The sequence below is a fragment of the Plecotus auritus genome (assembly GCF_963455305.1).
Source record: "Plecotus auritus genome assembly, chromosome: 8".
Taxonomy (NCBI): domain Eukaryota; kingdom Metazoa; phylum Chordata; class Mammalia; order Chiroptera; family Vespertilionidae; genus Plecotus; species Plecotus auritus.
This window is the reverse complement of record NC_137782.1, coordinates 59,443,663-59,503,839: the sequence shown is the minus strand read 5'-3', so window position 1 is coordinate 59,503,839 and position 60,177 is coordinate 59,443,663. Positions and strand designations below refer to the sequence as shown.

General features: G+C 53.6%; 1 protein-coding gene across 4 annotated transcripts; it reads left to right on the top strand.

Moving 5' to 3' along the window:
• Nucleotides 1-5,654: 5,654 nt before the first annotated feature.
• SRC (SRC proto-oncogene, non-receptor tyrosine kinase) lies at nucleotides 5,655-55,359 on the top strand. Of its 4 annotated transcripts, XM_080685659.1 has the most exons (16): nucleotides 5,655-5,784; nucleotides 24,423-24,490; nucleotides 34,449-34,614; nucleotides 35,629-35,889; nucleotides 37,550-37,649; nucleotides 38,691-38,708; nucleotides 44,267-44,299; nucleotides 45,139-45,237; nucleotides 45,388-45,491; nucleotides 47,366-47,515; nucleotides 48,977-49,132; nucleotides 50,493-50,672; nucleotides 51,594-51,670; nucleotides 52,404-52,557; nucleotides 52,680-52,811; nucleotides 53,098-55,359. In XM_080685659.1, exons 4-16 carry the CDS (start codon nucleotides 35,637-35,639, stop codon nucleotides 53,304-53,306), a joined length of 1,665 nt encoding a protein of 554 aa, XP_080541785.1. In that variant the 5' UTR covers nucleotides 5,655-5,784; nucleotides 24,423-24,490; nucleotides 34,449-34,614; nucleotides 35,629-35,636; the 3' UTR covers nucleotides 53,307-55,359. The 4 variants fall into 4 exon arrangements, with proteins under 4 accessions (XP_080541785.1, XP_080541786.1, XP_080541787.1 ...); XM_080685660.1 differs by lacking the exon at nucleotides 34,449-34,614; XM_080685661.1 differs by lacking the exon at nucleotides 44,267-44,299.
• Nucleotides 55,360-60,177: the final 4,818 nt, after the last annotated feature.

Sequence of the window (60,177 nt, the reverse complement as noted above, 5' to 3'; positions counted from 1 at the left end):
TTTGGAAGGAAGGAAGTCACTATGAGCAGTCCATGCCTAACTAGTAGCGAGTTAAGCTCCTCTTCTTGAGGGCAGAGTATAGGATTAGCATTTTTTTCTTCTTTAATATCTGCCTCTTGAAGTATCCTACAGAACATTGCTACATTCCATCTTCCGAACAGACCTGGGAAATGTGGGAGATGGAGACATTCCGTGAGGTGGAAGTCAAGGCTCAGGGTGGGGGAGCAGTGATTGGGTGGGGTTCTGTGGGTCCTGCTTCTCCCTCTTGGATGTAAAATATGTGAGAAGTGAGGCTCATAGAAGGTTTGGACAGGACAGAACCGTAGAGCCCGAGTTTCGGACTCAGGAAGGCTTGAATTGGGCCTGGGTTTGAATCTGAGGTCCTGCCTTCCCTCCCTCCCTGTGACATATCACCTTGTCTCACCTCAGTTTCCTCATCTGTACAATGGGGATAACAATAGCTCTGACATGCAGTGCTGTGAAGAACAAATGCGATGCTACACACAGCCCCTAGAACAGGAAACTGCACAGAGTGGCTGTGAGCCGTCGCTATGATGATTATTTTTACAATTGTTCTTTGAAGCTCTCCTGTTGCAGGCGGCCTCCTCTCTGCTCAGCAGGTTTTATCCCTGTTGGAGTCACAGCCCTAGCTGCAGATTTCCGCCTGCCCTCTGCCCTCCTGCCAGGCCAGGAAGATCAAGGGCCCTGGCTCCTGCTATCTTCTCTCACAGACATTCTGAGATATGGTGGAAGGAGGCTTGGGCTGGAGGGGGCCTGGCTCTGCCTACCAGTGACTCTCCCTGTGACCTTGAGAGCGTGCCTGTCCCTCTCTGGGCCTCTACTGTGGCCTGAGGGGAGTAACGTGATGAATGGCTGACTTTCCCTGCACTTGACCTTCACACAATATTGGTGAGGCCAGACGTGTTACCTATTTTCACATAGGCATCCCCTGTTTTGTATGACATCCCCTGTTTCGTCTCCAGAATCTGGGGTGTCAGAGAAGTGTCTGAGCCTCAAGCTTTCCATCTGTGCATTGGCCACACAGCTGCAGGTGGGGCTGTGAGGGTTTTGAATATGTGTGGCTGTGATCAGTGGTTAATGCTGTCATTTGTATGTTATCCCTTGGGCTTCCCCTGCTCAGGTGCCACTGTCTCCATCCCTTTCCTGGAGGGCAGGCAGACACTGGAGCAACTGCTGGCAGCTGGCTACCCCTTTTGGGCCGGCCTCTGAGGGAGAACATGCTTACCTGCTCTTGGCTCCTTCTGACTCTCATGAGGCTAGGGAGGGACACTTCTCTAGTGTCCATGTTTTAGGCCTTTGAGTAAGTTTGTCCTCATTCCTGGGACCTAGGTATGTGCCCACATACTCACACACCAATGTAAGCCGGGGCTCTGCCTCAGCTGGTCCGCAGCTGTGGCTGCCATCAGTGAAGAGGCCTCCAGACTGCTTCTCCCTGTCCCTGCATCTGTTTTGCACTCAGTGATGACACACCTCCCCAGACCCTTCTCTGCTCACACCCTGCATGGCTCCCTGCTGCCTCCAGGGCAGAAGCCAAGCCTGGCATTTAAGGATCCTCAGGGCTTACCCCAGCCCCACTTCCCACCCCAACTGCCCCACTCCAGGCTGTGTGCCATTAGCACTGTTCTGGTTGTAGTTCCAAACATAGCAGTGTTTTTGGCTTCTGTGCCTTTGCTCATGCTGTTCCCTCTGCCTGGAACACCTTCTCTGTCCATTGTCACCTGAAACCATCTCTTTCGGCTTCTATACTCTCCACAGACAGCTTCCTCTCTTCACCGGCCCTGCTATTCCAACACACGTGCTGGGCTGGGGCTGCTCCTCTGCGCCCCTCCAGCCTCCTGTGCTTGCCGCATCACCACCTAGAACTCTGGCACGCTTCCCTGCTCCTCCAGGCTATGAGCAACTCTAGGCAGAGATGAGACCTAGTTTGTTTACTTCTGTATCCCTAGCACCTAGCACAGAACCTAACACATGGTAGATGCTCAGGAGATATTGAGAGACCAGAAGAAAGAGTGAGGCTTAGTCAGAGGCTAGCGGGTGGGGAGTGTTTCAGACAGAGGGACCCTCAAGGGTAGAGGACTCAGGATGAAAGGAGCTGCTGTGATGGAGTGACAGCACAGATGCAGGTTGGACAGAGCTGGGAAGAGAGCCTGCACGGGAGGCCTGAGTGGCTGGTAAGGGCCTGATCATTGGATGCACTGAGGAACCAGATATCTCTGGGTAAACTGTGAAGTGCAGTGCCGTGGAGGTGGCGAGCCCATTCCATAACCTCAAGCTAGAGCCTGCACATTCTTCCACCCTGACCTATGCCCCGAGCCAGGTGGCTTTGAACAGACAACTCACAGCAAATTATCTGGGGAATGACAGGGCTGGTCTGGAATTTGCCGCTGAGTGCCTGTGATGGGTCCAGCCTCCTGGTCACTGCTCCAAGAGCTTGGCGTGGGCACAGCGGATAGACCACCATCAAGCCAGAGCCACCAGGGCCCTGGGTGAGGTGTGGGCAGCTCCCCTGATCCTGTGTCATGGGAAAGCTCTTGCCAAAGAGTCTGCTGCCCATTGTGTGGGGCCAGGCCTCACGCCACTGTCTCCATCCTGCCCTCAGGTATGGCTTTGATCCAGGTGGGGGGAAGGAGAGAAGAGGTATCTAGAGATAGACGAGTGTGTACAACAGGTGTTCACCATCTCAACAATGTTGACATTAGCATCTGTCATCTGCTGGGTGCTTTGGGTTGGGAAGTTGTCCTTGGTGTTCCAGGCCGGGCCCAGGGCTGTGTATATCATTGGTGGTCAATAAATGTTTGCTGTCCATTAATGATGATGAGTGATTTGGGGATACTAAGCAGTGAGTTGCTATTTTACTAACAATTTTAAACAAAATAATGCAGAAAGAGTCACTTATCCATCAGGCCAGACCACTAACTCTTGCATCTGCATAATCCTGGGAGTTGGTGGGGTTGTTGTCCCATTTTATTGATGAATAAACTAAGACTCAGAGAGGGCAGGGTCACAGAGTCAAGGACTGAAAGAGTTGGGACGTGAATGAGCTCTTGTGTGTGGATCCCTAGTCAGTGTGTTCTCTCCAGCCAACTGGGCAGCATCTGCTCTGTGCTGGGCAGGGGCCAGGCCATAGTGCCTGCCTTCAGGGTGAGGACAGACACCCCCCCAAATGGATGGGGACACCCAGAATGGATGGGGTATGCCTCCATCAGAGGTATTTCAGGAAGCATGTCCTGGAGGAGATGGCATTTACTTGGGACCTTGATGGCTAGGGAGGGTTGGGAAGCTAGAGATATGGGGTGAGCATTCCTGGCAGGGCAAAGGCCCAGAGGGATGGTTGAAAATAATGAATATTTCCAAGGCTCAATAATAAAACCATTGTGCTGGCCACATCCTCTTGAAGTGCCTCCTGAGAGCCTTAGCAGCTGAGACAAGCCCTCAGAGCCAGTGGTTCCAGATAGAAGGCTGCATCTGTGCTCGCAAAGCCAAGACTTGTACAGATGATCCCCGCTGCTCCAAGAGAGAGTGTAGGGGTATGAATGACAGCAAGGGCTCACACATACTGAGCTTACAGCATCTCATTTCATTCTCACATGAGTCTTCTGAGGGAAGCACAATATGTAGCCTATTTTTCAGGCTCAGAGAAATGGCAGGCTCAAGGTCACATCCAAAAAGTTGGGACTTGAACTCAGGTGTGTGGGCCCAAAGTCTCTACTTTTAAGCCCTTTATCATCCCTGCTCTAGGAACCCAGGACTTTCAGTTAGGACGTGAACTCTTGGGCATAAATCTAGTGATGTGCTGGTAAGTATTTAACAACCAGCTTTCTGGAGGGGGGGCCGGGGGGAGCCTTAATTTGCAGTGTTTGCCAATTTCCAAGGTGTAAATACGCCCACAGTGACTGATATCAAGCTACCAATCATTGAGGCTGAAGTTGGAAAAGATGAACAAAATTTGCTCTTGCAAGTGATAAGATCCAGGTCCAGCACGTCACTGGATGAATATCCCATCCCTAGCTCCATGTGGCCAATAAAGACCTTCAGATATGTCTGCAGAGTGAATGAGGGTTGAGAAACCTGCTTCTCCAGCAAGGGGCTCCTCCCAGAATCCTGGGAGGCTGAGGTTAATCTGTAAGCCAGCCTTGTAAACAAGTGAAGCCATTTCACCAGTCACCAGCAGAGGATGGCCTCTGGTGCTGGCTCTTCCCTTGACTTGCTATGTATGTGAATTCCCGCAGCCCCTCCCCCCTCAATCCTCAGTTTACTAAGCATAAGAGTTATCATTTGTTAGCATAACCTCAAACACCCTCATACTTGTCAGTTTTAACCTTCCCAGGAGACATCTGTGACCATGTTCACTCCTACGACTTGTGCAGGGTGCAGCAGGTGGGCAAATAGCCTACGCTTAAACCCAGATCAGCCTGGCTCAGGGCTTTGCTCCTTTCTGGTCTCCTGGGTGCTATTTTTATACCCTGAGGCCTTTGCCTCCCAGGTGCCAGGGTTCTCCTCCCAGCTCCTCTAAGGAGGTATCCAGGCCTGGTGCCATTTGACCTGGCTGGGCCTTAGTTTCTCATCAGTGAAATGGGAGAACTTTCAGAGAAGGAAAACAGCGGTATTTAAAGCTGAATTCCGTCTATGATTCCAGGAGGACAGGTGAAGAACCAGGGTGGGTGCGGTGCTGACCCCCAGTAGGGCAGCCTGAGCCAGGAGGGGTGGGAGAAAGGTGGGGTCAGATAGTGGTGGTGGGTGGCTTTGTGGCTAAAGCAGCATTTCCTCAGTGTCTACTTTCTCTGCTTTACTCCCTGCCCCCGGCATCCAGAGGCACGTCGCCTTTTTATCTACTTAAAAGGATAATAATTATCACTAAATACCTGCTTCAGCCCCTTCTTCAGCAGTAATATCCAGAACTCGATGACTTTGATGGGCTGCCTTAGTTGCTTTTTTTTAGAAGAGCACATTAAAATGAACACAAATCTATTAGAAATAAATATTTCTCTTCTCCACACTGTGTCTCAGGCCCCAGTCCCCACTTTGGGAAACTAAGATCAAGGCCAGAGTCCAAGGTCAAGGTTCTTGTAGGTGACCCCCTTCTCCATGCCTCAGTTTCCTAATCTGTAAAATGGAGATAATCATCCCCCCAAGTCCAGCTGGTTGTTAGGAATAGATCCTAAAGTCTATCAGAGCCATTTAGCATGGCACCTGGAAAGAAACGAGGGCTTCATTAGTGATGATATTATTATTACTATTACTAATATTGCAACAGAGGTAGATTTGGAGTAAATAGGGTGGGTGGATTGGGGGGAATTCTTTAAAGAGGGGCGTTTTGGCACGAGGACCGATGGGGGTCCTCCAGAGTGGGGCGTTCTTACCGGGCGGGGTGGGGGGCGGGTCTCCTGCGCCGCGTGCCTCCGTCCCCCAACCGCCCCGCTGCGCCTGGACCCCCCGCTTGGCTCGAGTGCTTGGGGGCCGCGCACGGGTCTCCGAGTCACCGGCGGGGAATCCTTCCCACGCGCTTCCTCCTTCCTCCTCCTCCCGGAGGCCTGCCGGGCCCCTCCTCCCTGCTCGTGCGCTCCCTCCCTCTTCTTCCCTCCCTCCCTGGGCCGCCTCCTCCTCCTCCTCCCTTTCTCTCCCGCTCTGTCTCTCCCGGCCCGGAATCCATTCCGGCCTGGGAGCCGGAGCGGCCTGGCCGCCGTCTGCCCGACCCCCTGGCCGTCTGGCGGTCCGCCCTCCCGTGCGTCTGCCTGTTGGTGCGCCCGCCTGTCCGCGGCCCAGGTGAGCACACCCCCGCCCCTCCGTGGGCCCCCTGTCTCAGCCGGTGTTGGGGAGCCCCCGTCCGGGGACCACCCTGGCGTCGGATCGCCGGGCCGCGGGGGCTCCAGTCCACCCCTCCAACCCCCACCTCCCTCCAACCCCCCACCCCCGGCGGGACCGCGGTCTCGGAGCGCTGGGCGGGCGCACAGGGTTTTGCCCAGGTCGGCCTATTGTTGTGATGCAGCGGAGGGAGGGGGCTGGGCGGGGGGCTCGGGGTCCTGTCCCTGCAGGGACCTCCTCCGCCTCACCCTGACCCTCAGAACCTCTTGAGAATAGCCAGCCCGGCCCAAGCCTTCAGGCCGGGTCTAGGCCAAATCTGAAATCTGAGCCAGTCGGCGCCACCTCTGGGCACGGCAGCCGGGCCTGGTGCCCCCGCCCAGGATGGGAGGTGGGGAGGGGTCCTGCAGCACCCAAGCCTGGGGGCGCTGGGCTGGGGATGCCAGGCTGGGCACCAGAACCTCTGTCCTCGTGGGGCTTTGGGCAGGGCCTGGTGCCACTGGCTTGGAAGGGACTGGGCCAGACTGTGCTTGGGCTCTCCTGTGCCCAGCCCCCAGACTCACCCCTGATTGGGCCCAGAGGCCTACCTGCTCAGAAGTTGACAAAAGTTTTTGATTTTCACCGCCTGGCTGGGTCCACCTGCCTGCCTGGCCTGGGGTTGGGTGTGGGTGTCCCTGCTGGGTATCCTCAGATAACTGCCTTCCCTCTCTGAGCTGGAGGGTCTTCATCAGTGGCCAGTGGGCCTGGCTGGGATTACTGGGCTAGTGGAAGGATGGGGGTGAACATAAGTATCTCACTGTGGGGTATCAGGCCAGCTTCCCAGTCCCCTCTCTGGGGCTTTCAGGCCAGCTTGAGCGTAGACAGAGCATGTGGGGCCCTGGGTGAAGCTTTCTGAACTTCAGGGATTCTGTACAATTGGAGCGTGGTCCCTGGGTGAACTGGGCTGAGTCCAGGACCAGCTACAGTGAGTGGAGATCAGACTGCTTTCAAGAATGGGCTGGGCTGGTCCTGCTGCTGACCCTCTTCTCAGCCTCCTGGCTGGGGAGCCCAGACACCTAGGCTGCTCATCTCACTGGGTGACTGGGCCAAGGGACTGTCCTCGGAATTCCCATATGTGGAATGGGAATCCTCAGGGCAAGAATCTATGTGTTTCTGCACGTAGGGGCTTGACATGTAGTAGGTGCTTAATAAATGAGCACTTCACTGGATGAATTTCCTAAACTGGGTGGGAGGTGAGGTCATAGGCCCTGGTGGGACTCGACTCCAGAGAGGAAAAGCCACCTCATAACCCCCTGAGAAAGAAACAGCTTCAGCACAGCCCTGCCACCCAGCCATTGTGTGACCTTAGGCAACTCACTGCTCCCTCTGGCCTTAGTTTTGAAATGGGCCAATGAGAATGATAGCTGCGAATATCTACTGAGCATCTCCTGCGAGGCAGGGACTCTGGTTTATCCTCATTTTGCTGATGGGGAAACTGAGGTGTAGAGAGGGGAAGTGACTTGACCAGGGCTACACAGTTTGACACTGGAATTAGAACCTAGAGCTCAGGGACCCCAGTCCAGCTGCCCTCACACCCCTCCAGTGTTGGGAAGCAGGAGTTGCCCAGTGTGCGACCAGGCACATGGCATTGTGGGAAAAAACTATACTGATGGGTGATTGCATGGAAGACACGAGGCTGTTTGGTGATGTGTGTGTCTTGGTGATGTGGTCTTTCCACCCAGGGAAATGATTTATGGTGTGTCACCGTTCTCAGCTGACTGTCTGGCCAGGTCCTCCTGTGTGGCCCCTGGGCCTTTGCTCCTGAAGTTGCCCCTGCCTGGGCTGTCCTGTCCTCTGAGCTGCTTATCTGCTCTTGCTCTTTAAGGCTTAGCTTAAGACCCACCTCTCCCAGGAAGGCCCTCCTCTGCCACCTCTCCCCCTAGCTTTCTCCTCCTCTCCCTTAGCCTCTTCCTGGAGCTTGAATTATCCCTAGCTCACAGCCAGTTCCTGCTTTTGCTTCTTCCCTGATTGTGCCCTGGGAATGAGGCAGGAGATGGCTCAGTGACCTGCTGACAGACACCCTCTCACCCCCCTGGCCCTCAGTGGACTCTTTTCCCCAAACCCATCTTGATACAAGCATCCATGACCATTGAGCACCGACTGTGTACTAGGAGCTTTGAACTCCGGCTGAGCAGTGTGGTGAGGGGGTTAGCAGTGGGAGCTGTAGGGAGGCTTCCAGGAGGTGGTGCTGAGAGGAGCAGCAGTTCACTTAACAAGGGGACAGGGTGCTCTTTCTTTGCTTCTGATACTTGTGGGGAGGAGTTGGCCTGGGTGGGTTCTTGCTGGGGAATTGTGAAGAGATCCCTGGCCTCCCAGAAATTTGAGTCTAGAGGGTGAGCCAAATAGCAAACAAGTTGCCAAATGAATGAATATATAATCACAGATGTGATAAGGGCTCAGAGAAAGAGGTGTGGGATACAGCGGAATCTTGAAGGAAGCGTGGAGGAGCTGGTCAGGCATGGAGCTAGGGCAGTGGTTGGCAAACTGCGGCTCGCGAGGGGAAGGGCTTGTCAGAGGAAACTACATGTGCAAAGGCCCTGTGGTGGAGGAGTATGTGCTATTGTGGAGAATCAGTGGGAAAGCTGGTAAGTCTGGAGCACAGAGAATTAAGAGGATTGGGTGAGAGGTGAAACTAGGGGTGTTAGCAGCAGGGCTGGACCCTGTGGGCCTTGAGTAGTTTGGCCTTCATTTCACACAGGGAGCCGATGGGTGTCCCCTGTGTGAACAGCTCCATGCTGAAGGCCAGGCGTAGAACTAGATCTGTGGGATGGACTTTAGGTATTCTGTGGAGGCCTAGATCAGGTCAAGAGGAGGAGGCATTTGAGGCTGGGCTTTGGAAGTGGAGTAGGAGTTCACTAGCAGGAAGGCAGGAGAGAGAGAGAGCTATGGGTTGGGGAAGTGCAATGCAGGGTAGCTGGAGGTCTTGACTAGACCGTGACTAGGGTCTCCCAGTTGACAAGTGACAGGGCTGAGCCAAGGCTGTAGGGCTCTGGACTCCTAGTCCAGTGCTGGAAGCTGCCAGGAGCCTCCCGTGCCATTGTAGGCCTTAGAGCCACTTCAAAGGACCTCTGCCCCCTGCTTTGGGCCTTTCCACTAGAGCCTCATTTCCTGCCTCTGTCATGTGATCCCCCACACCTCTATCTCCCTTTGGGTTCCCATAGCCCTTTACTTCCCTTCCACGGTCCCCACCCCCTTATCTCCCTGGTAAACTGTCTGGTTTCCACTTGAACCCTGGGGGAGGCACTTCCTTTGGGGCACCTCAGTTTCCTCATCTCTGAAGTGGGATAATATGAGTCATGGCTCCCACGATGTCCTGAGAGGACTGACACAATGCATTTAATGCATTAACTTGATAAATAGGAGTGGGGAAGAACCAGACACGGACTCAAGTCCTTCTTCCTCTGGCAGCTGGCACCCCTTCCTGTGACTCAGTTTCTGAACCTGTAGAATGGGCATGAGGCTTGCACTTAGTAGGGCCCAGAGGAGAATGGAGTGAGGCTGTACCTTAGGGGCTTACTTGGTGGCTGATGGCTGGCTCTGTGTCACTGTTCTGGGGGAGGGTGGTCCAGTAGATACCTCCCCTGTGACCAAAGGCAAGTCATGTAGCCTTGCTGAGTCTCAGCCTCGGCACCTCTTCCTCGTGAAGATTAAATCAGCTCACGTCTCCCGTGGCTTGACTCTATTGGATACTCAGGAAATGCTACGTCTTTCTTTTTCCCTTCTCCTCCCTCAGGGGTGCTCAGATATTATCCAGTCCTGGGTGATTCTCCAGACCTGGACTGCTATGCTGAGAAGCATTCTGAGGCTCAGTCTTGGCTTCATGGGAAAGAGTACTGCGATAGATTTGTCATGTCTGCCATGGGCAGAGGATTAAAGAACATCCTATGTGTGCCATGACTTGTTATTCCTGATTTATTCTGACTTTCTCTTCACAGATGGGGGAAATGAGGCCAGAAAGACCCAGGACATATTACCCAAGCTGGGAGAAAAATGCACATCTTCTGTCTTTTGATCCAGGGCTCTCCCTACCCAGCCCGCCTGCCCCTTCCCACAGCCTGGGTGGGGCTGAGTCAAGGGGTCAGTGATTGGAGAGGATCCTAGAACTGGAAGCCAACACCACCATTTCCCTCCTCCTTGCTGTGGGGAGCGAGTGACTTCCCTACAACCTGGGCCCCAACCCCTCCCCTCCTCCTGGAACTACCCAGAAAAATTCTAGAATGAAATGAGAAGCCAGAGGGAAGGAGAACTGGATGATCTTGGCCAACTCCCTTCCTGCTCTGGTCCTCAGTTTCTTCATCTGTGCGGCGAGGGCTCTTCCCTCACTGAGGTTCTGTGGTGGGGATCCTAGCCCCCCACAGGGTGGGCCTGGCAGAGTCCTCTTCTTTGATGCCCACGGTGGGGCTGTTAAGACACTTTGGGAATGGGTCCTTTGAACCCTCAAGCTTCCAGTGCTGGGGGATGGAAGTTGGGGTTGGGTGTTCGGCTTTCCCATTAAGGGTCGATTATCTTCTCCTGGGCTGCTTTGTCCAGGTTTGTGGCCTTGACTTTTACTCTATTCGATGTCAGTGTCTTTGCATTGTGCTCTTCCCACCCAGGACCCATTCCATCCCTTGCCCCATCATGGGGTGGGTAGAACTTTTGTTCCTATTACATCGAAGAGGAGACTGAGGCTCAGAAAGGCCAAGGTCTGGGGCCATGGTCACCCAGCACAGTGAAGTGTGAGCCCAGACTTCTGGCTTCTGGGTGTTTTTTGACACCCGAGTCCCACCGAGTGTGCACCAGCTTGGCTGAAATCTTTCCCTAGGCAAGGGTGAGTGTGTTGCTGGGAGCAGGTATCGTGACTCTCTGGACTTCCAGCTCTGACTGATGCATCTCCACTTGGGTCTGGAGTACTCTGATCTTGCAGAGAACTCTCAGGTCTCAGGATTGGCCTATCAGGGTGCTCAGTGGATGTTAGCAAGGCCTTTGGAGCTGGTTGGATCTGGGCTCGAATCCTGGCTCTGCCACTTGTTCGCTGTGTATGACTGTGGGAAAATGATTGCTCTGAGCTTTCGTTTCCCTGTTTGTGAAGTGGGGATGACAGTACCAGTACCAGCTTTGACAAGGTGCTGTGAGCATCAGGTGAGCTAATGTGTGCCTGCTCTGGTGCAGGGCCTGTACACAGGACATGCTTAATATTTCTGAGTGCCTGTGATTATGAAGGTAGTTCCCTGGCAATGTGGGATTGCTGGGCCTCTGCAGGCCGGTTGATTCCAAGGAGTGAGCCAGGACACACCTCTGTCCATGGTGGCCTTGACCTATGGGGTGGGGCTAAGGAAAGGTTAACTAGAGACAGACAAGTTTGGTGGCTGGATAGATTGGAAGTCACCAGCTCTAACCAGCCTGTCTGAGCCCAGCTCCCGCCTCAACCCTTATCCACCTGTAACTCGTTAAGGCCTCTCTGTGCCCTCATCCCTGACATTCAGTGCTCCCCTCCGCCCCCCGAATGCATCCATCTCTCCAAAGGTGGCCGCTGGTTAAGCACTGGGTACTTTGTATCTTTGCCCACTTGGCCTGGGAGGCAGCTGAGGCTAAGAGAGGCCAGGATGGGCCCAGGCTCCATAGCACGGGCTCCTGTAGGTGCTGTTGGTCTGGGCCAGAGCTCTGTCCTCTACCTTATCCCCCAGCATCTCCCACATTTCCCTTCCACTCAGGTGACCCTTTAGCCTTTCTGAACCACTGGCTGCCTTCCTGCTTGCCCTAGGATGTCTAGCTTCCCCGCCTTTGCCTCTGGGGGTCCCACAGCCTCTGTGCCCTTCCTCTCAATACCCTTCTAGTGGCTAAGCTGCCTCTGTCTCCCTAGAGCTTTTACTGACTATCCTCTCTGCCCCAACTGGAGCCCATTCTTTCCTCCTCTGCCCTCCCTCATGGCTCTGACATGTCCTGCCTTAGATGGCAAGCCATAGGATTCTTTTTATTGTTTAATCCTCACCCGAGGGCAAGCTTAGAGAGAGAAGGGGGGGGCGGGTAGAGAGAGAAACAATAATGTGAAAAACGTCAGTTGGTTACCTTCCATATGTGCCCTGACAGGGAATCGAACCTGCAACCTTCAGTGCACAGGACAACGCTTGACCAACTGAGCCACTCTGGCTGGGCAAGCCATAGGATTCTTTTTAAAAAATATATATGTTTTTATTGATTTCAGAGAGGAAGGGGGAGGGAGGGAGGCAGAGAGAGGGAGGGAGGGAGGTAGGGAGGGAGGGAGGGAGAGAGAGAGAGAGAGAGAGAGAGAAATATCAATGATGAGAGAATCATTGATCAGCTGCCTCCTGCATGCTCCACACTGGGGATCGAGTCTGCAACCCAGGCATGTGCCCTGACCCAGAATCGAACCGTGACCGTCTGGTTCATAGATCGACGCTCAACCACTGAACCACGCCGGCAGGGCAGCCATGGAATCCTTTTTGCTGCCATGGGAGAGCGGTGATAATCATCATTCTGAAGGGTGCTGCACTTGATAGTTTACAAAGCACTTTCCACAATCACCTCTGAGTATCCCCAAGCAGGGCTGGGAGGGAAGCAGACCTGTCGTAATAATCTTCTTTTGACCGATGGGGAAACTGAGGCCCCATTTCTGGGTCATGCCAGGAGCTGTCTGTGCTTGGACAGATGGAACTGAACCTGCCCCCCTCTCCCCATCTCCGTGAGCCACCTCTCTCATAGTCCCTTGAAGCCTCAACTTACTGTCAAAAGGAGCATCTGGAGGTTCAGAGAGGTGAACTGACTTGCCTGAAGTCACACAGCCTGGAAGGCTGGCAGAGCTGGGAGGGTTCCTTTTAGGAATTACAGAGGCAGGCTGTGTCCACATTCCCACCACTTCCGAGTGCAGAATCAGATACAACCAGGATCCTGAAGGCACAGTGAGCCTCATGGGCCAGCCCTGGATTCCTTTAATAGTCAGTCATTCATCCCTTCAGCACTGGTGAATGCTTGGGTCTGATCCTCACAGCATCCCTGAGAGGCAGAACTTCTGGCTCCGTTTCACCAAAGAGGAAACAGGCTCAGAGAAGCAAAGGGACTTGCCCAAGGTCACCCAGTGCCTGGATTTGGACCCAGGGCCTTCTGAGCACCGCAGGCTGCCCCATCCTCCAGGCCAAGTCCTTCTGTACCCCCTGCCTGACCCCTGACACTTCCCCAGCCCCTCCCGCCTTTCTCTCAGGGCAGGGAGAAGGCCAGGCGCCTCTTCTGTAAGCACTCCGGCTCCTAGCCCAGGGTCTTCTCCTTTACTTCTAACTGCTGTCACCCACTCGCCGTGTGGCTCAGTTCACCTTTCTGTGCCTCGGTTTTCCCATCTGAAAAATGGGTCAAATGGCAGTCTCCACATCCTGGGCCTGTTCTAAGAATCAAGTGAGTTATTGTGCAAGACTTGGTCAGCAATACCAGCACATAGTAAGCTCTCAATAAATGTTAGTTGTTATTTTACTATAATTTGCATCAACCTGAAGAGGAACGGAATGACAGCCCTATTCTCTAGATAGGAAAACCGAAACTCAGAGAAAGGAAATAGGGTCCACCAGGCCACAGTAGGGTGTCACAGCCAGGGTTCCTGGGGCACATCCCACTTTCCAGATGGGGAAACTGTCCCCTTCCAGGACTCTGTTTTCTTATCTATACAATGGGTCTGTGCATATTGTGAAGGAGACAGTCTCATCACATTGTACCAATGTGGCTCCTCAGCTGCTAGCCAACTAGGGGGCAGTTAATTCTGCCTAGGCAGGTGGGATTGTGCCCTGTATACTTTGCCCCTGAAATGTGCCAAGTCCCCAAGGCTGGGCCTGAGTAGGAGGCTGATCCAGGCCCCACCAGGCCTTCTGGGTGCCCTGTGACTGCTGGCACCTAGGACCTACCATATCACCTGGCCCACCTGCCTCCTTGGCTGTGTCCTTTGAGTAAATGGCTTCTCTTTTTGAGCCTCAGTTTACTCATCTATGAGATGGGTGCAGGAGTCTTTTCCTCATAGGGATGTTGAGAAGACTTGATAATCTCATTCTGCTCACATGTCTGCTCATGCCAAGCTTACAGAAAGTGCCCAGTCAGTGGTCAGGGGTGTAAAGATGGCAGGATTCTAATTGGCACGAGGGGAACAACATTCCAGGCAAAGGATCCATGCAAGCGAAAGCTCTGAGGAGGACAGTTTAGGGAGCACCCTGTAGCTAGGTGGGGTAAGTGGGAAAGGACCCTCCCTTCCAGGATTTGGATTGGCTCTCTGGGAAGTGGTTGGGGTATCAGTGGTGATGGTGATGAGGTTGACTTCTCTGCTTTTCAATCTTTAGAGTTCCTTTCGATCCTTGGCAGCGGCCACCTGCCCTCCCCACCCCCACCCCTGCCAGGTGTTCCCGAAGGCCCTGGAACCAGATGAGCCACAGTTCTATTTGGGGACAATTCTGCTGTTCCCGTTTCTCTCCTGTGCCCTAGTTTTAGAAACAACGTGGGTTTGGTTACCAGTTGGCCATTTGCAGAGAGGCCCCCCTCTGCCTATACCTTTGGTCTGTGGACTGCGTGGGCAAAATGGGACTCAGTACTGCCATGGGCAGTTGCTCCTGCCCTCTGCCCCTGGGTTTTCTGGGTAGGGAGTTGGCAGCTGGATTCTCGATTACCTGCTGGTGATGTCTGGTCCTTGTGCTGGGTGCTGGGGACCCCAGATGTACACTTCGGGAGCAGCCTGCACGGTGGGGGAGCCAGACACAGACCCTGCTCGTTGCCCTGCCATGGGGGAGGTGCTGTATGAACTGTGGCAGTCCATTACAAATGCCAGAAGGGCTTTGCAGAGGAGGTGATACCTGGCCTGAGGCCAAATGGTAAGCAGGAACTCAGGAGGCAAAAAGAAGGCTGAGGGCTCGCTGGGGAGAATGGGCAGCAGGGGCAAAGATCTGGAGGTGGGAAATAGTCTGGTGTGTGCAGGCATAGCCTGAGGAGGTGGGGAGCTGCAGGTCATGTACAAGGCCATTAGAAGATGAGTAGGTTGATCAGGCCTAGGGCTGCTAGGAGCAGGGCAGGCCTCCTGGTGAAGGTGTGAAGAGAGGACAGAGAAGGGTCAGACTGGGCTCAGGTGCTCAATTACTGTTGTCAAGTGAAGGCAGCCCACCAGAGGCTGGGGTTCCAGATGGGGATCAAGAACCCCCACTTGGGGCAGAAGGTTGAGGCTGGTCTGGGGCTTTGGAGGGAGTGAGTCAGGGAAGACTTCCTGGAAGAAGTGGTACATGTGATATACCTGGAAGGTTGGGATGATTCTCTGCGGTGAGGTGGGGCTTGAGCAAGGGCCTGAAGGTACTGCAGGAGCAGTTCCTCTTGTTGGAGCTCAGAGGAGCGGAGGAGATTTAACCTGAGAGGTGGCTAGTGCCCATCAGTGGAGGGCCTCGAGTACCTGCTGGGGACGTCTACCTGCTGTCCTGGGGCAGTGAGGAGAGGCTGCTGTAGGGTTGACTTACCCAGCACTGTGCGTAGTGCCTGGCTCAGGGTAGTGTGGCTTTGGTGAGGTGGCCCTGGTGGCTGCACCGAGAGCAGATGAGCCTGGAAAGAAGGTGGGTGCTGGCTGACCAGGCAAATGGTAGGTCTGGGTTGAAAGGGGAACAGTGGGGTGAGGGGTGGGGGGCCTCTACCCTCTGGCCTGCCTGCCCTTACGTCCTTTCCCTGCAGGTGCCCTGACTGGCAGGAAGTGGTGGGGACTTGTTGGGGCCTGGCGGTAGATTCCATAAGTGCCTGGAATATGGGCTGGGTGTGTGGCAAGAGCTCTGGGTGCAGGGACCAGCCTCCCTCCCATAGGTAACCTCCGCAGGGCAAAGGTCTCCCTGTTAGGGGGAAGGGCTCGGCATGGTTGCCCACCTGTGCTTCCAGAAAGGCCCCTCCACCCTCTTGAGCCCAGAGGGTCCCTACTCCAGACAGGGTGTGTTGAGAGCTGTAGCTGACGACTTTGGTGCCAGATGGGCCTGAAGCTTTGGTCTTTACTGGCTGGGAGATCTTGGCCAAGTAGCTTTTGCCTTTCTGAGCCTTAGTTCCCCCATCTACAGAAATGGGGGCCATCCCAGGGCCTCCCTCCTAGAGAGCATTAATGAGATTTTAGAGGGCTGTGCCCAGCACCATGCCAGCTCCTGCGATCGGGCTTTGGAGCTGTCGGTCCAAGCTTACTGGGGGTTCTGGGACTTGCTGGGCAGCTGGGGGCGACTTCCGGTCGCCCTCAGGCTCTCAGCACTGAGGACAAAGCCCCTTTGTGGTGGAACAGATGGAGCCTGGGAGCCCCTACTCTTTGGGGACTGAAGGGCCACCTGCCCCTCCTCCTCACCCAGTTTCCGAGGGGGAAGGAGTTTCCTCAGACTGAGAGGATGGGAAATGAAAGTTGGGTTGTGCAGGAGGAGTGGCCAGGCTGGCTGCAGCTGCTGAGGCCAGAGCCTGGCTGGTGAACGTGGGAAAGCCATTCCCCTCTTGGACCACCTTCTCAGGGCCACAGGCATCTCTGGCAAATCTCAGGCCCACTGTGTGTGCCCTGTTCACTTACCCATCCATCCATCCATCCATCCATCCATCCATCCATCCATCGGTTCACTCATTCATTAATTACCAAGCGCCCACTCCACGCTAGGTGCTGTGCTTTGGGCCAGTGTCTGCTCTGACCAGATGGTGCCCAATCATCCCAGCTGTTAACTGTTCTGAATCTTACACCCACTACAAAGTGTTCAGCTGTGAGTGTGACAGAAGTGTCCCCTGTCCTCATCAGACATGTACTCATACAGTGAGTTATGTATTAGAACTGTGGGCTGGGCCAGGAAGGAGAAGTTGAAGGTTCTCACTTGGGCTGGGGGAGGTCAGAAAGGACTTCCGTGAGGAGGTAGTTTTTAAATTGAGACGCAGAGAGCAGGTTGTCTGGGTGTGTTGCCATTTAAACAGGTGGTCAGGAAAGGCCTCTCTGAGTAGGTGTCATTTCAGTAAAGCTCCTGAAGGAAGTGAGGGAATTAGGCGTGAATATCTCAGGGAAGTGCGCTCTGCGTGGAGGAAGGACAAAGGGCCCGAGGCAGGGGTGTACTGAATTCTTAGGGAAAGGGGAAGCGGCCAGTGTGGAAGCGGAATGAGTGAAGGGCGTGGGCTCGTTGAGTCCACTGTAAGGGTCGGAGGCCCCTGAGAGGACTTTGTTCTTAGTCTTTGAGTTCAGAGGCTGTGAGCCTAATAAGCAAAAGTTACTGGTTCAGATTGACACTTGAGAAAGGTTTTCTGCCCCGGATTGGCCAACCTTTGGGAAGAGGCTGGGTGGAGGGAAGGAAGGGGATTCAGGATGTGTTTGGAGGTGGGACTGACAGGGCTTGGGACTGGGTTACATGGGGGACAGGAGGAATCATTCTTCCTCTCTTGGGCTGCTGATAATGAGGGGCTGAGGCCCTGCCACAGACCTCTGTGGGGTTCAGGTTCGTGTTTGCTCCCCTTCTTCCTAATATATCTGGAGGTACATAGGCCCTCACTTTGTCCTGAGTGCTGGACTGAGTCCTGCTGCTGCTATACCTTAGCCCAAACTGGCAGGATCCCACCCATTTCACAGATTAGAAAACCGAGGTCCCTACCTTACAGCGCTGTAAGGAGTACCAGATGAAACAGGCATACAGTAAGCGTTCAGTATCAGCAGGTGTTTTTATTTCGTAATCAGCAGATAGTATTGTTTCTGTGGGGAGTAAGGACATGTGTGCGAGTCTGGACTCTGGCCATGTCCACCCCTAGAGCTGGGCTTTAGGGTAGGGCCGGAGTTGCTGAGGGGCCTCTTCTCGGTAACTCAGCACCTTGGGATTGAAGGTACCTGGAACCCATGCCCAGCACCACTTTCCACGGAGTGCAAAAGGTCACAGGATTGGCTCATGCCACGCCGTAACTTGGGACAGAGCAGGGTTTCACACGCATCTCCTGCTGCGTTGTCTTGCGCCAGGGCCGCCGCTTCTGGGCCTTGCCCTTCTCTCTAAGGTTTCCAGTCTGTGTCTGGGCCCTGGCGGGAAGGGATTCTGCCCTTTACAGTGCAAGTCAGGCAGGGCCCTGGGGCTGGAAAGGGGTCCCCTTCCTGCCCAGGAAGAAACCTAAGAACTTTCAGGGCCTGGACCAGTCCCGTTTCTGCAGGACTGAGATTGGTGGGAGTGCCACGGTCCACTCGCTTAGCCTTTGCTCTCCCCAGGCTGTGGGTCTCTTCTCTGGCAGCCCCCCCTCCATCTGTCTGCCAGGGCCAGCTTGAGCCTGCAGCGTCCCGCCCTGCCCCAGCCACACTGGCAGAGCCGGTTTGAGGCCTGTCAGCCCCTAGCGTGTTTGCAGCAAGAACATGGGACCAGACATGTTCTGGCTGCCCTGGCCCACAGACAGCCCCCGGCTCACTCGTCATTCACTCCTTGCTCATTCAGCAAACATTCTCTGGTACCTGGTCCACGTCCAAGCTCCTGCCAGGCGGGGCTCTGGGTCTGAAGTTGTCTCAGACTTGCACATTGCTCTGCATATTGCTCTGTATGTCAGGGTGATCAGAGGCCCTGCCACCTGGATGTGCCAGGCAATGGCAGGAGAGTACAGTGGTTGGGGCATAGGCTGTGGTGGGGCTGGACAGACCCAGGCCAGAGGCCTATACCTGTTCATCTTGTGGGGTCCTGGGTAGGATCCATTCATCCATCCTTCCGTCCTTCCCTCCATCACTCCATTTCCACCCCCGCTTCTATAAATATTTACTGAGCACTACCCTGTGCCAGACAGTGTTCTAGGGCAGTGGTTCTCAACCTTCCTAATGCCGCGACCCTTTAGTACAGTTCCTCATGTTGTGGTGACCCCAACCATAAAGTTATTTTCGTTGCTACTTCATAACTGTAATTTTGCTACTGTTAATGAATCATAATGTAAATATCTGTGTTTTCCGATGGTCTTAGGCTCTACAGCAGCGGTTCTCAACCTGTGGGTCATGACCCACAGGTTGAAAACCGCTAGCAGGGTCGCCTAATTACAGTTATGAAGTAGCAACGAAAATAATTTTATGGTTGGGGTCACCACAACATGAGGAACTGTATTAAAGGGTCGCGGCATTAGGAAGGTTGAGAACCACTGCTCTAGAGGCAAAGAACCAACCAGACAAAACCCCTGCTCTCGCAGAGCTGGCATTCCAGGTGAGGAGACAAAAACACAACAAAGGAGGAAAATATGCACACAGTTTGTACGAGTGACCCGTGCTATGGATCAGAGGTAAACTGCGAAGGGGTTGGAATGCTGGCAGGGCATGAGGAATGGGTTGTGGTTAGATGGGGGCCCTGGGAAGGAAGACCTCTCCCAGAAGCTCACATCCAAGCATGGGAGGCGAGTCTTGTTGCTCCCTGGGGGTAGCGAATGCAGGTAGAGGGAACAGCCAATGCCAAGACCCTAAGGTAGGGAGGTGCCGGACTGTAGGAGTGTAGGAGGAACAGCAAGGAGGGGAGGAGAACAGAATGAGTGAGGGGGAGAATGGAAGAAGAAAAGGGCAAACTGATCCAGGGACCAATGAAGGAGGGTCTCTGGACCATTCTAATGTTGGCTTTTAACCATAATGCTGGCTTTTAACTCCGAGTGAAATGAGGGCCATGGGATGGTTCTGAGTGCATCTGGCTGCTGTGTGGAGAACAGACTGTGGTGGGGGTGGGGGAGTGAGGGCGGAGGCAGGTGGGTTACTGCGTTAGTCCAGCTAGGGGAGGGGGCGATAATGGTTTGCCCAGGCTGGGGGCAGTTGGTGGAAGGGGGAAAGGGGCTAACCATTTTTTTGTGTGTGTTATTTCATTTAAACTTCTTTTTAAAACTCTATTATGTAGGCATATTAGTATAATGAACCCCCATAAGCCCATCACTGAGCCCCAAACACCATCAACCCACGGCCTGTCCTGCCCCCTCCACACCCATCTGTCGCATCCCCATCCTGTGCCATTGAAAGCAAATCCCACATGTCATATTTCATGTGTAAATCTTTCAATATGTATGTCTAAGAGAGAAGGACTCATGTTAAAAAAGTAGCCACAAAACCATAATCCCTCTAAAAGAAATGAGCAGTAATTCCTTAACGTCGCCAAAAATCCCCTTCTCCCACATGTATTTTTTGATGCATCTGGGCCTCCCTCTCTTTACCATAAAGTGAGCTTCACAGTGGCCCCTCCTCCCAGGCTCCTGTGAGAGAATCCGGGTGAGATGCTGAGCACTGGGCCTCGCATATCGTAGGTATTCAGCAGGTACCAGCTGCTGCTGTTATGGATCGATGACACACACTCACGGGACATTTGCTTAGGTCTGGGCTCTGAGTAGTTCATGAATAGGAATTCATTTAATTCTCACAACAATCCTTTAGGTAGCTTATTATTTCTGTCCCTATTTTATGGGTGAGGAAACAGGCACAGAGAGGTGGAGTAACTTTCCCAAGGTCACACAGCTAGAAAGGGCCAGAGGTGGGTTTTGAACCTAAGCAGTCTGGCTCTTAATCCCCATGTTATGGGGGCTATGTGAGCCCAGAAAAAGAGGGGCCAGGTAAGGTCAGGTATTGCCTGTGGTCAGATAATAGGTACACTGGAGTTCATGTGGGGGAACAGGGGCAGAGGAGGTGGATGGTGAACCTTCAGGGAGGGATTAGCATGTGCAAAGATCTGGAAGCTAGAGGGTAATTATGAGTTGAAGGGAAGGTCAAGGGATAAGGAGGAGAGAGCATGCAGTAGGCCCTCCTCCATCCTTAGCCATAACCTTAGGAGCTTTACGGGTTTTGGCCATCTTGCTGACCTCAAGATGGGGAGGGTTGGACCTTCCCAGGGGCACACATCCAGGGTAGGCCACCTATGGGCTTTGAGAGTGGGGGGAGGGGGTTAGCTCAGGCTGACTGTGTGCGGGGCCTGGCCACCAGGTGCTCCTGCCCACCAGTCTCCCTAAAGGGAGTTACTGTATGCGCGCGTGGTTGCGGGGGGGGGGGGGGGGGGGGCACTGTGTGTTCTCAGAGCAGAGAAACAGCCAGAGCTGCTGGCAGGAAATAGCGGGCACCGTGGGCAGGGGCCAGCTGGTGACTGTCCCCCCAAGGCCCATCAGCTAACAGATAGTGGGGGTGCGGCAGCTGGGAGGCCCCGAGAGAGATGACCTTGGAGGGTTGGGAGAGAACATAACGTCACCTCAGTGTTCCCTGTGATCACCCCCTGATACTGGGGGTCTGCTAAAGAGTCCTGGGCATGCCAGGGCCTCTGTCCAGGTGCAGGTGCTGAGGCCCGAGGGGAGGCATGACTTCCCAAGGTCACACAGGGATTCTGATGGAGGCCTTCTGCGCAGCCCTGTGGTGGGCAGCCCTCATCAGGTCAGGCCAGTTGGTACCTGGCTGGTCCCTGATACCTGCCTGGGCTGTGGGTTTGGAGCCAGCATCTCCTTTTCCATCTTCACCTCAGCCCAGCACTCTTGGGTCTGGTGCTCCAAGAATCTTATCTTTAGTCCCAGTGCCCACACCCTCATTCGAGGCCTGGCCTCCGCCTTGCTGTGTGACCTGGGCCTGGGCACGCCCCTCCGAGTTCTCTTCACGCCTGTCCAAAGGCCAGCCGTGACCCAGTTAGGCTGGGGCACACTCAGCCAGATCTCTCAATTGATAACTCGCTGCACCTCTGACTTTCCCACCTTAGGGGCTTTGCAGTGCTGTGCCCACCTCCCGGCTGCCCTTCCCATGCCGTTTTACAGATGCAGTGGAGGGAGGATGGCTTTGGCATCACTGTGATCTGGGTTGGCGTTCTATCTCTCTACTTCCTGACACGGGCAGCTTCCTGGAGCCCCCATGTCCTCAGGACTAAAACGAGCATGGCCACAGCTTGTTCCAGGGCTGTTGGGAGAATTGAAAGGGTGGCATGAACCCCAGGTGGGAGGATGTGGGCGGGGGGGGGGGGGGGAAGCGTGGGTCTCAACACCCTCATCAGCACGCCCCATTCCACCTCCCCAGCCCGCACTGGAATGGGGGCTGGGCAGGGGGCTGAGTTGGCTCTGGAGCTGACCAAGAAGAGCCCAGCTGCAGGCTTCTTTCTTGGGCCCTTCCCAGGGGTTCTGGGTAGCACCTCTCCTTAGGGAGAAGCTCAGAGTGGGAGGGACTTATAACTCAGGTGGAGTTTTAATCACATCATTAACCTATCTGTGCCTCACTTTCCCCACCTGTGAAATGGGATAATAGGAATGGCACAGAGTAGGTGCTAAATAAATATTAACCATTACTACTGTCATTATTAATGCCCCCCACTTGGAGGCAGGAGTCCTTTCTACATTAAAAAGCCACGTGTAGAAAAAATGCTCCAGTTGAGTAGGTAATTTTCTTGAGAGTCTGAAGGGAAACAATGGAATCAGGTAAAGATCCCTGCCCGCGGGGAGCTTCCCTTCTAGTGTGGGAGGTCACAGGGGAGGCAAGAAAGGGATGCAGCCCCCATCTGTGAAATGGGCACGTTGGGTGGTGCCCTCTCCCATGCTGCTCCGGCCCAGGCTTCGTCCTCTGTGGGCAGGGCCGGTGCTGGCGGTTCCTGCCCCACAGGGCTGTGGTGAGGAAGGATGGAGCATCAGTGGGGGACCCAGCCTTGGGCGTTTAGAGGGGTCGCATATTCACTCCATAAGTAGTCCTTCTTGGGCTTTGTGGCCTTGGGCCAGCCACTCTCCCTGCTCCAGCCTCCATTTCCCCGAATGGAAAACGGACTGTCTCTGCTATAAGGATACCCAGCGAGAGCTAGTGGGACCAGTGGCATTGGTAAGAGGCCAGGGCTCCCAGGTGGCCCTCTGCTGTCTTGGATGGTGGCCAGACACCTGACTTCCCTGAGCCTCCTGCCCCCTCCTCTGAAAGACCCTGTGTAGCAGGGTCCTGGTGAGAACTGGAGAGCAGAACAGTGACAATGGAAATAATAATGTTAGCAGCAATAGTCACAGCATGGCCTGTGTGCCCAGGGCTTGGCATGGGTAAGCTCACTGGCCTTTGCTACTGCCTAGGAATGACTGTGGACATCTCTATGGTACTGAAGAAGGTTTTTGTTTGTTTTTGAGAGAGAGAGAGAGAGAGAGAGAGAGAGAGAGAGAGAGAGAGAGAGAGAGAGAGAAACATTGGTGTGAGAAAGAAATATTGGTCGGCCACCTCCCATAAGTGCCCCAACCAGGGTTCGAACCCACAACCTGGATATGTGCCCTGACCAGGAATTGAACCTGCCACCCCTCGGCATACCGGATGACGCTTCAACCAACTGAGCCACACTGGCCAGGGCTGAAGGAGGTTTTGGTTGATTTCCCAGAGTCCTCCCTATGTCACAGCAGGGGCCCATGGTGCTATACCCCACCTGGTTCGGGCAGGTGCCTGACGGGGCCTTTGTGCTCCCCTCTCTCCGGAGGCAGGGTGATGGCTGCCAATGGGCCTTGTCCATCCCCACCGCCTCCTCCCTCCTCTGTCCCCACACATTCCTGCCACACCTCCACCACCCACTCCCCGCCCCCCCGCCCCGTGTTGGGCCATTGTTATCAGGAGACATTCCTGGACTGCCTGAGAACAGCTTCCACCTTGCCTGCCAGTGGCACCCTTGGGGGATGAGCCCTGGGCACGAGGCTGTGAAGCCCAAACAGTCTGAGCCTGCCTGCTGATGCTGTCTCTTATGGACTGTGTGACCTTAGGCAAGCAACTTGACCTCTCTGTGCTCAGTTTTCTCATCTGCAAAGTGGGGCTGTCCACATAGGGCTGCAGAGGGACTCCTGGGCTCGTGTGTGTTGTGCACTTCTTAGCATGGTGTCTGGCACACAGGAGTCTCTCTACCCATCAACTAACTGTTGTTATCATCTGAGAACCAATTGTCCCTCCTCCTTGTGGGCCCCCAGGTTAGACTGCATCTGTATCCACCTTCTGCTGAGTGCACATCCAGAGGGTCCCTGTGGGCTTTCTCTTCTCCAGGCCTGTGGCACGAGGAGAGGGCAGAGCTGAGAGAGCTATTTTCAGAAGTCGAGAGCCTGCTGTGTGACCTTAGGTTGCTCTTCCGCACCGAGCCTCCTGTTTCTGGTCTGCTCTGTGAGCTGGGTAAGGCCCTAGGCCCTCATTGTACCCATCACTGCACTGTCTGCAATTCCTTCCTCGGCTGGTCTTTTGTTTGTCTTTCCCACTAAAGTCCTTGGCCCATAGTAGGTGCTCAGCTAGGCTTTGTTGAAGGAGCCGATCGATGCACAATGATTGAGTGAAAACCCAGGGCTTTCCTATTCCCAGGCCCTTTGCCAGGAGCATCATCCCCAGTCATCTCTACTTGTGGAACTCCTTGTCCTTGAAGCCCTTCTCAAATGCTGCCTCTGCTAGGAAGCCTTTCCTGGTGTCTCCCAGTCGGAGGGGATTGCTGGTGCTCTGAACACGTGGTCTGAGGATCTCTGGTGGCCCCTGCTACAGTCCACCTTGGTACACACAGTACCATGTGAATAATCAGCTAGACCCATGCACTTGCTAGGAGCCGCAAGAGCCGCACGTGGTGGGGAGTCCTGTGCCTGCGAGGTCTTATTTAATCTTCCACAACAACCTTGCAAGGTAGCTATTATAATTATCCTTCCCTTTGCAGAATTCAGAGGCTCGGAGAAGTGAAGTAATTGCCCAGCTATGAGAGAGCGAGCCAGGATTTGAAACCAGGTAAGCCTACATTTTTTTCTTAAAAGGGAAAGAAAAAGCATTGATACACACACAATAAAAAATAATTCAAACAGTACAAAAGAAACAGGAAAAAGAAATCTCTTTGCACCCAGGTCTCTTTGCCAGAGCTATCCATTGAGAGGTGTTTCTGGTGTGTCCTAGGGAAATCCAGGCATATATAAGCATAAATGTCAGAAACATTATTTAAAAAAAGGTAGCACATGGTATACCCTGTTCTGTACCTGTGTTCTCTTAACAGGGTATCTTAGAGATAATTTTGTGCTGCTTCCTTCTTTTTAAAAAAAATTTAAATCTTTATTGTTGAAAGTTTTACGTATGCTTCTTTCTTTTTCATGGTTGCATAGAACTCATTGTGTGGATGGAGACCACGCTTTATTTAATCAGCAAGGAGTACTTTGGTTGTTTCCAGACTTTGCTTAATTATAGACAGTTCCGCGATGAATATCCCCAGTCATAGGCTTAGCATTCGTGTGTGAGAATGCCTTTCGGATGAATCCCAGGTTGCAAGGTCATAGGTTGTGTGCGGTTGTAATTTTGATGTATATTACCAGGTTACCCTTCAGGGAGGCTGTGCTGATGTACCCTCACACCATACCGTCAGGTTCGCCTCACTCTCACCAACACGGGTTGCTGTGGAATTTTGGGATCTTTGCCAACCTAATAGATGATCAATGGCCTCTGGTGTAGTTTTCCCTCCAGGAACTTTAGTTTTTATTTATTTCAAAAAGTTTTCATTGAATTTATTGGGATGACATTGGTTAATAAAACCATACAGGTTTCAAGTGTACAATTCACATCATCTGCCTACTGCATCGGATAGTCACCACCCAAGTGTTTTTTTGTAAATAGTACAGCTTTACTGAGAAATATTTCACATACCAACCAATTCACCCATTTAAAGTGCATAATTTAATGTTTTTTAGTATATTCACAGAGTTTTGCAATCATCACCACAGTCAATTTTAGAATATTACCCCAAAAAGAAACTGTGTACCCATTAATCACTCTCCACTTCCCCTCAAACCTTTTTCCCCAGTCCCAGGCAACAACTAGTCTAGTTTCTGTTTCTGTCCATTTGTCCATTTTGGACATTTCTATGAAATCATACAAGATGTTGTCTTTTGTGTCTGGCTTCTTTCACTTAGTATAATGTTTTCAGGGTTAATTCATGCTGTTGCAGTACTTCATTCCTTTTTCTTGCCAAATGATATTCTGTTATATGGATATGTCACATTTTATTTATCCATTCATCAAGTGATGGACAAATGGCTTGTTTCCACTTCTTGGTTATTATGAATAATGTTGCTATGAATACTTGTGTACAAGTTTTTATGTAGTTTTTTTTTTCCTTCTTAGGTATATATTAGGAGCAGAACTTCTGGCTCGTATGATAACTCGGTGTTTAACTTTTTGAGGAAATGCCAGACTGTTTTCCAAAATGGCTACACCATTTTACATTCCTACCGGCAATGTGTGAAGTTTCCAGTTTCTCCACATCCTTGCCAACCACTTGCTGTTATCTGTCTTAATTGTAGCCATCCTAGTATGTGTGAAGTGTTATCTCATGTGGTTTTGATTGGCATTTCTCTAATGACAAATGATATTGAGCATCTTTTCATGCAATCATTGGCCCCTGGTATATCTTTCTCTGGAGAAATGTCTATTCAAATCATTTGCCCACTTTTAAATTGGGTCCTTTGTCTTTTCGTTGTTGAGTTATGAGAATTCTTTATATATTCTGGATACAAGTTCCTTATCAGATATGTGGTCTACAAACATTTCCTCCCATTCTTTGGATTCTTTTTACTTCCTTGATGGCGTTCTTCGGCACATGAAAGTTTTTATTGTTGATGAAGTTCAGTTTAACTTTTCTTTTTTTGTTTGTGCTCTAAGGATTCAGTGTAATCCAAGGTTTGGTGCCTATATGTTGTTATAAGAATTTTAAAAGTTGTACCCTGTATATTTAGCTTTGTGATCCGTTTTGAGTTCATTTTTGTGTAGGGTTTGAAGAAGGAGTCCAGCTTCTTTGCTTTGCATGTGGATATTCAGTTGTTTCTACACCATTTGTTGAAAAGACTGTTCTTTCTCCATTGAATAGTATAAGTACACGAGTCAAAAATCAGTGGAGTATAGATGTGAGGGTTTATTTCTGGACTCTAAATTCTGTCCATTGATTTGTAAGTCTATCCTCATACCAGTACCACAGTGTAGATTACTGGAGCTTTGCAGCAAGTTTTGAAATTGAGAAGTGTGAACCCTTAAACTTTGTTTTTCTTATTTAAGATTGTTTTGGCTATTTCTGGTCCCTTGGCTTTCCATATGAATTTTAGGATCAGTGCTGGCTTCGGCAGCACATATACTAAAATTGGAACAATAGAGAGAAGATTAGTATGGTCCCTGAGCAAGGATGACACACAAATTCGTGAAGCGTTCCATATTAAAAAAAAAATTAGGATCAGTTTTTCAATTTTTGCAAAGTACCTAGTTGGAATATTGATAGGGGTTGTGTTGAATCTGTGGGTAAATTTGGGGACTTTTGCCATCTTAGCAATGTTTAGTCTTCCAATCCATGAATATGGGATGTCTTTTTATTTATTTAGATCTTTAATTTCTTTCAACAATTTTTGTAGTTTTCAGAGTTTAAGTTTTGCACTTTTTTTCTTTTGATATTGTACATTGTTTCCTTAATTTTATTTTTGGATTGTTCATTGCTAGTATATAGAAATACAATTTATTTTTATAGCATGATCTGGAAACTTACAACCTTGCTACACTTGTTTACTAGTTCTAATAATTTTTTTTAGTGGAATCCTTAGGATTTTCTATATATAAGACCATGTCATCTGCAAATAGAGATAGTTTTATTTCTTTCTTTCCAATTAGGATGCCTTTTATGTCCTCTTTTTTCCTGCCTAGAACTCCAGTACAGTGTTGAATAGAAGTGGTGAGAGTGGACATTCTTGTCTTGTTCCAGTTCTTAGGGGAATGCATTCAATCTTTCACCATTAAGTATGATGTAAGATATGGGTTTTTCATAGATGCCCATCATCAGGATGAGGAAATTCCCTTCTATTTCTGGTTTGTTGAGTGTTTTTGTTATGAAAGGGTGTTGGATTTTGTCAAATATTTTTCTGAATATATATTGAGATTATGATGTGGTTTTTGTCCTTTATTCTATTGGTATGGTGTATTACATTAATTGATTTTCAGAAGTTAAACCAACATTGTATTCTTGGGGTCAGTTTCATTTGGTCATGATGACCATATGAATTTAGATATTGCTGGATCCAGTTTGCTAGTATTTTATTGAAGAGTTTTACATCTTATATCCTAAGGCAGTGGTCGGCAAACTGTGGCTCGCGAGCCACATGCGGCTCTTTGGCCCCTTGAGTGTGGCTCTTCCACAAAATACCATGGCCTGGGCGAGTCTATTTTGAAGAAGTGGCATTAGAAGAAGTTCAATTTAAAAAAATTTGGCTCTCAAGAGAAATTTCAATCGCTGTACTATTGATATTTGGCTCTGTTGACTAATGAGTTTGCTGACCACTGTCCTAAGGGATAGCAGCTTGTTGTTTTCTTTTCTTGTGGTGTTTTTGTCTGTTTTGGGTATTAGGGTAATACTGGCTTCATAGAACCAATTGGGAAGTGTTCCCTAGTGAAGAATTGGTATTCTTTCTTTTTCTTTCGTGTGTGTGTGTGTGTGTGTGTGTGTGTTAATCCTCACCTGTGAATATTTTTTACCATTGGTTTAAAAAATATATAATTTTATTGATTTCAGACAGGAAGGGAGCTGGAGAGAGAGATAGAATCGTCAATGATGTGAGAAATCATTGATCAGCTGCCTCCTGCATGCCTCCCACTGGGGACTGAGCCCACAACCCGGGCATGTGCCCTGACCAGGAATCGAACCATGACTTCCTGGTTCATAGGTTGATGCTCAACCATCAAGCCACACTGGCCAGACTCCCATTGATTTTTAGAGAGAGTGGAAGGGAGGCATGGGGGCAGAGGAAGAGAGAGAGAGAGAGAGAGAGAGAGAGAGAGAGAGAGAGAGAGAGAGAGAGAGAGAGAGAAAGCGAGGAAGAGAGAAACATTGATGTGAGAGAGACACATCAGTTGGTTACCTCTTGCACGTGCCCCAACCAGGGCTGGGGAAATGGACCTGCAACTGAGGTATGTGCCCTTGACCAGGAATCAAACTCGTGACCCTTTGGTGCTCAGGCCGATGCTGTACCACTGAGCCACACCAGCCAGGGCTATTTCTTTAAATGTTCAATAGAATTCATCAGTGAAGCCATCTGGGTCCGGTTTTTCCTTGTGAGAAGTTTTAAAATTACTAATTCAATCTCTTGTTTTAATTTTACTCAGATTTTCTATTTCGACTTAGTTTCATTAGTTTGTGTTTTTCTAAGAACTTGTGCATTTCATCTAGTAGGTTATTCAGTTTGTTGGCATAGCATTCTCTCATAATCTTTATTTCTGTAAGGTTGGTAGTATTATCGTCTCTTTCATTCCTGATTTTAGTAATTTGAGTCTTCTCTCTTTTTCTCTTGGTCAATCTAGATAAAGGTTTGCCAATTTTGTTGATCTTTTCAAAGAACCAACTTTTGGTTTTGTTGATTTTCTCTATTTTTTTTCTATTTCATTAATTTTTCTGCTCTAATCTTTATTTCCTTCCTTTTACTTGCTTTAGGGTTCATTTGCTCTTCGTTTGCCAGTGTCTTAAGGTGGAAGGTTAGGTGACTGATTTTTCCTTTTTTAATACAAGCTTTTACAGCTCTAAATTTCCCTTTAAGTTCTCCTTTACTGCATCCTATACATTTTGATAAATTGTTTCTTCATTTTCATTCATCTCAAAGTATTTTCTACTTTTTTGTGTGACTTCTCCTTTGATTCATTGGTTATTGAGGAATTATTAATTTTCACATAGATGTAATTTCCCAGATTTCTCTCTGTTAATGATTTCTTATTATCTCATGTTTTCCCCATAACCTGCCCAGTTACCTAGGAACAATTACCCTGATTCCCATTTTTTATAAGGGGTAAACTGAGGCCCCCTTGAGGCTGAATGGCTAGGAAGTGGCAATCTGGCCTCGGAACCTGTATTCTGGGTCTAGGCCTGTATTTTTTTTTTTTTTTTTTTATATTTTATTGATTTTTTACAGAGAGGAAGGAAGAGGGATAGATAGTCAGAAACATCGATGAGAGAGAAACATCGATCAGCTGCCTCTTGCACACCTCCCACTGGGGATGTGCCCGCAACCAAGTTACATGCCCCTGACCGGAATCGAACCCGGGACCTTTCAGTCCGCAGGCCGACGCTCTATCCACTGAGCCAAACCGGTATTGGCTAGGCCTGTATTTTTGACTCCTCCATATTGCTTCTTCCTCCCTGGAGGCTGCAGAGATCTGGATGAGTCAGAGGCTGGAGGGGTGGTGAGGTGCCTGGGGCAGTGGGGTTGTCAGCACAGAGGCTGGGCCATCAGAGGTGCGTTCTGATGACTCTCTTGAACCTCCAGCGTCCCAGCTCTGCTGCACTCACTTGTGTGGCTTTTGGCAAAGTTCTGGCTTTTCTGAACCTTAGTTCCATCTGAAAGTGGGTACAGGGATAGTCCCTCCTTCATTGTGCTGTCAGGATGATTGAGTATCAATTGCTTATGCGGATCTCAGCTCCGTACTCAGCTCTGTACTTAGGCCCTGCCACCTAACTCCTGCTTCCTTTGCATTGCTCCTCTTATTGCCTATAACGATCAAAACAACATTGTGTGCTGTTAGTCAAACACTTATTTTGTGCCCTTCACATGGACTCTCTCACTTCATTCTCAGATGTTAGGTTTCTTATTATTCCCATCTTATATAATAAAAGGGTAATATGCAAGTTGTCCCTTCGACTGGGAGTTCGACTGGAGTTTGACCAGGGGCTGGGCCAACCCGCCAACTGCCTGGGGCCCCTCCCCCTAGCCAGTCCCGCCCCCGATCGGTCCCCCCCTCCCCGATTGGGGGTGGGGCTGGCCAGCCAACCTCGCGCATCCCCTCCCCCCGGCGGGCCCATCCCTATGGGCCCTGATCAGGGCGGGCCAGCTAGACCCCACCTATGCACGAATTCATGCACCGGATCTCTAGTCTATATATATAAAAGCCTAAGCGACTGAATGACTGAATGACTGAACGACCGGTCGACAGGTCGCTATGACATGCACTGACCACTAGGGGGCAGACGCTCAATGCGGGAGCTGCCCCCTGGTGGTCAGTGCGCTCCCACAGTGGGAGCACCGCTCAGCTGACCGACGGGCGTGCCAGATGCTGGGCTCATGGCTGGCGAGTGCAGCTTTGGTGGCATGAGCCTCTCCTGCCTCAGGGGCTGTGCTACGGTACAACAGTAGCGGCAGGTGCAGTGGGGCTGGGTTGAGCGGGAGTGGTGTGGTGCCCAGCCTGGGCTCGGGCTCCTCCCTGGCTGCCTGGCCTTCAGCTTCATGCACTACTACACTCCCCCCTCCCCCGAGGGATCCCGGATTGTGCGAGGGCGCAGGCCAGGCTGAGGGACCCTACCAGTGCACGAATCCATGCACTGGGCCTCTAAGTTTTAAAGATAAGGAAACTGAGAGGTGAAGTAACTTGTCCAAGGAGATTTAGCTAGTAAGGCAGGATTTGAACCCAGGTCTGACTGAGTCCTTATTCTCAACTCCTAAGCTCCTGGCCTCCCCTCCACCCTTAGAAGGCGGTGGAGATGGTATTCTTCAGAGTTGGGAAAGAAGGAGTGGGTATGTCATGACTGAACACCAATTTTTTCTGGACTCTTCTGGATGTTGTGAGCATTTGTGTACCTAAAGGGGGCGGGGCACAGCCTATGCAAAAGCCAGGAGGTGAGAGCCAGAGTGCTCCCCCTGTAGGGTCTGTGGGTGAGGGTGACAGCACCAACTCTGTGGACGTGTCTGTGGTTTATAGAGATGCCTCGTCTGGGAGGAGGGTGCCCTGGAGGGCCCCCCCTGCTGCCCTGGCCAGGATGACGGCCTGGCCTGAGGGAATGGAGATAGGGTGGGGAGAGGATGCCTGTGAGAAAGATTGGAGGGAGGACGGGAAACCAGCCCTGACAGTGACACGGGGCGGGGCAGCCTTAGGGAGAGATGCCAGATCAGGTTGGGACCCGCTGAGCACGAAGTGTTGGGGGCACTGAGCCGGGCCGTATTCTGGCATTTCTCATGGGTAGCGATAGCCCAGGCCCTCTGTCTGGAGCCTGTGGTCGGGACCGGCTCCCCAAAGGAAAGGGGCCACCTTCCTCTGGGAACCTCAGGCACCCCAGCACAGAGCCCTTACCACTTGCCCTTACTATTTCTGCCTTGGCGTGTGTAAGTGGTGGGAGAGGTGTGTGTGTGTGTGTGTGTGGGGGGTGAGGGGGTGGGGGGTGGCCATTCTCAAATGGACAAGTCATGGTGACTTGGTGTTTGGGCCCGAAACAGGGTCCTGCCTGGAGAAAGGAGACTGAGGCCAAGAGGGCCATCCCTCCGAGGTCACAAGATGGTGGCAGCCCTGCAGGGACTAGACCCCACCCTAAATGTGCCTGTCCTTCCTCAAGCGCACTCTGCTTTGTAAGGAGCCGGAAACTTCCAGCTTTCTCTAGGAGTGGGGCTGGACTGCCTTACCCGCTCCTGGCCCCGTCTGCCAAGGGGTCTGGCTGTTCGGTGAGAGAGAGGTCCCGAGGGCAAGAGGTGGGTTCCATGAGCTCCTCCACCCTGAGCAGCCCCGGATTGCTGCCTGCCTGTTGTGTTTTCCTACCCCCACTTCTTTCCATTCTCGCCCTCATTGTGTGACCTCAGGCAAGCTCCTCAACCTCTCTGTGCCTCAGTTTCCTCGTCAGTAAAATAGGGACACTGTTAGCATCTACCTCCTAGATTATCACGGGGATTCGATGAGTCAGTGCTTGCCAGGTGCTCGGTTCAGGGCCCAGTACAAGGTCCAGGCTCTGGGAGGGTTTGAATATCGCAGAATGATACTTGGTCTCTACATGAAATTGCAGGATCAAAGCAGCATGCAAACCATATGTCCGTGCTCTTTAGTCTTTTGTCTATTCTGCAGATATTTCCAGAGCACCTTGTAGGAGCCAGGCCTCCTGGTCTGGGGATACGGAGATGGATCTGCCCTGGTCCTGCCTGCAGGGGGATATGGTCCAGCGCACCACATGGATCCCAGTTTACAGTCCTACAGTCATATGATGCCAGAAGGAAACATGTGCTCCATGCACTCCCCTCACTGATTCTCCCAGCAGCCCTATGATGTGGTACCTTTATTATACCCAATTGACAGAGGAGGACACTGAGGCACAGGGTCCCATGCCAGGGCGGTAGGGCTTGGATTCAAACACAAGCAGTCTAATCCAGGACTCTGGCTCTTAACCTCAACCTGCCTCCTGTCCACAAATATACATATTTACTTGTATAATTAGAATCAACCACAAGGACCAAAAAACCCCACAAAAGACCAAACCCCCAAAACCAGCAAACACTGCAGTCAGAGGCCCTGAGCCACCTTGGCCTATTCTTGAAGGCTGTCTTAGGCTTTTTTGAGTGCCCCAGTGGGGTGTGTAAGACTTAGGGCCAGGATCTGTCTCTTTTCTTCGCCCCGTCCCAAGAGGGCACACACATCCTCTTGGTGCTTGGAAGAGCCTCCAAGGTCCAGCGCTGGCTCTCCATCTCACTCCACAGCACATTAGCCAAGTACCCTGTCTCCTGTTCTTGGTTACCTCCCGTGACAGGAGGCTCACTTTTCATCATTCAGTTCATTGTAAAGAAAATTTGGGATCTTAGAAAGTTCTTCATTTAAAAACTTTTAAGAATTATATTTTTACAATTTTTATTTCCTCTCCAAGTGCCACAAACAAGTGCTCTGTTAGGGCATGCAGTCTCTGATGCAGGACCTGGCCTGTTCCTCTCTTTGTCCTGCTGTAGTGACTAACAGAGAGCCTCCTGCACAGTTGGTGCTGTGAATGCTGGACCAGGGAGCAAGTGGGCTGGAGGTATGGTGGTTGGGGCTCAGCCTCCATTGAGCCTGGGAATGTGGGTAATCAGGTCAGTAGGTCCCACGGGACACGGACTATATGAGTACTGATGGGCACCATGACCTCAATGGATTGGGTTGCCATAGAAATTGGCCATTTCTGTCCCCAGGCCCATTGGTCTCTCAGGAGGCCCTGGTGATCCTTTGGGCTATTAAGCAGGTCTCCCTAGGGCCTCCCCAGCCCCACATGCTCTGAGCTGGAGGGACCCCAGGGAGCATGCAGGCCACACCTCCATTGTGCAGCAGAGCAGGCTGAAGCCCAGAGAGTGTAGGGACCGGCTGAGGTTCCCATAGGGAGTGGGGTCACAGAGCTGGGCTCAGCTCTCAGGGCTCACAGGCTTGCCTGAGGCCCCAAGCAATTAAAGGGACTTTTCTCCATCCATAGGTTCCCAGAGGAAATTCGGGACTAATTCCAGGGCCTGCAGCATGCTCTGGAGAACAGTCGGAACCACCTGGTGGGTGTGTCCAGAGTCACACAGATCAGCGAGAGCTGATGTGCAGGGTGACCTGTTGTGTTCCCAGCACTCTGGCTTGCCTCTCTCAGTTATGTCCATGACCCAACCATTTCCAGATGAAGAAATGGGGCACAGAGAGGAGTTAAGTTGCTTACCTGACGTCATGCAACTGATTAGGGACAGAGCCAGGACCTGAGCTGCGGAGTCTGGCTCTAGAGCCCAATCCTTACCACCTTGCTCTGCCCAGCATCGTTCTCGCTCAGAAAAGGCTTTGGAAGGCTAGCAGCAAACTTCAGGTTTGGGAAGCGCTTAGCTTTGTCTGCCAGAGGCAGAGCTGATAAATCATGACCCACCGTCACAGTCATGGTGATTTCTCTTCTGCTCACACCCGCACAACAGCCCTGAGAGTTTGCTTTATCCCTGCTTTGCAGATGAGGATGCTGAGGCCCAGAGAGGGGAAGTGACTTGCTTAAGGTCACAGAGTGGGAAGAGGTGAAGCAGGGCCTTTAGTCTGCGACCCCTGACTCCACACCTGGTGTTTGCTGAGACCCCAGGCTGCTTCCCAGGTCCTCTGGGACAGCCCCTGCCTTCCACCAGGTGAGGTGATGACCCATCAGGACTGCCAAGATGAGGGAGCAAGGAGGGGTGGCCATGATGGTAGGGAGACCCTGGCTAAGTTCGGTGGGAGTGGGGGCCAGCCAGGACCTGAGAATGGGAAAGTGGGAGGCAAAAGGGCATGGCAGGGCGATGGGCATCACTGGGAAGTTTTGACCTGCCAGGTTTCTGGCTCAGAATTTCTTTCATTCTGCTGTTTATTGAACACCTGCTGTGTGCCACACTGTGCTAGGTACTGGGAGCATAGCAGTGAACTAGACAGACTAAAGTCCATGACAATAATAATAATATAATCACACAAATACAAATTAAGTGATTACTGGGCCACATGTTACCAAGGAGAGGCACAACAGTCACATGAACTTAGACCAGTGAAAGAATTTGAGGAACGTTTCCTAGGGAAGTGACTTATGAACTGAGAACTGAGGGAGGCCTGAGTTACCCTGGTGAAGTGGTCAGAGAAGAGCATGTAGGCAGAGGGAACAGCATGTGCAAAGGCCCTGTGGCTGGGGTGAGCTCCCAGCCATCTCTCCTTCTTTCAGCTGCCTGAGTTGATTGCAATTTTTAGCACCTTTCCCCCTGGGTCAGACAATTTCAGTCAGTCATGTATTCACTCAGCAAACCCTCAATGAGCCCTCTCCTATGTGCTGAGTGCCTGGGGCATAGACATGACTCAGATACTGTCCCTGCCCACGAGGGACAGAAACAGTGACTCAGAAGAATGTAGACGAGGTTAGGGCTTCTGATTATGAGGTTTCTTCTGTGCTTGATCCTGTACCAAGGAAGCCCTTTCTGGGTGACATCATCATTCCCATTTTACTGAGGAAGATATGGAGGCTCTGAAAGGCTGACTTACCTAAAGAGGCTAGTACCCCTCTTGGGCCTCAGATTCCCCATCTGTAGAATGGGTTAGGGTGGAGGCTGTCTAAGGGGCCCAGACAGCCCTGCCTGTTCCCAGGGTCCCTCCTTCACTCCAGGGTCCTCTCTCTTCTCCAGCCAGGACCATGGGCAGCAACAAGAGCAAGCCCAAGGATGCCAGCCAGCGGCGCCGCAGCCTGGAGCCTGCTGAGAACGCCCATGGTGGCGGCAGCGGGGGTGCCTTCCCCACCTCACAGACCCCCAGCAAGCCGGCCTCCGCTGATGGCCACCGTGGCCCCAACACGGCCTTCTCCCCTGCTGCTGCTGAGCCCAAGCTGTTTGGAGGCTTCAACTCCTCGGACACAGTCACCTCCCCGCAGAGGGCGGGGCCGCTGGCTGGTCAGTGGACCTGGGGGCATATGTTCCAGGATGCCTCTGCCCTGCCAGAGGGCTGTGTGTCCTGGGGCAGTGACACCCCCTCTCTGGGCCGCTGTTTCTTTTGCTCACTAAAGGGGAAGTGTCTATGGGTTAACTGGCCTTGGGGACTCCTGGGAGTTTCCTGGAGGCTGTGGGTGGGAAGTGCGGTGCACAATCCATCAGATGCAGAGCATAAATGGGTCTAAAGATAAAGGACTGTAGGGGGAAACTAAGGCCCAGAGGGTCAGGGTGCTGCTCAGGGCAGCATGGAGACCAAGTCTGGGGCTTTGCTCGTGGCTCTGGTCAGCCCAGAGATGGGTCGGGATAGGTGGCTAGTGTGTGGTCAAGGGGCCAGGCGGGTTGGGAGGAAAAAAGCTCCTCTTCAGAGGCCCTCTGATGCTGAGATGCGCCCCTGCGCCCTCTGCTGGCACGTTGGGGTATAACAGCCAAGACAGGGATGCTTGAGACAGATGTGATCCTGAGAGACACATGACACTCTCAAGCACTCGTACTCTCACCCAACACACTCACACGGAGCCATATACTCATGGTTACACAACGAGTCAGCACCTCATTCAAAGAAATCATTAAAAGACATGTGCATGTGACACACACACCTCACGCATAGAGCACACATGGATGTGCACTCCCTAGGCACAGACACACCCCCAGTGCAGGTGTACACAAATGTACACACACATACAAATAACCTCCTGCTCCCAGATGAAGACACACACGTGTAGTCAAAGCCCTTCAAAGACACACACGGGACACAGACACAGACTTAAGAAACGAATTTACAGATACCCACAGACTCACGGAGGCACAGTGTACACACATGCAGTGAGAACACAAAAGCACACAGAGACACACGGACACTCAGGGACTCCTCAGGCACAGACACACGTCCAAGTGAGACCAACAGACCCACATGCACACCCGTTCATTTGTTCAAGAAATATTGGTGGCGCCTCTGCTGTGTGCTAGGATTCTTCCGGTCTGGGGACCCCGCAGTGTGTAATGCAGACATAATCCCCATAGGGGAGGGAAACAAAGCAAGATGTGTAAACTGTGCGGCATATTAGAAGGTGGTAACTGGTGAGAAGGACCGAAGGGGCAGGGAGGGCATTTTGCAGGATGGAGGGATAGAGGTTGTAATTAAAATGGGCGACAGAGAGGGCCTCTTTGAGGGGACAGTTACCTGCCACCAAGCTCTCCCCAGACACATAGAAGAACCCGGAGAGAGAAATAGAGCCACCTCCCCTGGTGCAATTTCCTTCATTCACTGGTTCATTCATCCCACAGTTGTTTCTTGAGCACCTGCTATGTGTCAGCTCAGGAACAAAACGAAGATGCCTGTTAGTAGGGGCTTCTGGTTCTATGGAGAAGATAGACACCAAACAAATGCCTAGCATCACCCGGAGCCCAGTGGGACACAGACACGAAGAGATGCATGCCTTCTGCATGTCCTCACAGGGGTGCCCAGGCACATGGACACAGATCTGAATGTGACCATGACTCTGGGCTTGGCTCTGATGGCCTGTGGGAGACCCATCTCCACGCCCCTGGGTACGGGGCCCTTTTGTCCACACCTCCCTGTCCGTGGCCCCTGCCGTTCTGATGTGCCCAACCCTCTCTGCAGGTGGAGTGACCACCTTTGTGGCCCTCTACGACTATGAGTCCCGAACAGAGACTGATCTATCCTTCAAGAAAGGGGAGCGGCTGCAGATTGTCAACAACACGTGAGTGCCTCCCCTCCCTGTCGTCCTTGGCCATCCCATCCCTTGGGCCCGGCTTTGGGGCAGAACCACTTCTGAGCATCGCAGGCTCAGAGGGCAGCATGTTGGGCAGCAGGCAGAGCTGAGCGCCGAGGCTGTGGAGGCCCAGGAAACCGTCCTGGGGCCTGTGGGAGTGATAATGAGGCAAGTGGTGGTGGTTGGGGCTCCAGGAGGGCCCCCGGGACAGAGGTCTGGGTTCAGTAACTTGTCAACAGGGCAGATACCCCCGACCTCCAGATCCCAGACTCTGCAAGGGGGCATGTGGTCATGGCAGAACTGGGCCCAGGACCCAGACTCAGGAATACAAAAAGCAGGGCTAAACACTGGAGGCCATGCCCAGAGGTGCCCCCATTAGTGACCTAGGGCTGGAGGGCCCAGGGCAGCTGGATAAGTCAGCGTGTCCCACTGTAAGGGGGGGAGCCCGCCTTGGGAGGGGTGGGGCACCCATATTGGGCACACAGTGGGAGAAGGTCAGCACTGGGCATGTGGATGAGATGGTAGTGGAGGGCAGGACTCCCTGGTTTACCTCCAGGGACTCCATCCTTGGGGTAGGCTATCCTAGAGCCAAGCTGGCCTATGGGGGCCCATGCCAGATGCTGGGGCCTCTGTGGACAGGGGAGCAGGGAGGAAAGAACCAGTGAGGGGTGGATGGGGCCCCAGCCATGGGGTGGGGTCCTCCTCCTCCTGTTCCCTCCTTTTCTTTCCCTGCCTGGAGTGCAGTGGTAGTGAGGTGCTATACCTGTCATAGGGTGTGCCGTGCAGCCTTAGGGCCCAGGGAGGGGCGGTGGAGGGCTTCAGGGTGGGCTTGGGATGGGTTTGCTCATGCAGGAGTGCTGACAGGGCAGGGCAGAGACTGCACCTGCTGCATTGCTGCCCTTGGCAGCGCTTGCTGTCCCCCTCCCCCTGCAGCCTGGGACCTCCCCACCCCATTCCTGGCCCGCACTTGCTTCCCCCAGCCCTCTCTCAGCTTCTCCCTCTCTCTGCTTCTTTCTCGCTGGCCCTTAGGAGGAAGGTGGATGTCAGGTGTGTACATACTTTGTGGGCGGGCTGGGTGCGGGTGCTTTGCTGGTGGGGGTGGGGCTGCTGTCTGCATGTGGCTGTGTCCCTGCCTGTGGTCTCTGGCTCCCGTGGCTGTCCGCTTCCAGCTCCCCAGCATGTGTCCTCACCCCCAGCCAGTTTGACCAGGTCCTGACGGCAACCCCAGGCTGAGAATGGGGAGAGTCCTCCCATCACCCCTGCCACTCTCCACCACCCCTCCTCCCATCCACCCTCCTAACTCACCCACTCCTCATTCTGATCCATCCGCCCACATTGAGTGCCAGCTGCAGGCATGGCTCAGTGCTGGGCCCATTGGGGCCTGGGTGGAGAAGGCCTTGCCCACGCCTTCCTGGAGCCAGAGGGTAGCCAGGAGCCGGCCCCAGGCCAGGCGGAGTGGCAGGCAGAGGATGGGTCAGCCCAGGCATCTGGGCTTCTGCTGTGGGGCCCCCTCTGGTGGTGACCACAGGGTCTGGGAGGTTCAAGGTCTTTGGAGGGAGAACAGTGAAGTTGAGTGGCAAGTGGAGGTGGTGGAAGGCAGTCCCTCACAGAGGGGCAGCTGTGGGAGGTGCAGCGCTGGAGGGAGCTGTGGAAGGGCAAGAAGGTCCCAGAGGACAGGGTAGAAGGGATCCCTGAGTGCCCTCGAAGGCCTGGCTAAGGAGATTGACTATCCACCCGCTTCAAGTGTGTCTTGCTTGCTTGTCCATGCCTCCCTGCCCTTGTGCATGCTGTTCCTTCTGCCTGAAATGCCCTTTGTCCCATCTCTGCCTGGCAAACTACTATTCATCCCTCAAGATCCAGCTGAAGACTGCCTTCTCGGAGAGGCAAGCGGGAAAAGAGGTGCCAGGTGCTGGGTCAGGCGTTTTAAACCATCTCCTCAAATTTGCTCAGCTGCAGTCCCGCCAGGGCTGTAGTGATGGGGGGAGGGGATATCTCCATTTTGCAGACGAGGAAACGGAGGCTCAGAGATGTGAAGGCTCTTGCCCAAAGTCACACAGCTACCAAATAGAAAGCCAGGATGGGAACTTGGGCAGCAGCTCTATCCCTGACTCAAGCTGCGCTCCCTGGGGGAGGGGCTTCCCCAACTTTCCACCCCCTTGTGTGTCCAGTTCCTAGTGTCACTCCAGTTCTCTCTCGGTTCCAGCTGTTTGTATCTGCCTCCCCCCAAAGTGGGAGTACCTTGAGGGCTGCTCGGGCTCGCCACATTTCTGGGTCCTATCACCTGTTGCTCAGCACGCTGGGGGTAGGCACCCCTCTGGTGCAGGTGAGCCAGATGGATGAACAGTAATGAAACAGCACCCTTTACTGTGCTTTGTGTGTGAGCCAGGTTTCTGTGCTGAGCGCTTTGAGCTGCATTGTTTTATTTACACATCACCACACTCCTGGCAAGTGGAAACTCGTATTTGCTCCATTTTACAGATGAGGAAACTGAGGCCCAGAGAGGTGAAATGACTTGCTCGAGGTCACACAGCTAGCAGTGGCAGAGCTGGGAGGGTAGGCGTGACCCAGGGCCCTTGCTGGGGAGGTGCAGAGGAGCCAGGAGGAGGGAAAGGTGGTGCAGGGGAGGATGCAGGGTTAGAGGCTTTGAAAATCCGGGGGGCATCTCAACCAGTAACAATGGGAAGGGCATCTCGGGCTGGGGTCACAGCTTGAGCAAAGGTGTGGCGGGAGGAGCGGCTTCTGGAAACTGATTCTGCATCTTTCACCCCGAGAGCAGCCCTCGCTCCTTCTTTGTCCACCTCTTCCCTTCCTTTTTCCTGCCTTCGGGATGGGTTGCGGGTGTTTGGCCAGCCCTGCGGCTATCAGGGGGGCTGGCCGTGTTGGAGCCCTGTGCATGGGAAGCCCTTGGTGGCACGAAGGTGCCCTGATTGGAGGGTGGGGGTGAATCGAGAGTCCCTCCGCATGCACAGTGCTCAGCCACTCCTTCGCCTGGGAAGTGTGGTGGTGGCAGAGTTCAGGGCTGGCATTAGAGGAAGAGGAGAGATGAAGGGATCCGAGTTGGGGGCTTATCGGAAGGTGGGGTGTTCAGGTCTCATACCCCACCCAGGGACCACCCTACATGTCCTTCCATTGTTATTGCTTAGGGTGCATTATTGTTTAATCCCTCTGCCCCTGCCCTAAACCCCCACTTCCTCTTATGAGTGAGGAACTTTCTGAATATAACTGTGGCTGGGCTGGGTGTCGGGGGAGATGGAGAGCTTAAGGAGGAGCGCATTTGTGGCTGGGGTTTGGCCAGGGCTGGCTGGGCTGGGGCTTTACAGCAGGCCTGGACATCCTGTTCCCCGGATCTTCATGCCATATGGCCCTGAGCCCGAGAATCCTGGGCGCTCTGTGGCCCTGGGTCTGAGGAAGCCCACGGGGGTCTGAGGTCTGACTGTCCCAAGCCCAGCCCTGGTGTCTGAGTCTCCAGGAGTCAGGGCCCCTTTGGGTTGCTCCCTGAACTGCCCCTTTCTCCCGCCCACATTCTAGCGGCTTCTTTGGGGGAGCACTAATCTCTGACACCTTGCCCTGGGTACTCCCCACCGTGGGGCAAGGGACACCTTCCTGTCCTCCTTACTCGACCTGCCCTGGCCTCACCTGCCCTCTCCGATGTGCCATGTGCCCAGGCCTCAAGAAACTTGCCTGCTAGGGCCATGCCCAGCTGCCCAGGCTTGCCTCGTTGACCAGTATGTAAGCACCCAAATGGACATAACTTAGGTTCCAAAGCTGCCACAATCCTGACCCACGTACCAACCCCGGCAGCACAAAGATTAGGGTCCAAAAAGAGGGTCCTGAGGCTCAGACAGGTGTGGTCAGTAGCCCGGGGTCACACAGCTGGTGAACAGCAGTTGAAATATAAAATGGTAGCTCAGGGGCTTCTGGTCCATTGCTTCCTCTTCTGGCCACAGGTGGGAAGGTGAGGGATCAGGCGGGGAATGACTTTTTTTTTTTTTTTTAAATCTTTATTGTTGAAAGTATTACATAGGTACTCCTCTTCCCCCATAAACCTCTTCCAGCCGCTGCCGTCCTCCCCTGCACCCAGGCCCTCACCACCCCATCGTCTGTGTCCACGGGGAAATTCTCTTCCTTCTTTCCCTTTTTCCTACCCATCGGATAAGGACTAGGCCCCAGGGAAGATGCCAGATTCGGTGAATCTGCTCAGCCTGGTAGATTAATTCACTGTTGCTTCTGAGGCTGGCCTTGCGCTGGTGTCCCTGCGGCACTGGACTGGTCTGGGAAGCTGCGGGGCATCTCCTGTGGGAGCAGCCTCAGGCCCTTGGCACACCTGTGGCAGGTTTGAGTCTCCCAGGCCAGTGGTCGCCAGCCGGTGGTCTGCAGATCACTGGTGGTCCGTAAGTTCCGAAAGGTTGGTGACCCAGACTATATATAGACTTGGGAAGATGGGGCTTGATGGCTCCCTTTCACAGGTGGGTAAACTGAGGCTCAGATGATACAGAATTAGCTTACTGAAGCTGAAGCTGGCTTGATACTGATTGATTTACATACTTTGCAGCAAGGATGATTCTGTGAAGAAGGAAATAAAAAGTATTATTTATAGTATCTTTTGTGTAGATGAGGAAACTAAGACCCAGAGAGGGCAGGGTACTTGCCCAAGGTCACACAGCAAATCCTTATCGGAGATGGACTGAGCTGCTTTGGCTTTAGTTTTAAAAACACATTTTTGAGAGTGGGGAGAGGGGCACCATTGAGATATAAATTCAAAAATTTTTTAGCCAAATTAAGATATTAATAGTTCACGCTCATTGAGCACTCCTCGGAGGGATGCATGAGTATCCCCATCCTACAGATGAGGAAACTGAGGCAGGGCCAAGGTCATACAGCCTGTGGCTAACTCTGGTGCTCCAGCTCTCTGACGCCTCTCAAGCTGGGGCCAGGCTCAAGTCGGACCCTGGGTCCTTTAGTGAGATTGCAAACAACCACCCTCCCTGCCCTTGTGAACTAAAACTCAGAAACGGGACTGGGAACCCAAACTCACATATGGGCTGATGTCAGGGAGCGAGAGGCTCTGCTGGCCAAAGTCTGGATAATGCCAGCGGAACTGCACCCTCATTGCTTCTGGGTCTCTCCTTGGCGGGCCTCTGGACACACGCTCCACTGACCTTCCCCTCTGAGGTGGTGGCTGGTCAGCTTTCAGACTCTGGTTTGTCAATCTGCCTCGCTTTGTACCCTGTGGCCTAGACCTCAGCCCAGTCCCCTGCCCTCCAGTCCCCTGCCTCCCCGAGGGCCCGGGGAGACGGCAGGTGTCCTGAGACCTGCTGTGCCTGGCTGCGGGCACTCGGGCCCTGGCCCTCCCTCCTGCTCTGCCATTGATTTGCGATATGGCTTTGGGCACATCACTGCCCCTCTCTCTGCTGTATTTTCCCCATTGGTGAAATGCAGCTTTGGACTGGAAGATCGCAGCTGTTCCTTGTGACTTGAGTCCTTGCTTTGTAGCTTTGGGCAAGTCTCAGCCCCTCTCTGTGCCTCAGGTTCCTCAACTCTACAAAGGAAGTGCTGGGCTGCTCCAGCCTGGGTGCTGCGTGTCCTAATGTGGGGGCTGAGGCCTGCCTTCCTCCCGCTCAGGGTGGCCTTGAGGGTCAAATGGGACAGACAAGTATAGACACCCCTGAGTGGGTGCACAACAGGGGGTGGATGGAGGCCCTGGGCATCCAAGGGCTTCTTTCCTTGAGGTGGGCCTTGCCCCCTTACTCTGGGGCCCTCTCTCTCCTGCAGAAACTCCCACATGAACTGTGTCCCTGCCTGAGTGCATGTCAGCGATGGCACAGCCAAGTCAGCCTACACAGCCCGTATCATGCTGCTCTCACCTCCGTCCAGCCAGAAGGGACTCTACCCCTCTGGTTCAGCGCCCCCTCCATGGCTCAGCCCTGGTCTGAGTGCTCACCTACACTTTCCCAGGTCCTTGGAGAGCATCCCCAGCCCCATGCTCTTTGGCCTCAACTTCTCCATCTTCAAAATGGGCTGAAGAATGTGGGTCAGGCGAAGCTCAGAAAAACCAGGAGCCAGGGATTTGGGTTCAAGTCCAGACTGTGTGACTGTTGGCAAGGGTCTTTCTCTCTCTGGGCCCTGGCGATGGGAAGGGGAGTACATCCCGCTAGCTGTGTATCCCCTCAGGGTCGCCTCCCAGAGGCGTCCTTGGATGGAGAAGCTCAGCAAGCTATCAAGCCCCTGTGGGGAGAAGGCCTTCTTATCTGGCAGTTGGAGCCTGGGCCTGGCTGTGTGACCTTGAGCAGAGGCCTTTACTTCTCTGGCCTCAGTCTTCCCATCCACACAGTGGGAATGGGAGGGAGCTGGACCCTATTTCCCAGGCAGCCCTTCCCATCACCGCCCACATTCCTCATGGACATCTCCCCAGCCTCTCTGGTTGCTTTGGATGCGAGGCCTCTGTGGCTGCCCCCTTGTTGCCTATCCCCAGCACCGCCTGGCTGTCCTGCTCTTTCCCTCGCTCTTCCTGCCTCTCCCTCTTACCACACCCATCTCTGCCTCTTCTTTCCCGTTGGGCTCTCGCTTTCTCCTCTCTCCTCTGTGTCTCTGGACCCCCGCTCCAGCCAGACCTGGTTCACATTCAGATGGCTGCAAAGGTACTTCGCCCCCTCCCTCCTCCCACCCAGGCCCAGGGGACCCAACCCTGTGGGGAGCTCCTCCTGCCCCATCCCCATCTCCGCTTCCTCCTTGTGGGGCATTAGTATAGAAGTGTCCTGGGCATTGGGGCTCTGCCACCTTAGCCCCCTCTGACATGACTCGCTGTGTGATTTTGGGCAAGTTCCAGCCCCCTCTGGCCTCAGTTTTCCCCATAGATGGGCAGGCTGCAAGAGGAAGCCTGTGGTTTTCAGTCAAGGAGCCCTTTAGGTGTGACCTGTGATTTGTGACAAAGGCAGGCATTGCTCTAATTTGCAGGGTTGGCACTTGGATTGTCATCAGTCCCCAAAAGGGCCACCCCCTGCCTCCACCCAGGTCTCACCAGCTCCCAGGATTGGGCTTCCAAATCTCAGGGCTTGGGGAGACTTTGAAGGTCTGATTTGACATCCATCTCCGACAGGAACTTGCTGTTGTAACTTGCTTGCTCCCCAAAGACAAGGAGCTCCTTATCTCACTCCCAGGCAGCTCTCGGCATCTTGAACAGCTTGGTCTATCTGAAGGGAAGTAAGCGTCCTTCCCATTGACTCTGCCCTGTGAATTCAGGCTTCAGGCTGACCAAGGTCAGTCCTGCCGTAGTCCTGGACAAAGCCCGTCTGAGTCAGCTTCGGCCGAGGCATGTGGGCCAGCCTGGTTGGGCAGGCTGCGAGGGGCCTGGTCCCACCGTTCCCTGTGCTCCACTGGCCTCCAGGGCTCCCAGCACAGCACCCCTGAAAATTGCAGGCACCCGGACCCGCCACTGATGATTCCCTTCTCCTTTGTTCCCTCCTGCTCCCCCACTCAGAGAGGGAGACTGGTGGCTGGCCCACTCGCTCAGCACGGGACAGACGGGCTACATCCCCAGCAACTACGTGGCACCCTCCGACTCCATCCAGGCTGAGGAGTGAGTATGAACTCTGGCCTCCTGCTTGTTCCCTGTTGCTTCTCTCCTGGGCTGGGGTTGGAGGTCTGGCTGCCTAGGGCCCAGGCCAGAGGCACTGTGGATGGGCGGAAGCCTGGATCGCCAATATTATCCTCCTCCCTCTTGCCCCAGGTGGTACTTTGGCAAGATCACGAGACGGGAGTCAGAGCGGTTACTGCTCAATGCGGAGAACCCGAGAGGGACCTTCCTAGTGCGAGAAAGTGAGACCACGAAAGGTAGGAGCCCAGGGGAATTGAATCTTCTGGTGGGTTGTTTGAGCTGGGTGTTGCAGAATGAAGAGGAGTTTGGTGTATGCCGTGAAGTGGGAAGAACCCTCTGGGTGGAGGAAATGACAAGACCAAAGGCAAAGAGGTACATCTGAGGACCCTACGTTATCTTGGGTTACCAGAGGTGCAGTAAAGGAGGGCACGTTGCCTCTCCGGCCTCAGTTTCCTGAGATGAGGAATGGATACAGATTGTCAGGAGGGCTAGGGGACACACAGTGAAAGGCTTGTTCCCAGGGTGGGTGTTGCTACAGTGGGTCCCTCTTCTTCCCCTTCTTCAGGGGCCTCTGGGGCTGGACTGGGTCCTGGGACCTGGCTTTACCCCTCCCCCATCAGTCCTGGCCCCTGTTCTTCTGTCCCTTCCCCCACAGCAAGAGAATGCATGTGTATCACCGCTTTCTCTCCAGCCCCTCTGCAAGTGGGTTGCAGGCACCCCATCACCATGGCAACGAAGCTGGGCCACTTCCTGTGGGCCTGGGCCTCAGCAGGAGTTGGGAAAACAGATCACCCATGTCACGCATGTGCGCAGTCCTGTGGCCACGCACGCCATGTGTGGGTCTAGGCATGTGTGTGCACATGGGGGTGGAATGGTGTGTGTATTGTTGTGTGGGAGTGAATTGTGGGTTTGTCTTCATGCCTGTGGGCCTGGGGAGTGTGTACCTTTGTGAGCATGCAGCCACTGGGCACAGGCACACCTGTGTGTGTGCACATGGTCAGAGGCTGGCTTCAGGCGCAGGCCTGTGGCTTCCATGTGCACAGGGCCGGGGTCATCTGTAGTAAGTCATGGTTGCCCCATGCAGGCTTTAGAGACCCAGGGACCAGTTCAAGTTAGCTCGGTGCCTGGTTTGCTGTGTGACCTGAAGCCTAGCTGCTTTCCCTCTCTGGGCCTCATTTTCCCTTCTTTACACAGATTTTAGCCTCTGTCTGAGGACTGTCCAGAGGGTCCGTGGCCTGTGGGGGCTGGGCTTCTAGCAAAGTGCCTGTACGCTGCCTCCCAAGAAGGGCTTTCTAGTCTGTGGCCACGAGAGCTTTTGCACCCACTGCCCCACCTCTGGGCTCAGCCTTGTTCCCTGAGGCCACCTTGTTCCCCGAGGCCGCTGTCTCTTTGGCTCAGGTTAACAGAGGCTCCTAGCCAGGCCTGCTGGGTAGGAGGGAGTTGTTCCAGCCCAAAGCTTTCCCAGGCTCAAGGAAAGCAGGGAGGGGCCATTGTGGCTGGCCCAGCTGAGCCTTAGCAGCCTTCAGGTCATGCCCAGCATATGGGCTCCTGCCTTGTCTGCCTCAGCCTCAGCCAATCACCGGCTCCTGCCTGAACCTGGAGTCTTCATGAAGTGATGGGGCACAGAGGGTGCTCCCAAGGCAGGCCCAGAAGGGGCAGCAGTTAATCTGGGTACACACAGCCACGTGGGGCCACTTCTATGCTCCCATCAAGCATTTTTTGAGCACCTCTTATATGTAGTCTTATTGAATCTTCCCAGCAGCCCTGGGAGTAGCCCCATTGTGCAGAGGAGGAAACTGAGGCACGGAGAGGGCAAGCGACTTGTTCAGGTCACACAGTTCGGACACTCACTCAGGCTTCAGAAGTCTTGCCAGGGTCAAGGGTGCATGGCAAAGCTTTCCAGCCAGGTGCCGCCTTGCTGACTTGGCCCTGTCTCAGTGGCTGCCCCAGAGCTGGGTTGAACCAGACCTGGCTCTGCCTGGGCCAGGGGCTGCCGACTTGGCATCCCTCTCCCCTCCCGTGTTGGACAGGCACAGAACTGTGCTTAGTGCTGTGGCCTGTGGGATGGCAGGCCTGGTGATCACGGCTCCTCTCTGGCCCTTCCCTGCAGGTGCCTACTGCCTCTCAGTGTCCGACTTTGACAACGCCAAGGGCCTCAACGTGAAGCACTACAAGATCCGCAAGCTGGACAGCGGCGGCTTCTACATCACCTCTCGCACCCAGTTCAACAGTCTGCAGCAGCTCGTAGCCTATTACTCCAGTGAGTGCCACCCCCGGCCCGGGGTGCAGGCCTCCAGGGGTGGGCAGCTGGGCCAGGGGAGAGCCTGGCCGGGGCTAGGCCCTCTCAGGGCCTTAGCTGCAGACCCTGAGGAGGGGGCTTTGGGGCCAACAAGGGCTGGGGCTTCTGTTATGCTGAGGATATGTGGCTCCTGCCTTCCTCCCCTCTTCTTTCCCTGCTCCTTCTTCTTTCCCCTCCTCCCTCCCCATTTTTTCCCTCTTCTTTCCTCCCTGTGCTCTCTTCCTTATTTCCCCCACTGCTCCTCCCTCCCTTTTCTCCTCCTCTCTGCAGCTGGCTGGTGATGAGGGGGCTGCCTGGAGGAGTGAGCAGGGAAGGGAGGGGCACAGGCGGTGTCGTTTGTCTCTGCAGCTGTAGCACCGGTCTGAACTGGTTACTGGAAGAGGAGGAGGGGGCTGCCACATTGATTGCTGCTGGGAGAGGGGAGCGCAGGGGGAGCAAGGGCTCGTGTGCTCACATGCACAGCCCCTGTGTATACAGAGCGGCTGTTGCATCTGGATGTCGAGGCTGTCTGGTGGACTGAAGAGTCCCGGCCTGTGTGCACCATGTGATGGGCCTGTGGGAGTCTGTGTGCTTGTGGTGTGCAGCGCTGGCCTCTGCACAGGTGTGGCCTATTCTGAGAGTGCCTGCTACTTCCCACTCCACACGTCCTCCTCCTCCTCCTCTGTCAACCCGCCTCCTGACTCCTCTAGGATCTGCCATTTCTGTCAGTCCCTCGGCCACCACTACTGTTCATTCTGAATCCTGTTCCCCCAGTTCAGAACCCTCCCGGGGTGCTCTTGCAATCTTAGGATAAGGACCCCAGTGTGGTCTCTGAGGCCTTGACGAGTATAAGCCTAGGGCTGCCCTTCCTCCACTCACTTCCCCGCAGCCCCCAGCCTCCTTTCCGCTCCTCTCCCCAGCAGCTGTCCCTCCCTAAGGGCCTTTACACAGGCATGAGCACTGTGCCTTCTGCTTAGAGTGCTCTTCCCTGGTTAACCACTCACCCTCCTGCCCACTCAAGCCCAAGTACCACTTCCTCTGGGAAGTCTTCCAGGACTCTCTCCACCCCTCCTGCTGTGGCATGCACATCACACATGTGGTCCTGGGAGTTGATTAAGGAAGTTGGGCTCCCCCTGGACTGTGAGCTCCCAGAGGCCAAGGTTCCACTGGACTTGTCCTCCAGTGAGTCCCTGGTATCCACCTCGCTGGCCACGCCATAAAGTGTGATGAATGCATGGACTCAGGGAGCAGATGCATGGGGCAGTGTGAGCCTGTGTGGAGTGAGGGTGTGTACACACAGGTGTGGATGCTTGGCCTCAAGGGCATCCTGTGTGTCCCCGAAGTCTGTGTGCATACAGCGTGTAGGTCTGTACACATGGTGGGACAGGGAGGCCCCAGGGCGGACACCAGGCCTGAACTCCACTTCCCTGTCTCCATCTTCAGAACATGCCGATGGCCTGTGCCACCGACTCACCACTGTGTGCCCCACGTCCAAGCCACAGACTCAGGGCCTGGCCAAGGACGCTTGGGAGATTCCCCGGGAGTCACTGCGGCTGGAGGTCAAGCTGGGCCAGGGTTGCTTTGGAGAGGTGTGGATGGGTGAGTCCTTGCCCCTACCCTCCAAGGAGAACACAGTCCCCTTGGGGGACTTTGGGGTCCCCACCTGAGAACCAGGCAGATGTCCATCTGTCTGGCAGCTCAAGATCCTCTTATCCCCCTTCTCTCTACCTCCCAGAGTTTCACTCACCTCTGTTGAACAGTGGGCCCTATTTGAATACGAAGCTCCCCCAGTGGTGGCTGGCACCAAGATGGGAAGTAGCTTCTTCATGCCTCTGCAGAGGGGCTGGGCATTGGGCCAGGTGGCTTCACTCTGAGCCTCAATCTTCCCAACTGTGAAACGGGGCTGCTGATAGTAGGACCCACCGTGGGGCTGTGTGAACGGGCATCCACAGGTTAGCTCTTAGCCCTGGGAAGAGAAGCCTCAGCGCGCAGAGGGAGTGCTGGGAAGCACAGGCCTGGCAGGTTCTGGGTCTGTTAATCTCCGGTCTCACCCTGGAGAAACGGCAAAGCCGTCCTTGAAAACAAACACTCTGCGGCCCTGACAAAACTCAGGTCCTTCCACGGCCTGGTTTCTGCTGACACAGGGGGATCGTGGAAGTTGGGGTGAGGTAGGCATGACCGCTGTAAGCCTGTGGCTTCAGCGGAGGGACACAGTGGCCTGTCTTCAAGGTGTTCCTCTGAGCCACTGTCTTCACTTGGCATTGCTGTCTTCACTTTTCTCCCTTCAGCAGAAGAGATGATGGAGAGGAGCAGAGAAGGTTCCTGGGTGGGAGGCACTGCAGGGACAAAGGCCTGGAGGCTGGAGCTCAGGCCAGGTCAGGAAAGAGAGGTGCTGGCTTTGAGCTAGAGAGAGGGCAGAGGATAAGAAGCCAGCTCCGACGCACATACGCAAAATGAGGATGTGAGCAAACGCTGGATAAGTCCACGCATCAGCTGTTCCGGTGGCTGCAAGACTCCTACCTGGGTTGGTTGTGCATTAATCAATGGGGGAGGTTCTTACTTCTTCCCGGTTGCTCCCAGCCCCAGCCCCATTCATTAGCTGGCACCTGAGGCACCTTCTTTGTGCTGCTGAGAAGGAACAGGATCACCCAGGAAAGAGTAGTTGCGTTGGAACTGTGGTCTCCCATCTCAGGTGAATGTGCTGCTTTTGAGGACATTCCTAACAACCACAGTCCTAACAACAGCTGCTATTTCTGGGGTGTGTACCAGAGACTCATTTATTCTCTGGAATAGTTCTGGGAGGAGCATCTGGTCTTGTGCCCGTTTTACAGGTGGGAGCGCTGAGGCTCAGAATGGCCAGGGAGGCCAGAGCTGAAATTGGTACCTGGGCAGATCCTGGGTCCCTATGGGTGGGAATGGGGGGTCTCCACTGAGGCAGCCTGCATCCCTCCCCACACAGGGACCTGGAATGGCACCACCAGGGTGGCCATCAAAACCCTGAAGCCAGGCACGATGTCTCCCGAGGCCTTCCTGCAGGAGGCCCAGGTCATGAAGAAACTGAGGCATGAGAAGCTGGTGCAGCTGTACGCCGTGGTGTCTGAGGAGCCCATCTACATCGTCACGGAGTACATGAGCAAGGGTGAGGCTGGTGCCTGGCTCCGAGATGTGGGCGCCCCGGCTAGGTTATCTCTGAATCAGGGTGCTCACCAAACAGCAGGTGGGCACTGCTTTACTGCCCCCACATCGAGAGTGTACCTCTTTAAAGGTGGGATGGAATAGAACACAGCTTCTCACGTTGATGGAAAGTTAAAACGAAGATGGCCTTTCTCGTTTCATTTTGTTTTTAACCATCTCCCACAATGCATCTTGTCTACCTCAGTTTGCTGGTTTTCTAAAGCCATTTGCCATTTTGGGGCAGAAAGAGATCTTCCCCCAGCCATCCAAACTGAGCCACATTAAGTCCCTGGCTTTATCTTTACTGAATTTTAAAATTAATGAATTCTTTTTTAATTCTTTTTAGAGGCATAATTCATATATTATAAAGTTTACCCATTATATATTATAAAATACATCCAGTTCAGTGAGTTCTAACAGACGGAAGTGCTCTGTATTCCTCACCACAATCTGGATAGAGAGGATCGGTGTCACTCCAGACAGTCCCCTTGCCCCCTCCGCAGCCCCAAACTTGGGCAACCACATGCTTTCTGTCATCCTGGGGTTGTTTCTTCTAGGACGTCATTTATGTAATCTTTTACACCCGAGGGTCTTCCTGATTGTGCGTCATCCGTACTTTGTTCCTTTTTTACTGCTGAGTAGGATTCCATCAATGGATGGACCATAGTTTCTGTTCACCTGGAGGTGAACGTTGGGTTGTTTCTCATCCTGCTTGCTTTTGAATGACAAACGATGAGTGAGACTTTATTCAGAGATGGGTTTACATAAAGTCTGCAATGCTGGTTAGCGCGTGGCCAGCCCTTGCCATTGGACAGGACCTGGGAGTCACTGCTTCCTGACTCAGGGAGGGCAGGACCGGGGCTAGCGCTGCCTTCTCTCTGTCCAGGGAGTTTGCTGGACTTTCTCAAGGGGGAGACGGGCAAGTATCTGCGGCTGCCTCAGCTGGTGGACATGGCTGCTCAGGTGAGTCAGCCCCTCTTGCACCCTTGGCTTCGTACACTCAGGCCCACCTGGCTCAGCCGGCTCTGGCCTCTTGCGTGCCGCCTCCGGGAAGCTTGCTTTGGTTGCCTTCACACGCGCTGATCTCGCCCGTATTACTGGGAGCACCTGCAGCGCTGCAGGCGGTGGTTCTGGCAGAGGGAAGAGCCCTCACCGCGCAGCAGGAGTCCCTGACTTGCTGTGGGACTTCAGGCCTCAGTTTCCTTCTCTGTAAAGGTAATTCACTCACTTAACAAACATGTACTCACAAACATGTACCTGTTTGCTCAACAACCATTTTTTCACTTAATCCTTATCACAACCAGGGGAGGCAGGGATGGCTATTACTCCATTTGATGGGTAAGGAAACTGAGGCTCACAAAGGGGACTTGGGACTGCAGGCAGGACCTGACACTCCTCTGTGTCTCTGGGGCATCTGGGGCCTCCTTAATGGTCACCCACTTTCCTGGGTGCCTCTCTTGTGCCTCCCCTTTGCCCTTTGCCCTTTGTCCCACGTTCCCTCCTTCTGCTGCGCGCTGGTCCTGCTTTTCGTGCAACAGCATTTATTGTAACCTACGTCACTTGCCTGAAGATCGGGAGCGGCAGGGTGTTTGGTTGGCTCTCTATCCTCGGGATGACCCCAGCCCTGGGCACATGCCTGTGACCTGGGAAGGGCTTGGGGTGGCCCCTGAGCCAGGCTCCTGGGTTTTGCCTGCAGATCGCCTCAGGCATGGCGTACGTGGAGCGGATGAACTATGTCCACCGGGATCTCCGTGCTGCCAACATCCTGGTTGGAGAGAATCTCGTGTGCAAAGTGGCTGACTTTGGCCTGGCTCGGCTCATTGAAGACAACGAGTACACAGCCCGGCAAGGTGGGCAGGGTCTGGGCGGGTACCATGGGCCTTGGGAAGTCCGGTCTCTTCTCTGAGCCTCACTTTCCTCATCTGTCATGTGGGGATGGGAATGGTGCCTATATGACATTTTGCTCCTGCAGGTGCCAAATTCCCCATTAAGTGGACGGCTCCAGAAGCTGCCCTCTATGGCCGGTTCACCATCAAGTCAGACGTGTGGTCCTTCGGGATCCTGCTGACAGAGCTCACGACAAAGGGCCGGGTACCCTACCCTGGTAAGAGGGCTCCCACAGCCCATCTTTAGTCCCTGAACCCCTCTGCCCTGGTGACCTTGGACAAGCCAGACCCCCTCCCAGGCCTCAGTTTCCCCATCTGTATAAGAAGGAAGTTGAACATCTGATCTTAGGCTCTCTCTCTGGTCAGGGCTTCCAGCCTTAGGGAGGGGCTTATGCTTACACCCACCCTGTTCTGGCGGGAAGCCCTCTCTGATATCCCCATCGGCTTCCCCCACCCCACTCTCCTCCCCAGAGCCAGCCTCCTCACTCCTCCCTCTGTCCACAGGGATGGTAAACCGGGAGGTGCTGGACCAGGTGGAGCGAGGCTACCGGATGCCCTGCCCACCCGAGTGTCCCGAGTCCCTGCACGACCTCATGTGCCAGTGCTGGCGGAAGGAGCCCGAGGAACGGCCCACATTCGAGTACCTGCAGGCCTTCCTGGAGGACTATTTCACGTCCACTGAGCCCCAGTACCAGCCTGGAGAGAACCTATAGGGGGCAGGCTACAGGGCCAGACTGGCTGCTCGGCTTGGATCGGGCTGGGTGGCCCCCAGTGTGGGGTCCTGCCTTGCTCTTCCTGCCCGCTGTTGCTCCTCAGTGGGGCTGAGTTGTCAGTGACTAGGCCTCTCCCTCTTCTGTGGATGGAAGGGCTTGGGGCCTGGAGCAGCCCTGAGGACGGGGTCCAAAGCTGGCACAGCGACTGTGTCCTGGCTCCTGCTCCCGCCACACACCTCCTCCTTGTACACCTCCTGGAGCTCCATGCATTGCGGCAGGAGGACCTGGGAAAAAGGGCTGGAGCTGAGGGTCCCTTTCCCAGCCTCAGCCTCCTCTCCACATTGGCTCCTTCCCTCTTCCACGCCATCCAGGGCTGTCTCCAGAGCTGGCCAAAGAGCCTTTCCAAAGAAAAGTGATCGGCCCTTGGCCGTCAGCCTGCCTGATACCCTGCCCCTTGCCGTCCATTTCTGAAACACCTGTTCGTGGAGACTGCTGGGTCCAGACTCCTCTGCCATGGCTCCCGGGCAGGGCAGCCTGAAGCCTAGACTGACTTGATGATGGTGGGTGGGGTGGGCTCCCCCTAAACCCTGCCCTTCTTAGACCTGAGGGTCCCTTGGAGATCATCAATTCCTTGTCCCTTATTACCCATGGGGCAACAGTCCAGAGAGAGGTTGTGACTTACCCACGTCCACAGAGCAGTTCAGAGTTGAGGTGGGATCAGAACCCGGTGCTCCCTCCGTCTTCCTCAGGAACCAACAAGATTGTCCTCAGCGGCATCATGGACAGACTGTGGCAGCCCAGGGGACAAGGGGCCTGAGGGTGGGTTAGAATAGCAGAGAGTTCTGCTGCCATTTCCCGCTCAGCGGGGCTGTTGTGGGGGGAGGGAGTGGAGGTGGGTGTGGGGCTGAGCTGGGAATGAGGGGTGAAGGTGCAGGTGTAGGGAGGCAGACTTCAGTCAGAATGTGGGTGGATTTTGACCTTCAGGCTTAGCCGGCCATGAAAGGGAGTGAGCTCCCAGGCTCTGGGGGCAATCAAGCAGAAATCGAAGATCCAAGTGGTTGGGAAACTTGCCCTGGCCTTAGGAGGGAGCCCCAGGTTGTCTGCCCAGCTTGCCCTGTGTCATTTCCATGCCTGGCCCCTGCTCTCCTCCCCAAGTTGGCACCCTAAACTCATGAGTAGGGAAAGGAGTGCCTAGGCTGGGGTGAGGGAGGATGAGGGTTCACTGTCATGTATCAGGACTGGCTGTGAGACCTTGGGTGGCCCTGACTTCTGTGGGCTGCAGTGTCTGCCTCCTTATGTGGCCATGGCCTCTGCAATTGCTCCCCTCCTGCCCTGTCCAGACCCTGTGACCTGGCGTCATACGGTGAGCGCAGCCCGGGCGTCAGGAGACTGTTTTGGCCCTCGCTCTATTGTTCAGTCTTAGGGTATGTGGTGGCTTCTCCCTGGGCCCCAGTGTGCTCCTCCGAAAAGGGGAAGCTGACAGTTTGTGGGCATCTTGGTAAGGGCCTCTGTGTGTGTATGTGTGTGTGTGCACGTGTGCGTTCCTCCATGTGTGTCCATATTTAACATGTAAAAATGCCCCTTACTCTGTCGCCCAGACACATTGTACATTTCACCCACAGCCCCCCCTTATAGCAATAACATTCCTGCTGCCAGGGATTCTTGAGCCAGCCAGGCCCTGCCAGTGGGGAAGGAGGCCAAGAGGTGCCTGCCTATGAAATTTCAACTTTTCCTTTCATACATGTTTATTACCCAAGTCTTCTCCTGTCTGTCCCAGTCCCAAATCTGGACTCGCGTACACGAGCGTGCTCTCAAATCCCTTCTAACTGCCCAAGGCCCTTTGTATAAGGTGTCCTAATACTGTCCTTTTTTTAAAAAAAACAGTGTTTTGTAGATTTCAGATGACTATGCAGAGGCCTAGGGGACCCCTGGTTCTGGGCAGGGCCTGGGGATCCCACATTCCATGGCCCAGGTTCGGGGGGTGGGGGAATCCAGAATTGGTTGTAAATACTTTGTATATTGTCTGATTAAACACAAACAGACCTCAGAGTTCAGCTAGTGGTTTATTGAGCCTCTACTGTGTGCCGGAGGGTGACAGGGCGGGGAGGTGAGGCCAGACTTCCGTCAGAGGGGCCTTTGTGCGGGCGCTGGGCCTGGGCGTGACATGATCAAATTGGAGTCAACAGTTACCATGGCATGTGACCGTGTATGCACACCTGGACCTGCATTTGGGGAGTGAGCAGAAGCCTGGCTTGTGTCTGAGATGCACAGCGGAACCCCAAGACGCCCACAGTGTCCGCAGTTGAGAACTCAGGCCGGGTGACTGGTGGTGGCCGACGCTTCAGGGTGGCTGGGGCTGTCAGGCCTGCGTGGAGCTGTGGATGTGCTCATGGGGAGGTGGCTGTGCGGGTGCTATTTGCGTTTCCGTGAGTGCAGGGCTGGGTGGGAGGTGGGGCTGCATCGAAGTCCTGGGCACTTGAGAAAAATTCCAGACTCTTCCTCTCCTCCCTTCTCTCCCGCCACCAACGGACACAACCTGGGAAGTTCATTTGCAAGTCTATACGAAGAAATGATTTTTACATCAGATCATGCACACATCCACGAGTCACCTCTGGTGGTAATAACCACCAGATTAAATGGGGATATTACTTTGTTCAGTATCATTTTCACAAGCTGGAGAGATCCCAGGGGTGTGCTCATGACTTGGGAGCATGAATAGGAATTCCCGAGGAGCGTGGCTGTGAGTGAGGAATTCCCGAGGAGCGTGGCTGTGAGTTTGTGGCACGGGTTTTCTGTTTGTTCCTGGGGGTGTGTGTCCTAGCATGTGTGTGCCTTTGTGTTCATGGGTGTGTGTGGGGGGCTGTTTGCCCATGGCTCTGTGTGTCTATATACTCACGTGTCCAGGTAGCGTGCTAGCCTGTGGGCTCCTGGGGTGTGTGTACCTGGGTATTAATGGGGTATGAAGTGAGTAGGTCTGTTTTTCCCAGCTGCGTGTGCACAGATTTGTGTGTATTGTGTGGACACAATTCCAGGTCCTTCCAGCTTGAACCTGTGGGCTCCTGGGCTGCGGGCACCAATGTGTGTAACTGCTTCTGTGGACGAGCATGGAGCAGCGTGGGTCAGTGCAGATCCCTGTGGGTCAGAGCGCACATACCAAGCGGGCCGCTCCCGGCAAGACCCATGTGTGCGCTGGGACGCAGGAACAGCAAGCAGGCGGGGACACCCCGCCCCGGTGGGGACAAAGAACTGCCTGCGCATTCCCCGGCGCCCCGCGCACCTGACCCACTCCTCCGGGAAGAGGTCCCGCACCCCTTCCTCTCCGGTCTCGCTCTGTTTCTGTTTGCCTTTTCCCCGTCTTTCGTGGTCTGTGCCTCTGCAGTTTCTCCTGCCCTCCGTTAGTGTGGCTCTGGCTCTCCTTGACTGACAAGTCTTTGTTTCTTTCTGTTCCCTCCCTTAACCTCCCTTCTCCCCACTTCTTGGTCTTTCTCTGTGTGCCTCGGTGTGCTTCCGATTTGCTTTCTTTGTTTTTTATTTTTTTTGATTTTTAGATTTGAAAAGCATTTTTATTTCTTTAGAAAGTTCAAAGCCAAATAAATTGAGGCAAATGCTTAAGCATCTGGAAATCCCAACTCTTTCATTATTTTGGTCTAATCTCAGAGAGATGCAAACATACATTGGAGAATCGCCTCAGCTTTTCCATTTTTTAAAAAAAAATTTTTTATTGATTAAGGTATTACAAATGTTTTTATGTCTGTTTCTCACTGTGGATAGTTTTTCTTTTTCTCTGTGCCTTGCTGTTCTTTCTCTACCCTCTCTCCCTCTCTTTCAGATTTCCTTTCTTATCCATATCTTGATGCCTCTGATTCTTCCCCAGGCCTTCACACCTCCATGCCTTTGTTCATTCAGGCTGTTTCCACTACTGGGAATGCCCTTTCTTTCCTCTCTGCAACTTGGCAAACTCCTATTCCTCCTTCAAGACACATCTCGAGGCGACGGACTGCCTCTGGGAGCTTCCCCGCCCCCCCCCCCCCCTGGAATTTGCAGGGTTGTCCAGAACAATAACTTGAGGGAATTGGGCGAGTCTCGCTGATGCACCCCGATCTGGCCCACGTGGGAAGGGAGGCAGCGCAGCCCCCTCTGTCTCGCCCACCGATGGTTTGGACTCCCTCACTCTGGGCCTCTGTTCATTTGCTTTGCTCTGCTCTTCGTGAGAGGCAGAATGTGGAGGGGCAAGAGATGCCCGCTGTGCTGGGCCCACTGTCTCAGGCCCAGCCCTTTCCTCCTTGTGCAACTCGTCCCGTTTCCCACTTCAGAGGACTGGAGACCCCGGCCCCCACGTCCCCGCCACCTCTTCCTAATTTCAGTGGTTTTCTCTTATTCTGCGTGCATTTTTTCTTTTTGAGATAAATGTTTTCTTCCATGAAAAAAAAAATATATATATAGCAGAGTGGGAAAGATACAGAAAAGCACAAAAAAGGTCATAATTTGTTTTCCCTACCCCATCCCTCCCACCTGGAAACATGGGGCATGTTTCTGGGTATGTGTCCATCTGGTCTTGTCATCTGTTCTCTGCCCATCACCTCTGAGCCTCCTAGTCTCTCTGTCTCTGAATGTGCCTCTGTCTCTCCATCCTCTGGTCCATGTGTATTGGCTCCTCTCTGGGCTGCTGGCCCATTCATTCTTTCATACATTGACATGTAAAACTCATATTGAAGATTTACCCTGGCCCCAGTCCTGCCATGGGTCCACATGGATGTGTGAGCGCACGTTTGCCTGTACAGCTGTGTCAGGCCCTCTGTGCCAGGTCTGTCTGTCTTTCTCAGCCACTTCCTGCCTCCCTTTCTCCACGGAGTCATTGAGCTCCCTCCCACGGTTGCACTTCCAATGTGTGTGGTGTGTATAGTATGTGTTACATTGTGTGTGAGCAGAGTGTGTGGTGTGCACTGTGCTGTGTGGTGTGCGGGCTGTGTGTGCTGTGGCTGTGTGTATGGTTTGTGGTGTGCACTGTGTTGTGTGTCCATGGGCTATGTGTGCTGTGGCCGTGTGGGTGGAATGTGAGTGTCCCTGCTTCCCCCTGCCTCCCAGGCTGCAACCCCTCTGCCGCCCATCCCTTCCTTCACGCTCTGCTCCTTTCATTTCCTTCCTCTCTTCCTCATAAAGTTCTACCCAGACCTTGTACTGGAGGTGCATTTGAACGCGTGCACGTGCACACACACACACACACATAGTTGTTCGTCTGCATTTTCTTTCATCTGTCTTCTTTCCCTTTTTTCTCTTGAAGGCTCCAAAAAGCTGTGGTTTTCAGAGAGAAAAACAGAAACAGACAAACACAAGAGATAGAGAAGGAACAACCACGGATGGGGTGAGAGGACGGGGAAGGGGCCTGGAGACAGAGCTCCGTGCATCAGTCTCTGTGCATCAGTCTGTCATCCACCCCTCCCTCGCTCTCCCCAGCCTTCCTCTCCCTGGGGTCTTCCCACCTAGTGCCCAGATCTGTGCTCCCCTCAGACTGAGACCCATGGGACCCCAGGCCACTGTCCCCTGCCAGGCTCTGTCTGTGCATTCACCTGTCTGTCTGCTTGCCTTTGCCTGGCCCCTCTCTGTTTCCCCTTTGCTGTGGAGTCATTAAGTGTCCATCTCTTTCTTTGGTTACCCCGTCTCCAGGGTGGAGAGGGTGTGTGTCCATGTGGCTGTGGCTGGATCTCAGTGCTGCAGGGTCTGTCTTTCTCTACCTCCCACATCCACCTCCCTGCAGATTTTATTAAATATCCTCCTCCTTTTCCTTCTTCGTGCCTCTCCCGCTGCCCTCTTGGTGTGCGTGCATTGGTGTGTGTGTATCTACCTGTGAACCTCTCGAAAAGTTCATGTTTCTTTTGATTGAAAAATTAAATGGTTTTCGTGGCCCCTAAAAGCATCCTGAACTGGTGATTTACTGAGCTCCTCCTCTGTGCCCGCCCTGGGCCAGTGCTATTCCTGGCAGGGCTGCGTGTCCTTTGTGCGGCTGCTCTGCATTTTCGTTCTGCTCCGTTCTGCCCCCTGCAGCTTGCCCTGGGCTTCTGCGAGAATATCCAAGGCAGGTGATGTGTGCCAGCCCCTCCCCCACCTCTGTCCATCTCTCTCACCCTGGCAGGGGTGTCTCTTTCTCTGGGGTTCCCCATTCATTCATCCATTCATTCCCCCAACATCCCTGCATATCTGCCAGGGAACAGGGGTCTGGCTCCCCACTGTCCCCTAGGCCTTCAGCGCTCCCAGAGCTGCAGGCTGGTTGCCTTTCCAGTGTGGGCTGTGCTCCCCGCGGCCCCTCGCCGTGGCTGGGAGGGGGAGGGGGTGTCAGTGCTTCCATCAGTCCCTCAGCTCTTCAGACTCTTCTTGAAACACTCATTGTGGAGCAGCTGCTCCTGCCTGGCCATGTGCATGTGCGTGTGTGCGTGTGTGCGTGTTCCCCCCACCCCCAGGCCTCCATCTTGATTATTCCAGATGTGCCTGCCCGTCTTTCCATCCCCCTCTGGGCCTCTCCCTTCCTCCCTCGGCCCCCTCTTTTACCCTCTGCTTTTTCATCTGCGTTCATCCTTGATGCTCTCACTCAGTGTGTAAGCATGCATCCACTCACTGGTCCATTTCTTCCTTTCACGGGTTTCCATGGAGTACCCACTTTATGCCTCACCCTGGTTGGGGGCCCAGGGGCGAGGGAAGTTTGCTGGGAGCAGCCCTGGACACGCACTCACTGTCTAGAAGGACAGATGAGCAGAACAGGTGCAGAAAGACCCTCAGTCCCAGGAGCGCAGAGAGCTTGAACAGAGGGTCAGGGAGGGCTCCCCTAATGAGGAGCTGAGGGAGAGCTGAGAGTGAGTAGGAGTAATAGGAGAAGAAG

What these genes read in the sequence shown, in the direction of transcription:
- SRC (XM_080685660.1), top strand. Translation starts at nt 35,637, where the DNA reads ATGGGCAGCAACAAGAGCAAGCCCAAGGATGCCAGCCAGCGGCGCCGC. An exon ending in GACTCCATCCAGGCTGAGGA is followed by an intron (nt 45,238 to 45,387) that starts GTGAGTATGAAC and finishes CTCTTGCCCCAG; the next exon opens with GTGGTACTTTGGCAAGATCA. An exon ending in CACGGAGTACATGAGCAAGG is followed by an intron (nt 50,673 to 51,593) that starts GTGAGGCTGGTG and finishes CTCTCTGTCCAG; the next exon opens with GGAGTTTGCTGGACTTTCTC.